The sequence below is a fragment of the Mobula birostris genome, chromosome 5 (genome assembly GCF_030028105.1).
Source record: "Mobula birostris isolate sMobBir1 chromosome 5, sMobBir1.hap1, whole genome shotgun sequence".
Classification (NCBI taxonomy): domain Eukaryota; kingdom Metazoa; phylum Chordata; class Chondrichthyes; order Myliobatiformes; family Myliobatidae; genus Mobula; species Mobula birostris.
In genome coordinates this window covers 190,584,581-190,656,669 of record NC_092374.1, presented here as the reverse complement: position 1 = coordinate 190,656,669, position 72,089 = coordinate 190,584,581, and positions in this window count along the sequence as shown.

The window sequence follows — 72,089 nt, the reverse complement described above, 5'->3', positions numbered from 1 at the left end:
AAGCTTGAGGATTGGGAAACTTTTAAAATCCTACGAGAAACAACTAAAACAATCATAAGTAGGAAAAACATGAAAAAATAATACAAGCTAGCAAATAATATGAAGGATTAAAAAAAAGCCTTTTCGCGTGCAGAAAATGTAGCAGCGATGAGAGTGGATATAGGACCACAGGAAATGGGGCAAGAGAAATAATAACGGAGGATGAGGAGATGAATATTTTCCATGAGGAGGATGAGTATTTTCTATTAGTCTACACTGTGGAAGACAGTAGCGGTATGCCAGGTGTTGAAAAGTGTGAGGAAAGTGAATGCAGTTAAAGGAAGGTAGAAGCTGCTCAAAAAGCTGAAAGACTTCAAAGTACCTAAGTCACACGAATCTGAGGAACTGCACCCTGGGGTCCTGTAGCGCTAGAGATTGTAGAGGCATTAATAACGATCTTTCAGGAAACATTGTACTCTCTCGTGGTTCCGGAGGAATGGAAAACTGCAAATTTCAGTCAACTCTTCATTAAAGGAGCGAGGCAGCAGAAAGGAAATTATAGACCAGTTAGCCTGACCTCAGTGGATGGGAAGATTTCGGAATCAATTGTTAATGATGAGGATATTCGCCTACTTGGTGACACGGGACAAGATAAGACAAAGGCAGCATTGTTTCCTGAAGGGAAAATCTTGCCTGACGAAGCTGTTTGAATACTTTGATGAAATTAAAAGTAAGATAGATACAGAGGATGCAGTGGATGTTGTATATTTGCTGTGGGCCTTCGACAAAATGCCACATGTGGAACTGTTTACTAAGTTAAGAGCCCATGATATTACAGGGAAATTTTTCGCATGGTTAGAACATTAGCTGGTTGCTAGGAGGCAGCGGATGGGAGCTAAGGATTCTTTTCTGATTGGCTGCCAGTAACGTGGTCGATGTTGGGACCATTTCTTTTTATGCTGTATATTAATGACTTAGATGATGTAGTATATCGCTTTGATACCAGGTTTGCAGATAAAACGAAGACTGGTGGAGCGGATGGTGGTGTTCAGGAACCGGAAGGCTGCAGAGGGACCTAGACAGATTAGGAGACTGTGCAAGAATGTGACAAATGAAATACAATGTTGGAAATTGCATGTTCATGTACTTGGTCGAATAAATAAATACACAGACCTCTCTAACTTTAACTTTTCTAAGTTGTGATGCAAAGATACTTAGGAGTCCTTGTGCAGAAAACCCTAAAAGTTAATTTGCAGGTTGAATCGTTGGTGAGGAAGGCAAATGGAATTTTAGCATTCGTTTCAGGAGGTCTAGAATATAAGAGCACGGGCGTGGTGCTAAAAAATTATAAGTCACTGGTGAGTCCTCACCGTGGGTATTGTGAATAATTTTGGGTTCCATATCTAGGAATAGATGTGTTGGCATTGGAGATGATTTAGAGGAGGTTCACAAGAATGATTCCAGAAATGAAAGGGTTATATTATGAATAAAGTCTGATGGCTCTAGGGTTTTATTGCCTGAAATTTAGAAGCAGGAAGGTGGATTTTCATTCAAGCCTTTCGAAAGGCCTACGGGAAGAATACTGGGGAATGGGGCTGTGAAGGGGAAAATAAAGTATCGACAGTGATTGGATGACCAAATAGCTTAAGTCTGCTCCTATTTCTTGGTTTCAAGGTTGTCAAGCCGAGAAGTGGCAGTGGGGACAAACTCCCACTACCTTAAAGTGCTCCTCACGGCATGCGCCTCAAATAACCTCTGACAACCAAGTCCAACTCCTGGCCTTCTCTTGTGGCTTAGCCTCTAAGCCCGGAGGATCTGTTTCTACTGACAGGAGAAGGGGTGAAGGCGGGTCCTGGCGCCTTAAAACCAATGCTTCGTGTAGATGGAGCTCGTCAGCCTGGAAGGAAGTCCATCTAAGAGAGGGAAAACTCTGATTTCGAACTTCCGCTGCCTTGCGGCCATACCCACTCATGGGAAAGGCTTCGGGATAAAAACCTGAGGACAAATCCGGAACTGGAGTCCCTAAAGCAGTCCGACGTTGCCTTCAACCTCGTTCTGGCAGCTCCTGCGATGACACTGATGCAAAGCTGTATCAGCCTTTGCCCTTCCCTTGAACAACATCGATTGTCGTGGAGAGGGGAGACTTGATGATCGGGCAACTGCCGGTCTTCCACACAACGTTGCCCAGGCCTGCGCCCTGGAAATTTCCAGGCGCAGGTCCATGGTCTCGCGAGACTAACGGATGCCACCACCACATTTCTTATGGTGCTTTGAAGTCGTGATTCGCCGTGAGATGCATGTTGTTGAAATTATATGTATACTTTATGAGCAATAGTAGGATGAAATTTTGATACTGCATTTGCGACTTAGAGTATCAAATATGTTTTATTTGCCCTCACCAATTTGGACAGTTTTTCAACATTTTAAAGATTTTAAAAAATATCTATTAATATGTACCAATGAATAGAGGTAATATTTTGTACAAATACGAATATTAGTACTATTGTAATTAAAGGTCCTTTTCGTATGCCGATTTTAATTTCAGGGGCATTCATGCCTTCACTTATGTGAGTGCATTAATATTCCTCGTAAATCTCGCGTGCTATCCTTTTACTCTTAATATACCCATAGACACCTTCGAAATTCTTATTTAGCTTCTCTTGCCGTTCAACCTTGTAGGCTTTTTAGCCTTCCTAGTTTCTCTCTTATGCGTTCTCGTGCATTACTTATACTTGAGCTCTTCATTTAATCCCATCTCCCTACATGTATTTTGTTCCTTCATCGTCTTCTGTGCCAGCTGCCCTACACACACCAGCCTTCTCCTTTACCCTGCTTTGTTGAAGAGAGTCGAATAGACGTGAGGCAAAAAAGAACCATTGTTCATCTGTCACTTTTTTATTTCCTGACTGTGAGCTTTCAGAAAAAAAAAATCGCGTCAGTAATGCATGAAATGTTGTAAAAAATGGAAATCGCATTTGGGATTAAACCTTGATTGTCATGATGCACACCATTGAAATGAAGAAAGAAGGGCATACCACAGAAATATTAAAAAGCATGCAGCTTTTTTCCGAGATTTGTATTTTTGATACTTACCAGTTTCTTTTCCATGCAGTATTGTGAGGGAAAATGATGAATGGACTCGATTAATAACTGGATTTTGTCATATAGATTCGAAAAATTGAAAATAGACAGATTCTGGGAATAACAATCCATTAGTCCTTGAATGAAGCATCACAGTTAGATTTGATCCTATGGAATATTTTCACAGATTGGCCTTGAAAAATGAAAACACTGAGCATTGGAATTGATATTGTGACGGAATCTTGAATTACCCCTATGAACTGTGCTCTTTTGCCCCTATTAACTGTGCTCTTGAAGAGAGAGAGAGAGTTATTTAACATCGACATGTTGTTTTTAAGAGAGAGAGAGAAGAAAGACACAGAGAGAGAGAGATAGAGAGAGAGAGACAGAGAGAGAGAGAGAGAGAGAGAGAGAGAGAGAGAGAGAGAGAGAGAGAGAGAGAGAGAGAGGGACGTCGTTACTCCTATAAGAATTAGAGTTAAGACCAGCAGCTCGTTCTTCAGATGTTCCCCAGAGTTCAGAAGCCTGGGGAGTGATCTCCGAGAGGTAAGCAAAGTTATGAAGTGCATAGGTAAGTGCATAGATAAGGTCATGACAAATTAATCCCACCAGTTTGGATGACGCTGGAACTTGAAGTCATACTGGAGATCAGAGTGAAAGATTGCTTATTTGAGAGGAGCTCAGTGGGCGCTGCGAGTGTGGAACGAATTGGCAGGAGAGTTGGTTGGTGAGGGTTGTATTGCAAAATTTCAGAGACGTTTAGATAGCTACCTGGATGAGAGGGCAATGGTCCTGGTAAGTGTAGACGGCACTAGGCGGAACAATGAGTCAGAAAGGACCAGATGGGCCGAAGAGCGTGTTTTTGTGCTCTAGTGTTCTTTAACTATATATCCCTAAAACATTTATGAAGGCAATGACACATAATGCAAGCTTGAGCACCTTCTGTTTATACGACCGCTACGCAGTAATCAATACTAGTGCCGATTTTTACGGCACTGAACAGTTAAGATGCAGCACACATAAAATGCCTGGAGAACGTCGCAGGTCAGGCATCATCTATGAAAAACTATAAACAGTCGACGTTTAGGACCGAAACCTTTCTTCACTATTGAGAGTGAAGTGTGAAATGCCTGTAATTAAAGGTGGCGGGGAGCGGAAAGGATTTGGTTGGAAGGTGATATGTGACACTATGTCGAAAGAAAATGGCAAGCGTAGGAGAAGGAGGAATCTGATAGGAGAGCGAAGGAGAAGATAAGATAAACGGAATGGGTGAAGCGACCCGGGAGGGGCGGATTAATAGATATTAGTACTATCAGGTTCCAGGGCATCCAGACGGAATATAAGGTGTTGCCTCTTCATTCGGAGGGTGGCCTCATCTTGGCACAAGATCAGGCCATGGATCGATCGTCGGAGCGGGAATGCGAATAAGAATTAAAATGTTTGCCCATAGGTAATTCCCGCTTGTGGCGGATGGCGCAGAGGTTCTCAACGAAGCGGTTCCCCCAATTTACAACGAGTCTCACTTGTGTTTAGAAGACCGCAGCGGAGTAACGGACACAATAGTCAGCCGCAGCAGAATCGCAGATGAAGTGTTACTTCACCTGAAAAGACTGTTTTGGGTAAGTGTATGAGAGCTTCACCTGTCCATACTCCTTCTCCCTCACCTCCACTGAGGCCACAAACCGTCGTTAGCTTACTCTTTTCTCTGGATGCAACCTAACCTGACGAGTCCCTGTAGCATTGAGTGTGTATTGCTTTCGATTTCAAGCATCTGAATATTTTCTCCTGTTTTTGATCACAGATTCTGAAATCGATGGTAAAGGATAGGAAGCTGGTCCTAAAACCGCGAAGAAAGACCATTTTTTTTCTTACTAGCTGCTTGTAGTGACTTATTAAGCGTTACCAGTTCTGGAGATGGTAATCACAAAACGCATTGCTGTTGTTAGTGATCTCCAAATTCTGAAATACTTAAAATTAAATTAGTTTTATTTATTAGGAGTAATCATTCCGTGAAAGGTTCTCAATGCACGTTAAATGTTGAAAACGTTGTTCATGTTAGACAATCAACATTGAATAGCTCAGACTCAGCAGAAAGCAGCTGATTGGGCAGTCGAGGTCAGGTGACCAAACACTTTGAAAAGCTCAAACAGATAAATAGAAGGATAGCTCAAGCGAAGCGGCCAGTGGAAAGCGGCCAGAGCGTGAGTGGGCCAGTGAAGGAGTGGAGCTTTGAGGATTTGACTCGAGAGGCTTCAACAAGAAGAGGCGGAGGACAAGCTAGCTCGCAGTTAGTTTTTACAATGTCTCCTGAGACGGTGATGTGCCTCTCATGTGAGATATGGCAGTCCTGGGGAAACTCCCCTCTCCCGCAGAGTCACATCTGCCAGAAGTGCATACGGTTGGGCGATCTGGAAGACCATGTAAGGAATCTGGAGCAGCAGCTGGATGAACTTCGACTCATAAGGGAGAATGAGGCAGTCATAGATGAGAGCTACAGGGAGGTAGTCACACCTAGGCTGTCGGAAGCAGGTCGTCGCGTGACAGTCAGAGGGGGGAAAGCGAAGGTGAGCAGACAGGTAGTGCAGAGCACCCCTGTAGCCATTCCCCTGAATAATAAGTTTACCGTCCTGGATGCTGTTGGCGGGGACGATCGACCAGGTGTGAGCCACGGCGGCAGGGGCTCCGGCACTGAGTCTGACCCTGTGGTGCTGAAGGGTGGGACGGAGAAGAGGACAGCCGTCGTCATTGGACACTCTATAGTTAGGGCAGCAGACAGGAGATTTTGTGGACGGGAGAAGGAGACCCGCATGGTTTGTTGCCTCCCGGGTGCCAGGGTCCGGGATGTCTCTGACCGGGTGCACGACATCCTGGTACGAGAGGGAAAGCAACCAGAAGTTGTGATACATGTTGGGACCAACGACATAGGCAGGAAGAGGGATGAGGTCCTGGAGTGTGAGTTTCGGGAACCAGGCAGGAGGCTAAAGAACAGGACCCCAAGGGTGGAGTTCTCAGGATTGCTGCCAGTGCTACGTGACAGTGATGGTAAGAATTGGAGGAGATGGTAGTTGAATGCGTGGCTGAGGAGTTGGTGCAGGGAGCAGGGTTTTAGATTTTTAGATCATTGGGATCTCTTCTGGGGAAGGTGGGACCTGTACAGATTGGATGGGTTGCACCTGAACTCGATGGGGAGCAATATCCTTGCAGGTAAGTTTCCTAGCATGGTTGGGGAGGGTTTAAACTAATTTGCGAGGGGGATGGGACCCAGAGCGATAGAACAGTGAAAGAAGTGCTTGGAGTAAAGCCAGATCTAACATACAGAGAGGCTTTGAGGAAAGAGAAGCAGAACAAACGGTGGAAAGACAGTAAGATAAAAGGGCTGAAATGTGTGTACCTCAATGCAAGAAGCATCAGGAACAAAGGTGATGAACTGAGAGCTTGGATACATACATGGAATTATGATGTAGTGGCCATTACAGAGACTTGGCTGTCACCAGGGCAGGAATGGATTCTCAATATTCCTGGATTTCAGTGCTTTAAAAGGGATAGAGAGGGCGGAAAAATAGGAGGAGGGGTGGCATTACTGGTCAGGGATACTATTACAGCTACAGAAAGGGTGGGTAATGTAACAGGATCCTCTTTTGAGTCAATATGTGTGGAAGTCAGGAACAGGAAGGGAGCAGTTACTCTATTGGGGACACTCTATAGGCCCCTTGGTAGCAGCAGAGATACAGAGGAGCAGATTGGGAGGCAGATTTCGGAAAGGTGCAAAAATAACAGGGTTGTTATCATGGGTGACTTTAACTTCCCTAATATTGATTGGCACCAATTAATTCCAAGGATTTAGATGGGGCAGAGTTTGTTAAGTGTGTCCAGGACGGATTCCTGTCACAGTATGTGGAGAGGCCGACCAGGGGGAATGCCATACTAGATCTAGTACTAGGTAATGAACCGGGTCAGGTCAGAGATCTCTCAGTGGGTGAGCATCTGGAAAACAGTGACTACCGCTCCCAGGCCTTTAGCATTATCGTGGAAAAGGATAGAATCAGAGAGGACAGGAATCTTTTTAATTGGGGAAAGGCAAATTATGAGGCTATAAGGCTAGAACTTGCGGGTGTGAATTGGGATGATGTTTTTGCAGGGAAACGTACTATGGACATGTTGTCGATGTCTAGAGATCTCTTGCGGGATGTTAGGGATAAATTTGTCCCGGTGAGGAAGATAAAGAATGGTAGGGTGAAGGAACCATGGGTGACAAGTGCGGTGGAAAATCTAGTCAGTTAGAAGAAGGCAGCATACATGAGGTTTAGGAAGCAAGTATCAGATGCGTCTATTGAGGAATATAGGGAAGCAAGAAAGGAGCTTAAGAAGGGGAGGAGAAGAGCAAGAAGGGGGAATGAGAAGGTCTTGGCGAGTAGGGTAAAGGAAAACCCCAAGGCATTCTTCAATTATGTGAAGAAAAAATGGATGACAAGAGTGAAGATAGGACCGATTAGAGATGAAGGTGGGAAGATGTGCCTGGAGGCTGTGGTAGTGAGCGAGGCCCTCAATGAATACTTCTCTTTGGTATTCACCAATGAGAGGGAACTTGATGATGGTGAGGACAATATGAGTGAGGTTGATGTTCTGGAGCATGCTGATATTAAGGGAGAGCAGGTGTTGGAGTTGTTAAAATACATTAGGACAGATAAGTGCCCGGGGCCTGACGGAATATTCCCCAGGCTGCTCCACGAGGCGAGAGACGAGATTGCTGAGACTCTGGCTAGGATCTTTATGTCCTCTTTCTCCACGGGAATGGTACCGGAGGATTGGAGGGAGGCGAATGTTGTCCCGTTGACAAAAAAGGTAGTAGGGATAGTCCGGGTAATTATACACCAGTGAGCCTTACGTCTGTGGTGGGAAAGCTGTTGGAAAAGAATCTTACAGATAGGATCTATTGGCATTTAGAGAATGATGGTCTGATTAAGGACAGTCAGCATGGCTTTGTGAAGGGCAGACCGTGTCTAACAAGCCTGACAGAGTTCTTTGAGGAGGTGACCAGGCATATAGATGAGGGTAATGCAGTGGATCTGATCTATATGGATTTTAGTAAGGCATTTGACAAGGTTCCACACGGTAGGCTCATTCGGAAAGTTAGAAGGCATGGGATCCAGGGAAGTTGGGCCAGGTGGATTTAGAATTGGCTTGCCTGCAGAAAGCAGAGGGTAGTGGTGGAGGGAGTACATTCAGATTGGAAGACTGTGACTAGTGGTGTCCCACAAGGATCTGTTCTGGGACCTCTGCTTTTCGTGATTTCTATTAACGACCTAGATGTTGGGGTAGAAGGGTGGGTTGGCAAGTTTGCAGACGACACAATGGTTGGTGGTGTTGTAGATAGTGTAGAGGATTGTCAAAGATTGCAGAGAGACATTGATAGCATGCAGAAGTGGGCTGAGAAGTGGCAAATGGAGTTCAACGCGGAGAAGTGTGAGGTGGTACACTTTGGAAGGACAAACTCCAAGGCAGAGTAGAAAGTAAATGGCAGGATACTTGGTAGTGTGGAGGAGCAGAGGGATCTCGGGCTACCTGTCGACAGATCCCTGAAAGTTGCCTCACAGGGGGATAGGGTAATTAAGAAAGCTTATGGGGTGTTAGCTTTCATAAGTCGAGGGATAAAGTTTAAGAGTGGCGATGTAATGAGGCAGCTCTATAAAACTCTGGTTAGGCCACACTTGGAGTACTGTGTCCAGTTCTGGTCACCTCACTATAGGAAGAATGGGATGTGGAAGCATTGGAAAAAGTACATAGGTGATTTACCAGGATGCTGCCTGGTTTAGAAAGTATGCATTAGGATCAGAGATTAAGTGAGCTAGGGCTTTACTCTTCGGAGAGAAGGAAGATGAGAGTCTTACAAGATAATAGGAGGAATAGATAGAGTGGATAGCCAGCGCCTCTTTCCCAGGGCACCACTGCTCAATACAAGAGGACATGGCTTTAAGGTAAAGGGTGGGAAGTTCAAGGGGGATATTAGTGGAAGGTTTTTAACTCAGAGAGTGGTTGGTGCGTGGAATGCACTGCCTGAGTCAGTGGTGGAGACAGATACACTCGTGAAGTTTAAGAGACTACTAGACAGCTATATGGAGGAATTTAAGTTGGGGGCTTATATGGGAGACAGGGTTTGAGGGTCGGCACAACATTGTGGGCCGAAGGGCCTGTACTATGCTGTACTATTCTATGTATGTCTATGTATCTTATATACCTCTATCAGGTCACCTCTCCTCCTACGACGCTTCAAGGAGAAAAGGCCGAGGTCACTCAACTTATTCTCATAAGGCATGATCCACAATCCAGGCAACGTCCTTTTAAGTCTCCTCTGCACCCTGTCTATAGTGTCCACATCCTTCCTGTAGTAAGGTGACCAGAACTGAACTAGTACACCAAGTGTGATCTGATCAGGGTCCTATATAACTGTAACATTACCTCGGAGCTCTTCAACTCAGTCCCACGGTTGATGAAGGCCAATGCACGGCATGCCTGCTTAACCACAGAGTCAACCTGCTCAGCAGCTTTGAGTGTCCGATGGACTCAGACCCCAAGATCCCTCTGATCCTCCACACTGCCAAGATTCTTGCCGTTAATATTCTATATTCTGCCATCATATTTGACCTACCAAAATGACCTGCCTCACGCTTATCTGGGTTGAAGTCCATCTGCCACTTCTCAGCCCAATTTTGCATCCTATCGATGTCCCACTGTAGCGTCTGACAGCCCTTCACTCTGTCCACAACGCACCCAACCTTTCTGTTATTTTGGTATTTTTAGTGTTGACGTTCAACGCAACAAATCTGAACATGGCATTAATCTTTTATCTATCGGTCATGTATACGGCTTCTTACATGGCCCGCAGCAATCACAATATCACATAGTAACGGCTAACTTCTCGCTCTCTCTCTGTCTCTCTCCCTCCCTTTCTCTCTCTCTCTCTCGATCCATCTGTTTATCCATTCATCCAGTTATCTTTCTGCTGATCTTTTAATAAATTTGACAACAAGGCAAAATCCCTGTTCATTGATTTTGATCGTGAAATGACTATTGCTGGCAGACAGGGTGATTTGAACAGGCAACACGTTGAAGACTGCAATGTTCAAATTTTGTCAGGTACAGGAGGTACCTAATAAAGCTGCCACAGATTACTGTGTGTGTGTGTGTGTGTGTGTGTGTGTGTAAACAGACAATTTACATCTTGCTCACTGAACGCACAGGAATTTTACTTTAGTGATAAATCAATTCAAAGATATCAACTCTATCCCATGCATGATATGTATCTGTCCACTTGTAAGGGCTTTGCAGAACGTTACTATACGCAGTGATGAATTTTCAGCCAGGGGAGCATTTAAATATACCAGATCAGCTTTTCGTGCTGATAGTAGTGAAATATCTAGAGATGCACACAGGATGATGCTTATCTACGCATATGCATCGGATAACAATCAGCATTATCCGTAACTTAATGCATTTAGCGTGCTACACAACGCCGAACAAATGTTCACACAATTGTCATTCACATAAGATACGTTTCCATAAATAACTGTATGGAACTTCAGCACCAAGTGACGTATATCTTTACAGAGTTTCTCTATTCATTTATTTTCCGAAAAATGTTATCGTAGGTCATTACTTTTATGCGCATAATTAATCCATGGCTCCCGTATATCTTGCATACAATTTTCCCACTTCTTTTCATTACCTTGTTTCTTATATGTTTCACTGCACCTCACTTTAGCTCTGAGGTGCCAACTCATAGATGACCACATTCATCCTTCGCAATTTCCGAAATCACCTCACGTAAAAAACCTACGCCTCTTCATCTTTGTCTATCATACGTAGTTTGGCTGTTTATAGTTGTTCATATCATGGACCTCCGTACCTCTAGTTAGTTATCTGCAAGAAGTATTGAGTTTCGCCTTTGCATTCTGATATTTATTTCATGTCATATAATTATTGCCTTTGTTTTCAGTTAATTCATCAAGATTCTGATATATTATGTGAAAGTCAGAACATCTTTACCAGCTCGGTAATTAATCTTCTTCGTGGTCCTAACCTATCAGAGTACTGTAGAAGATTTAATATTTTTATGTATTCCTAACCACAATTAACATGACCTTTAATTGTAACTCATTGCATGCTAGCCTCCAAACCTATTGTTATCTTGACTTTTGTACTTCAGACTCTTGGTGCTTGCCTGAGGTTGCCTCTTGCTGAAGCCTAAACAGTACTTGAGGGTCGTTCCACATCGCTAGAGAGTTAGGAAATGGAGACGTGATTACCCATGTTTTGTTTATCCAGTTGTTCTTCTGCAAAAAGCAATTTAAAGTCCTTGATTAAAAGGTATTATATTTTTCATAAATATGGTATACGGCATCTTGCAGTATTTTAGTCTATTTTAAAAATAGACACATAATTTTGCAGGAATATGTTCATACACTGAAAAGGCAAGCTACTTTATGGTACTACATTACGTAAGAGTGTGAAATTGAATTTTAACGTCAAAATATCGGTGCTTTAACTGGTTAAGTCAAATAATAATATTGTTGCAATTTCATGGATGACCTACAAACAATTTTATCTAATGAACACATCTCAAAGAATGCCACTCATGGCATGACTATTTCTAAACTCCTGTTCTGACCTTTCTCTCGTTGAATCTTCATCAACCGCGTTATTTCTGGAACGAGAGGCACGTATTCACAATCATTACATATGATTAAAATTAATGTTACTTTGAATTTACTTGACAGTACTCGGTGTCGGAGAATTGATCAGAGTTCGAAGTTTTCGGATGACTCAGAGTCGGACTGTGGTCGGCATGGCACGGAGAGTTTTTCTTCCTTCTCCCGTCTGCGTCAGATGTGGGACATTTGAGAGACTTTGAACTTTACTGTGCTCATGGACTTCTTCATCAAGTTATGGTATTGTTACACTGTTTGTAACTATATGTTATAATTATGTGGTTTTGTCAGTTTTTTCAGACTTGGTTTGTCCTGTGCTTTGTGATATCACACCGGAGGAAATAATGTATCATTTCTTAATGCATGCATTACTAAATGACAATAAAAGAGGACTACGTGTCTTCATAAACATCATAATTTAATTAGCATTTTTCTTTTCTGTTTATATCAGATTTTCTCAGAGAAATACCAGCTAGCTTATCCGGCATCTTCATATTTACAAAGCTCCTGATTTATCTGCTTATGTTTATAATAGGCATCCGTTAGTCTCGTGAGACAACGGATTTGCGCCTTGGAACGTTTCCAAGGATGCAGGCCTGGGCAAGGTTGTATGGAAGACCGGCAGTTGCCCATGCTGCAACTCTCCCCTCTCTAAGCCACCAGTGTTGTCCAAGGGAAGGGTACTAGGGCCGATACAGCTTGGCACTGGTGTCCTCGCAGATCTATGTGTGGTTAAGAGCCTTGCTCAAGGACATAACACGCTGCCTCATGAGGGTCGAACTAGTGACCTTCAGATCACTAGACCAGCACTTTAACCACTTGGCCACGCGCCAACACAATAAAATTCTTATATTTAATAAAAGCAGATAAACCATTGTATTTTAGTTCCAAAATTATTCAATGCATCTTTGATTTTGTAATACGATTCAGTTTTAACTGTTGGGAGAAATGTAACTCCGTTTCCATGGATAGCATTGACGGGTAGCATGAGCCCATGGGGGAATACCCTACAATTTTCCTCGGTTCGTCCAGCAATCAATTCCCCATAGGCGCGGTATTTTTGTTTTCTGTCTCAGCGCCAATATCTTGCTGAAGTTACGTGAGTAACCATGGAACCTGGGTGCGCACGAGAGCTAATTGTTGATATTTTGCACTGTAATCAGCTGAACGTGATGAATGATGTCTGAGAGCACGCTCGATGAGAAGTTCGGTTTACTTTTCAGTAATTATTCACGTTTGTATCAACAGTTACAGAGAACGTTTTGGAAAAGCGCTGACATACTGTGATACCAATAAAGAATTGAAAGCGATAATCAGTTGACACATATATATATTTGAGTAGACAAACAAAAGTGTCGGAACATTTAAAATACCGACTTAGGGATATGGATAGTATCACGGTGCGGCAGTTGATGAGGCTACAGTACTTCTAAATGATTTCACCCCTGACTGCTATTCGATTACGGTCTAGCAATGTCCAGTTAAATTCATTTCTTCCCAAGCATAATCTGAAAAATGACTCAAAGAGTTATCCAAGAAAAATGCAGCTAGATTTTCTCCATCAATCAATTTTTTATTGCCAAGTGCCTATATAAATAAGAAATCAAATACAATTTTCATGTAGTACACAGCACAGACAAGCTTTATGCAATAAAACAGTACATTAAGCGGTAAACCATTCTCTATCCTAGCCATTAAATCTCGGTGGCTGGAGTGTAACCGTTAGTTTTACAGACTGAGGGAAGAATTACTTAGTCTGGAATTTTTAGCACTGATGTCGCAGAGTGATCGGCCAGCACGACAGAACTTTAGTATTGATACTAGAGTCCTTTTTATTGCACTCGTCATACTAAATGACAATAAAAGAGGACTGCGTGTCCTCATAATCTAATCTAATCAAATCAAATCTAATCTAAGGCGTCGAAGCGAATGCGGAAGGCACGCGTGAGATTTAGCACCGACTGCTTACCTTTGGATCGCTGCCGGAGAAGGAGACTGTGAGCGGCTTATCGCTATGTTGAGGCTTTATAAAGTACTGTTGAGGACTCTCGAAATATTGTGAGTAGTCTTGAGTCCCTCATCTCAGAAAGAATATGCTGACACAGTAAAGGGTTCAAAGATGGTTGAAGAAAATGCCTCCACGATTGAACCGCTTGTCATATGAAGACTGCTTGAGGACTCTGTGCCTGCATTCACTGGAATACAGAAGAATGATGAGCGACCTAATTCAAACTTATCGAATATTGAAAGGGATTGATACCGTGGATGTGGAAATGATGCTTTCTATGGTGGGAGAGTCTAGGGCGACAGGACACAGACTTAGAATGGAGGGGCGTCCTTTTAGAAGGGAGATGAGGAGGAATGCTGTTCCATTGTTTAAAAAGGGTTCAAAGAGTAAACCTAGCAATTGCCGGCCTGTGAGTTTGACGTCAGTGGTGGGTAAATTGATGGAAAGTATTCTTAGAGATGGTATATATAATTATCTGGATAGACACGGTCTGATTAGGAACAGTCAACATGGATTTGTGCGTGGAAGGTCCTATTTGACAAATCTTATTAATTTTTTTGATGAGGTTGCTAGGAAAGGTGACGAGGGTAAAGAGGTGGATGTTGTCTATATAGACTTCAGTAAGGCCTTTGACAAGGTTCCGCAAGGAACCTTTGACAAGGTTAGGAAGGTTCATTAATATCGAAGTAGTAAAATGGATTCAGCAGTGACGCCAGAGAGTAGTGGTGTATAACTGTGTGTCACATTGGAGGCCGGTGTCTAGTGGTGTGCCTCAGGGATCTGTACTGGGTCCAATGTTGTTTGTCATATATATTAATGATCTGGATGATGGGGTGGTAAATTGGATGAGTAAGTACGCAGATCATACTAAGATAGGTGGAGTTGTGGATAATGAATTAGGTTTTCAAAGCTTGTAGAGAGATTTAGACCACTTAGAAGAGTGGGCTGAAAGATGGCAGATGGAGTTTAATGCTGATAAATGTGATGTGCTACATTTTGCTAGGACTAATCAAAAGAGGACATACATGGTAAATGGTAGGGCATTGAAGAATGCAGTAGAACTGAAGGAGCTAGGAATAATGGTGCATAGTTCCCTGAAAGTGGAATCTCATGTGGATAGGGTGGTGAAGAAAGCTTTTGGTATGCTGGCCTTTATTAATCAGATCATTGAGTATAGGAGTCGAGATGTAATGTTGAAATTGTAGAAGGCATTGGTGAGGCCTCATTTGGAGTATTGTGTACAGTTCTTGGCATCCAATTATAGGAACGATGTCAATAAAATTGAGAGATTTCATAGGAGATTTACTAAAATGTTGCCTGGGTTTCATCTCCTAAGTTACAGAGAAAGGTTGAACCAAGTTAGGTATTTATTCTTTGGAGCGTAGAAGGATGAGGGGGGCTCGATAGAGGTATTTAAAATTATGAAGGGGATAGATAGAGTTGACGTGGATAGGCTTTTTCCAGTGAGAGTGGGGGAGATTCAAACAAGAGGACATGAGTTGAGATTTAAAGGGCAAAAGTTTAGGGGTAACATGAGAGGGAAATTCTTTACTCGCAGAGTTGTAGCTGTGTGGAACGAGCTTCCAGGAGAAGTGGTTGAGGCAGGTTCGATGTTGTCATTTAAAGTTACATTGGTTAGATATATGAACAGGAAAGGAATGGAAGGTTATGGGCTGAGTGCAGGTCGGCCGTACTAGGTGAGTGTAAGAGCTCGGTACGGACTAGAAAGGCCGAGATGGCCTGTTTCCGTGCTGTAATTGTTATATGGTCATATGGTATATGGAATTTCTTTAGCCCGCGAAATTTGAATATTTCGTATTTGTTGCCACAGTCGGCTGTGAAAATCAGGTCTTTAAGTATACTTAAGGCGAAGTTGAGAGATTCTTGACTGGTAGATCATGAAGGAGTACGGGATTAAAGTAGAAGACTGGGGCTGAGAGGGAAAATAGATTAGCCATGATATAATGGCGGAGTAGTCTACTGGCCAAGTAGCCTAATTCTGCACCTATATCTTATGGTTTTGTGCTAATTTTGTGTTCGGTAGACTTGCGCCACAATTCCACCCAACACGATACTCCTAGCAGACAATGAACTTTCAAATCCTGCTCATTATTGCAGAAGGAAACTAGGCAGAGAGCGCATTGCGACCTGAAAGATGAATATTTTAGGATTGCTTCTTGATGGTGATTGAGATGTCAAGGTCCTCAGAAGAATATCTATATTTCTGATGAGGTATACGCGTAATTGTTTACCTGTATACAAGGAGGAGGGGCCAATACTCGCGTGTAGGAGCCCGTTTGTTCGATATTGATTTCGAGCGACACCTGGAAGGCGATGTAGGATTTCACGCATACCCTGGGTCTGGAGCGTGAGTAACAGACAACTTCACGATGAGCTCCATTTTATGTGCAAATTTGGAATGGGTTAACACTAATGACTCCTTTTAATGTATTTTTCCCTTTTCCTTCTACCTGTTCGATAAAGCGGAAATTTCTTTATAATTGTATGCACTGTACGATCTCTTATTTCTTGCCGATGGCTGATTACATAGGGCTACTATTTACACACAGTTTGCACAGAACGGTGTTCGGGTGATCGAGCCATCCCAACCTTCTGGTTTTGTCACATCGACCCTTGACGTATGGTGTTTCATGAACGTGGCTTTCTCACCTCTGAGTTCTCTGGTTGATAGCGGGGGGCTTACGAGGGGCGTCTCCAGAGACGCCCGGTAAAAAAGTGGTTTAAACAGATTAGTTGGTTGAGCAAATATATAATTTTACACATTGGCGTGAAATATATAACATATCTCACATAGTAACATCATGTCTCAAAATTAAGATATTTATCTACCATTAAAGCTAGCTTGCTGAAGCATTCAGATTCAGGGCGTGCTAGTGATTTTTTCCTCCTATAAACTATGCAGGAACGGGCTGTTGGAAGATCAGCTATATATATTTTACGCAATTATGATTTAGTATTTAGAAATCAAGCACTGCATATAATGAATGCCGACAACAGAATATGTTAAATGCATAACTATTGCAGCATGGTGAAATAGAATTTTAGCTTTTCACCCACATTTGATTACCTGCATCCTTATTTTTCAGATGCTCTTCTACATTATAGTGTGTAAAGAAACATGGAAATTACAGAGAAGGTAAGTTGTTTATTCATTAGTCTATTTCACAAAGAAAGAAATTACTTTTCGGACTTCAAATGCAGTCAATAAATTATGCAATAAAGTTCGATATTTTCATGAAATCTTCACATGGTACTTAATCAGTATGTTCATATGTAGCCAGGTCAGAAAGACATGCTACTGCACTGAAATATTCTTCTTTATCAATCAGTCAGAATACGTCTTCTTAAAAATTTCTAACACATTCAATTTTATACTAACCAAAGTGTTCTTGTGTCTGTGCAATCCGCTTAATTTCTGGAATTACATATTAAAACGGACGCCAAAATGTATTAGTTTCAGCACACTTCGCGCATCATTTACTTTATTTTGTTTTATGTTTTCTTCATTGGACTTGGTATACTGCCACGCAGACCCTCATTTACTTGAATGAGTTTTCCTCCAAGACCGTTAAATAATTTTCTACAACATTAAATCGCCTCGGCGAGATCTTTAAAAAAAAACAAAATATTACAGCAACGAATCAGTAGAATGGCCATCAGAAATACTCGTATGTTTGCGACGCCAGCGGATAAACGGATGTCAGACATTGCAGACGAATTCAGATGGCGGAATATGATACTATGGATGACCACATGAATGTACGGGTTATCCCACATCATTCTGGAGGTATTATACAATACCATTACATTTTTTTCCTGGTGATTTACCTTTACCTGTTTCGTTATTTTTCAGTTGATCGTCTTTGTGGCGTAAAATACAAAAGAAAGTTTATTGCACTTCATTTTTATGACCTCTATATTTTAATCTTAGATTAACAAATTCGGTCATTGAATAAACATCCGTATCAAAACATTGCAAAACAATCTATGGATATAATAAACTAAAATTCAGACCATATTCCATTTACCTATAAAAAAAAACAAGCAAATTGTGCGTGTGAAGATTGCATTTAAGATTAACAGAATGCACGTAGCAAAAACTTCGAAGTCCATGCTAAGTAAAAAGCAAAACAAAAACAGAGATTATCATTAAAATCTGTTCATATTTTCCCTGATACGCTCTAAAACTGAGGTTTGCACTGAGTCCAGTGATGATCTGGACACTCCGATGGTTCTAAAAAAACTAATGAATAGGCAAAAAAAAAAGAGGGGCACAGGTCTATGAAACCAAAATCTGTTCATTCAAATTTAAACTTTCACTTTTTTTTCCAGGAACGAAAGTCAGGCTTTCAGAAAATTACTTTTTTCCATATTTCAATATATATGCTTAGCAGAGTCCGACGAACTGAAAGTTTACTTTATAAAAAAATCAATCTCATTTAATCTACCACAGTATTTGAAGCTTCATTTGAATGACAATTTTTAAGTTATTCTTCTTTAAATAAAGATTTGTCATTGCACGAGATGTGCTCAGTTGTCATTCTAATAAACGTGTCTCCTTAACATTGATTGTTAATGAAATTTTACACTTTTAAATCACATTCAGAAATGTTCAGCTATTTTAACAGCCGTGTGCCGCTATTTCTCGTCAAATAAGTGTTCCAGTAAGATGACGGCCATCTAACTCGCTCGTGTCTTGTACATTTATTTTGTAAGTCTTCTCCTGTGAGAAGGGATTGATAGTCACCGCCAATTTCAGTTCAAAATGAAGCCAAGGGATATGATGTGGTTCGTTCGATAAGAATCCAGATAATTTCACACGAAGGTTCTTGCCTTTTCTATTTGAACCGAGCTTAATCAGACAAGTGTTTCCGTTTTCATCTGAGCAGGTCCCGTGTCCGATATCTCACTTGATACTGATTCACGTACAAACGCAAGCTTTCTTAGAAGTACTATTTGTCCACTTGTAATCGGTAATTTGATGTTAACCAATGCTATTTCACTAATTCCAAATATATTCCAGTGTTAAAATAAAATTTACTATGATACCCGAACTGCTTTTGAAATCTTAATGTTTTTGGAACCGTTTCTCCTTTTGGATAAAGAAAATAAATACATAATGCATGCCATTTCGAATATCAAATCTTTTGATGTGCTGTCCGATTGAAGTCAACACATTGTCATTTAGAACATGTGGCTTCATATAAAAACTTCCTGTGGAAAAAGGACGGATAGGAACAATTGACTCACATACAAATTCATAAGGCAATACACTCTCTTTTCTCAGTTCAGACAACTGTATTCATATGAAGCAACACACACACCATGCTGGAGGATGCTGCTGTGTTTTTCCAGCAAGTTGCCTGTGTTGCTTTGGATATACAGCACCTGCAGAAGTTTTCATGGTTATGTCTACATTCATTTGTTCGAAGTCGTACAATTGCTCGAATTGCATTAATTTGAATAATAATACAGTTCGAATCCACTTTAGCATTCGAATATTAACTGAGTTTTAAATGTCTGAAAGCCTCAAATAACAAATTTAATCTACTTAATCATGCTTATTCTGACCTTTAAATTCCTGAAGCTTCATCAAACGTTTAATTTCTGGAAAAGAAACATTATAATCGTAAATATCAAAGCATTTCACTAAATCGAAAATTTTGCTTGTAGCATTTTCAATTTTCTATGTAATTGCCACCCACTTAGGATATTCCTACTAATATTATTAATTCGAGCAGGAAGCCCATTCCTTTTACTTAGTATCACTCGCTTTCCGTTTGCCCGTATCTTCGTGTGTTTATTTCTATTTCTTTGGTTCTGACTCATTTCCGTAGAAAGTTATCAACCTTAAACAGAATGTTTATCGACAAGATAAATACCTTGCGTTTTACCCTGGAAGTTAGGTACCAGCTGCTGGACGTGAGATCTTGATTCACTGCATTACGCCTGTGACGAAACAGATCTACGGTGGCCTTATACTGATTTATGGAGCTTCTGGACAGTAGGGGCACCTCCGGTAAATTATTGTTGATTGGCTACAGCTCCTCTTTCAATGTTATGACTGTAAGCAAACTAATCAACACACAGCAGCTCCTGCGAGTCAACATCAGCTTCTTTAATTAGATCCTCCACTCTCTGATCAACAGACCATAAGCAGTAACGATAGGCAACAACCGCGCCATCAGCATTATCTGAAACGTTGCTGCTCTACAAGGTTTCTTCCTCAGACCCCTACTAGACTCAGCTCCCTGGAATAACACCTGAATATCTTGAAGTGCGTGACCAAGTTGTCCTCTAACTTCATCGACAAGTTTGCAGATCTAACCACCGTATGTGGCGACATCTCAAATGCAATGTGTCATAATACAGGAAGGAGTTGAAGAATGCGGTCTAATGGCAACTACCTTTATATCGATACCATCAAAACAATAGAGTTGGTTACTGAGGAATGTTGGGGAGGGTGGTGGTGGATGGTAGATGCACCAGCTTCTGGCTTCATCACCTGTGCTGACGTTTACAGGAGTAAGGGCATCTAGTTTCTAGAATTGAACCCTTCACTAACAGATTTAGTCCTACCACGTAGACGCTACGGCCAACGAAAGCTGACCAACGTTTTTACTTCCTCAGTCGGCTAAAGAAGTTTGCACATCTTTGTCGACCCTTACTGATTGTTTATGCCACATAGAAAGCAGACAAGCTGTATGTTCAACGACGCTCTACGGCAGCTGTACTGCACATCATCTCAGGAATCTGCTTGGCCACAGGTCAGCCCATTACGGAAAACAGAGTCCTCACCATTGTCTGTCTATCCTTCTTACTGTCTCAGTATAGTCGCCAGAATTTTCAAAGATCCGACGCCTCACCCCCCTGGAATTCTATTTTCTCCCCTGTTCAATGGGGGTGAATATACAGCAGCTTGAACGCACATACCACACGTCTCAGAGACAGCTTCCAGCCCTCTTTTATAAGACTATCGAATAGTTCCGCATTATGCTAAGATGGAGTTTTGACTTCACAGTTCACTCCATTAAGCTTTATGCTCACTGTGCACTTACTTTCTCGGGAGTTGTTACACAATACTTTTTTTCCGAATTCTGCTGTCGTTTTACCTTGTTCTACCACAAAGCTTGTTCTACTTATTTCATCTATATGATCAATTTTCAAAACTATCGTTTCACTCTAATAAAAAGCCAATAAATTGCAAATGTTGAGCACGTTTATTAATTTATCATTCCAGTGAATGTTATGCCAAAGTATGATTTCGAATGAAGATGTTTGCGTAAATTCGGACAATAATGCAGCCTTTCTTTCTTTTTTTTCTTTTGCAGTGAAAAAAATGCCACGGCAGTTTTAATTCTGCTTAGGTTTCTGTTTACCTGCTTCTTTTATTCTCAGCTGAACATCTGCAATATAGAGGTCGAAACAACTTCTTGAAATATTAATATCTCTCTTTCAGTAATGTTTCATTTATTTGGACCAGGCAGTATAAAATATTGCATGGTAACAAGAAGCAATTACTCTAACTGTTCTATTCTTGGAAGTAACCTCACAATCCGTTTATGTTGTATTCTTTTCCATTTATGCCACAACATTGCGTTAGAATTGGAAAAGCGTAACTATCACTGACTCTCCAAAATTCTGATCATTATCTTTATGCAGTTGGTGTGCACCATAAGTTGAAGGAAACAGAAGAAGCAAATGCTGCCTGCCAATCAACCTTGTTAATATTTCCTTTCCTTTTCAGCTTGAGGTTAGACATTCTCTTAAAAACAATCCTTTCTGATGATCAAGTAGGTTTCAGATCTAACTGCAGCTATGGATACTTGAAATATTTATTTTCTGACAGCCAAAGGTTAATAGATCTCCCCTCTAAATTTAATAGAATATCTTGACATAAATGGCCGATTAAGTTTTCCGAACATTTGTGATTAGATTGTGTGCTATCACACAGACCAATGTTCCTGAGACGTCGAACCCCATATACAAATTTTCGGAATGACAATTCACTTAATGGGGCTGACAAAGCGAATTTTCCACTGTTGGTGATTTCTCACGTATACGATCGACTAAAAATTCGTATGTGCTGATATTACAGGGTACTCTATGTGTATGATTTATTTCAAGTATTATCTAGTATTGTCTTCGCTAGCTGTGACAGTATAACAATCTCGCAGAAATAAGGTTTCTTTATTTTTGCTCGGTGTACGTCAAATTTGTCAAATACCGTAAACCAGTTTCTGACTGTATTGCACAACCATGCACAAAATGTGTCATTAATTACAACTGTAGCCTGCTAAAATGCCTAAGGGATGTCTGTCGCAAGTCACGTCTTCCGGTAACAACTACCGAAATAGAGGAGAGCAATCTGACACAGAGAAGCCAGTTTGAGGATTGGTTTTAGCTTCACTGGATAGTGACATGGCATGCTCTGATGATATAGAAACATAGAAACATAGAAAATAGGTGTAGGAGTAGGCCATTCGGCCCTTCGAGCCTGCACCGCCATTTATTATGATCATGGCTGATCATCCAACTCAGAACCACGCCCCAGCCTTCCCTGCATACCCCCTGACCCCCGTAGCCACAAGGGCCATATCTAACTCCCTCTTAAATATAGCAAATGAACTGGCCTCAACTGTTTCCTGTGGCAGAGAATTCCACAGATTCACCACTCTCTGTGTGAAGAAGTTTTTCCTAATCTCGGTCCTAAAAGGCTTCCCCTTTATCCTCAAACTGTGGCCCCTCGTTCTGGACTTCCCCAACATCGGGAACAATCTTCCTGCATCTAGCCTGTCCAATCCCTTTAGGATCTTATACGTTTCAATCAGATCCCCCCTCAATCTTCTAAATTCCAACGAGTACAAGCCCAGTTCATCCAGTCTTTCTTCATATGAAAGTCCTGCCATCCCAGGAATCAATCTGGTGAACCTTCTTTGTACTCCCTCTATGGCAAGGATGTCTTTCCTCAGATTAGGGGACCAAAACTGCACACAATACTCCAGGTGTGGTCTCACTAAGGCCTTGTACAACTGCAGTAGTACCTGCCTGCTCCTGTACTCGAATCCTCTCGCTATAAATGCCAGCATACCAATCGCCTTTTTCACCGCCTGCTGTACCTGCATGCCCACTTTCAATGACTGGTGTATAATGACACCCAGGTCTCGTTGCACCTCCCCTTTTCCTAATCGGCCACCATTCAGATAATAATCTGTTTTCCCATTTTTGCCACCAAAGTGGACAACTTCACATTTATCCACATTAAATTGCATCTGCCATGAATTTGCCCACTCACCCAACCTATCCAAGTGACCCTGCATCCTCTTAGCATCCTCCTCACAGCTAACACTGCCACCCAGCTTTGTGTCATCCGCAAACTTGGAGATGCTGCATTTAATTTCCTCATCCAAGTCATTAATATATATTGAAAACAACTGGGGTCCCAGCACTGAGCCTTGCAGTACCCCACTAGTCACCGCCTGCCATTCTGAAAAGGTCCCGTTTATTCCCACTCTTTGCTTCCTGTCTGCTAACTAATTCTCCACCCACACCAATACCTTACCCCCAATACCGTGTGCTTTAAGTTTGCACACTAATCTCCTGTGTGGGACCTTGTCAAAAGCCTTTTGAAAATCCAAATATACCACATCCACTGGTTCTCCCCTATCCACTCTACTAGTTACATCCTCAAAAAATTCTATGAGATTCGTCAGACATGATTTTCCTTTCACAAATCGATGCTGACTTCGTCCGATCATTTCACCGCTTTCCAAATGTGCTGTTATCACATCCTTGATAACTGACTCCAGCAGTTTCCCCACCACCGACGTTAGGCTAACCGGTCTATAATTCCCCGGTTTCTCTCTCCCTCCTTTTTTAAAAAGTGGAGTTACATTAGCCACCCTCCAATCCTCAGGAACTAGTCCAGAATCTAACGTGTTTTGAAAAATTATCACTAATGCATCCACTATTTCTTGGGCTACTTCCTTAAGCACTCTAGAATGCAGACCATCTGGCCCTGGGGATTTATCTGCCTTCAATCCCTTCAATTTACCTAACACCACTTCCCTACTAACATGTATTTCGCTCAGTTCCTCCATCTCACTGGACCCTCTGTCCCCTACTATTTCTAGAAGATTATTTATGTCCTCCTTAGTGAAGGCAGAACCAAAGTAATTATTCAATTGGTCTGCCATGTCCTTGCTCCCCATAATCAATTCACCTGTTTCTGTCTGCAGGGGACCTACATTTGTCTTTACCAGTCTTTTCCTTTTTACATATCTATAAAAGCTTTTACAGTCCGTTTTTATGTTCCCTGCCAGTTTTCTCTCATAATCTTTTTTCCCCTTCCTAATTAAGCCCTTTGTCCTCCTCTGCTGAACTCTGAATTTCTCCCAGTCCTCAGGTGAGCCACTTTCTCTGGCTAATTTGTATGCTTCTTCTTTGGAATTGATGCTATCCCTAATTTCTCTTGTCAGCCACGGGTGCACTACCTTCCTTGATTTATTCTTTTGCCAAACTGGGATGAACAATTGTTGTAGTTCATCCATGCAACTTTTAAATGCTTGCAATTACATATCCACCGTCAATCCTTTAAGTGTCATTTGCCAGTCTATCTTAGCTAATTCACGTCTCATACCTTCAAAGTTACCCCTCTTTAAGTTCAGAACCTTTGTTTCTGAATTAACTATGTCACCCTCCATCTTAATGAAGAATTCCACCATATTATGGTCACTCTTATCCAAGGGGCCTCTCACGACAAGATTGCTAATTAACCCTTCCTCATTGCTCAAAACCCAATCCAGAATAGCCTGCTCTCTAGTTGGTTCCTGGACATGTTGGTTCAAAAAACCATCCCGCATACATTCCAAGAAATCCTCTTCCTCAGCACCTTTACCAATTTGGTTCATCCAATCTACATGTAGATTGAAGTCACCCATTATAACTGCTGTTCCTTTATTGCACACATTTCTAATTTCCTGTTTAATACCATCTCCGACCTCACTACTACTGTTAGGTGGCCTGTACACAACTCCCACCAGCGGCTTCTGCCCCTTAGTGTTACGCAGCTCTACCCATATCGATTCCACATCTTCCCGGCTTATGTCCTTCCTTTCTATTGTGTTAATCTCTTCTTTAACCAGCAACGCCACCCCACCTCCCCTTCCTTCATGTCTATCCCTCCTGAATATTGAATATCCCTGAACGTTGAGCTCCCATCCCTGGTCACCCTGGAGCCATGTCTCTGTGATCCCAACTATATCATAATCATTAATGACAATCTGCACTTTCAATTCATCCACCTTATTACGAATGCTCCTTGCATTGACACACAAAGCCCCCAGGCGCTCTTTTACAACTCTCTTAGCCCTTATACAATTATGCTGAAAAGTGGCCCTTTTTAATGCTTGCCCTGGATTTGTCGGCCTGCCACTTTTACTTTTCTCCTTAGTACTTTTTGCTTCTACCCTCACTTTACACCCCTCTGTCTCTCTGCACTGGTTCCCATCCCCCTGTTGTGAACTAACCTCCTCACGCCTAGCCTCTTTAATTTGATTCCCACCCCCCAACCATTCTAGTTTAAAGTCACCTCAGTAGCCCCCGCTAATCTCCCTGCCAGGACATTGGTCCCCCTAGGATTCAAGTGTAACCCATCCTTTTTGTACAGGTCACGCCTGCGCCAAAAGAGGTCCCAATGATCCAAAAACTTGAATCCCTGCCCCCTGCTCCAATCCCTCAGCCACGCATTTATCCTCCACCTCATCGCATTCCTTCTCTCACTGTCGCGTGGCACAGGCAGTAATCCCGAGATTACTACCTTTGCGGTCCTTTTTCTCAACTGCCTTCCTAGCTCCCTATATTCTCCTTTCAGTACCTCATCCCGTTTCCTACCTATGTCATTGGTACCTATATGTACCACGACCTCTGGCTCCTCACCCTCCCACTTCAGGATATCTTGGACACGATCAGAAATATCCCGGACCCTGGCACCAGGGAGGCAAACTACCATCCGGGTCTCTGGACTGCGTCCACAGAATCGCCTATCTGACCCTCTTACTATCGAGTCCCCTATCACAACTGCCCTCCTCTTCCTTGTCCTACGCTTCTGAGCTACAGGGCCAGACTCTGTTCCGGACGCACGGCCACTGTCGCTTCCCCCGGGTAAGCTGTCCCCCCCAACAGTACTCAAACAGGAGTACCTGTTGTTAAGAGGCACAGCCACCGGGGTACTCCCTATTACCTGACTTTTCCCCTTCCCCCTCCTAACCGTGACCCACTTGTCTGCCTCCCGTGGCCCCGCCGTGACCACCTGCCTGCAACTCCTCTCTATCACCTCCTCACTCTCCCTGACCAGACGTAGGTCATCGAGCTGCAGCTCCAGTTCCGTAACGCGGTCCCTTAGGAGCTGCATCTCGATGCACTTGGAGCAGATGTAGACGTCCGGGAGGCTTGGAGACTCCAGGGCCTCCCACATCCGATACCAAGAACAGCAAACTGCCCTCACACTCATACTGCCCCTCTCCTCAAATAACAACAGAAAATGAATGCCAAACCTTCCTCGCCTGTTTCCGCCTAAGCCCGTTGAGCCGAAGCCCTTAAGTCTTCACTCTGCTCCCGGTTCACTCCGCAGCCCGCAAACTACGCTGCCCGCTCTATGAGGCTCTGTTCCTTTTAAATCTGCCGCACTGCACAGCCCGACGTCACACGCCTGCGCAGTCCCGCCTCTCAGAACGCCGTTGGAGAAAAAAAATAACGAAAATTTCAAAAATGTCTTTCTCGGCACTCCCACTCAGACTCTCAGACTCCTTCTTCGAATCCTTCTTCGATATGCTGATATTCCAGCCAGAATTCTCAGACTCCTTCTTCGATATGCTGATATTCCAGCCAAAATTAAGGATTTTCATGATGATAGCAAGTTTGGTAGTATGGTCTCGGTGCACCTCAATGAGAGTAAGCAGTTCAAATGGACCAGACTAGATGATTATAATACACGTAGTCCCCTGCATTAAGAAATGATACATTATTTCCTCCAGTGTGATATCACAAAACACAGGACAAACCAAGACTGAAAAAACTGACAAAACCACATCATTATAACATATATTTACAAACAGTGTTACAATACCATAACTCGATAAAGAAGTCCGTGATCGCAGTAAAGTTCAAAGTTTCTCAAATGTCCCACATCTCACGCAGACGGGAGAAGGAAGAAAAACTCTCCCTGCCATGCCGACCACAATCCGACTCTGAGTCATCCGAAAACTTCGAGCTCTGATCAGCTCTCCGACACCGACTACTGAACGCCATCTCTGTCCGAACGATTCGACCTCCTTCTTGTTCGCCAAAAGCAGGCAAGGCCGGGGATTTTGAGGCCTACCCTCCGAAAGAATCCCGACTGCGCAGTAACAGCTGTGATCAGGCGTTTCAGAAATTTCTCCGGATGTTCCTCTGTGCTTTCACGTCCATTCTCCATCAAACCAGAGTCGTCCACGGCCCCTATTTAACAGATACTATTTAACAGGCCCATCATCCATATACCGATCCAAACATTCCTTAAACTTGAAATCGATCTCTCGTGAATTAGGTCATGGCAGCTGGTTCCATACACTCACGACCCTTTGAGTGAAGATGCTTCCTCTTTTGTTCCCCTTAAACTTCTCAACTTTTATACTTAACCCATGGCCTCTGGTTGTAGTCCCGCCGAACCTCAATGCAAACAGATTGCTTCCATTTACCCTCACAGTTTTGTATACTTCTATCAAATCTTCTCACATTCTTCCTTTTCTAAGGAATGAAGTTTTAACCTATTCCATTATCAAATCCTCCAGACATGGCCACGTCCTTGTAAATTTTCTCCGCACACTTTCAAATTTGTTTACCTTTTTCCTGTTAGTAAATGGTCAAAGCTGCAAACAATACCCCAATTTCGGCACCACCAGAGTCTTATACAACTTCAACATCCCATCCAGGTTACTCAATAATTTGATAATAACTTTTATTGAATACCCTCCTACCTGTGACGCCCTTTTCAATAAATTATAGACCGGTATTTCCAGATCGCATGTTCTGTTACACTCCTCAGTAATCTACCGTTCACCGTGTAAGACCTGGTTCGTGTTACCGAAGTGCAACACCACGCAAACTCGCACTTGTCTGTATTAAATTCCACCTGTCGTTCTTCAGCCCATTTTTCCAGCTGATAGAATTCCCGCTGCAGGCCATGATGTTCTTACTCTCTGTTAGCTACATCCCAAAATCTCGTTGTCATCCGTAAATGTGCTCATCCAGTAAGCATATTACCAGTCAGATCGTTGACATAGATGACAAACTGAACGGACCCTGCGCGGATATGCGCGCTGCTTAACTGGCCCTCCAGTCAGTGAGACAATCTTTTACTGCCACTCTCTATGTTCTCCAACCCAACCAATGTCTCAAATTTAATATCTCATCTACAATGCCAGCGAATGCACCTTCCACGCGGACCCTTGTAAAATGCCTTGCTGAAGTCCGTATAGACAAATGGACTGCCTTTCTTCATCCAACGTCCTGGTAACTTCCCCGAAAAACTGTTAAGATTGGTTAACCATGACCTATCTCGCACAAAGCATGCTAACTAGCCTTAATCAGTCCATGCCTATGCAAACACTTATATATACGGTCCTTGAATCAAAAAAATCTTATGCCCTTTTGCCTAACCTGTATAGCCTTCCTATTGCTGCCCTCACTAGCACGTAGCCCGGGTAGCAATCCTGAGATCTCAACCCTGGAGGTCTTTCCATTTATCTTATCACCTAGCTCCCTGAATTCCTTTTGCAGAACCATGTCACTCTTTTTTACCTACAGCATTGATGCATGCATGGACCACGGCCTCTGGCTGTTCACGCTTCAATTTAAGAATGTTGAACACTCGATCGGAGGTGACTATGCTACCCGGCAACAACATACCATCCAGGAATCTTCTTTCTCGTTCACAAAACTGTCTTTCTATACCCCTAACTAACGAAATTCCGGTCACCGCAGTTCCTCTGTTCTCCCGCCCCGCCTTCTAAATCACAGTGTAACACTAGTGCCAGAGCCCTGATCACTTTTACCTTCCTCTGCTAGTTTATTACCTCAGCAGGATCGAAAATGATATCCCTGCTGTTCAGGCGATGACCGCGCGGCTACTTTGGACTGTCTGTTTAAATCTCTCTCGCTTACTGATTGTCACATATTTTCATGCGCTCTTTATGTTTGGTTTAACTACCACTCTAGATGTCCTATCTATCACACCTTTAGTCTCACGAAGTTCATTCAGTTGCATTTCCAACTCTTTACCGCGGAATGGTGCAAGCGGCTGTTGGATGTTCTTCTCACAGACGTAGTCACAGGGACACTGGAGGTCTCCTTGCAAGAGGAGCATTTCACTATCCTGCCTGGCATCCCAACTGTCCCAGCTGAGCAGAAGTGCTTCTTCTGACTGAAGTCTCTCCTCGTTGAAGCTTCGAAGAGAGAAAGAATCGAAATTAGTTCCCTAACCGCCGCTTCCACCGATGTCCTCCACAACGATGACTGCTTGGCTTGCTTTAATGACCTCTCCGCTCCCTGACTTACTTTAAATTGCTCTTATCAACCCATCGTGAACGCTGATTGACCGATGCCCAAAGCCCTAGAACTGTCGCGAGTCGCTGCCTTTTCCAGTCAGTCAGCGAACCTGAGTTAGACCACGTCTTCTCAGGCTTCCAGTCTATTCGATTGGCCGCTGATGAAGCATAAAAGTTTACTGAGCTTTGACTGGAATGCCCGCTTCGGCCGACACAGAGGAGGGATGGTATGTGATACAGAGAATCCTGTTTCAAGAACTGGCCATTGTTTCACAGGACAGTGACACATCCTTCAGTGCAAAGCTATAAAACATTTTGATATTGCAGCCAAATGTAAGGATTCTCAAGACAACAGCAAGTTTGCTCGCAAAGGGATATGGATATCTTAATTTCGAGAAAAAGGACGCAAAGTAAGATATTTTTACGTTTCGACAGTAAATAGACTGTACACTTCTGTAAGCATCTGGGCAGGGATACGTTGGATAGTGAACAGACGAGGAGGCAGAAGTCAACTTTTGCATTGATGAAAGCTCATATGTTATCATAATTAGTCTTGAACAATACGCAGACCACAGAACACATTTCGAAAATATTGCTTTTTTCGGTAAATTTAAAAAAATGAAACAGGTAATAACATCAAATTTACACGAGAAGACGTCGAGAACAATAGACTGGCCTTTTTAGACTTATCAAAGGAAATGGACATCTAGATATTGAACTTTACGCGAAACCAACCCACACAGATCAGAACCTACGGTTTGGCTTTCATCACCCATTAGAACAGAAGTTGGGGATTATCAATACACTGCATCACCACTCCGAGAATATGCCCACCAACATTACAGCTAAAGACAGGGAGCACCATTATTTGAGCGAGGGATTGAACACTTGCCGCTACACTTACTGGGCCGTCAGCAACAAGAATGAGCAGGGCATCAGCCCAACAGACAGAGGTAAGCAGCACATCAGGCGGAAAAACATAGTCATCCCGTATGTAGCTAGAGCTTCAGAGAAAGAAGGATTTTCAACAAGCACCAAATCCTTGTGCTTTGTAAACCTACAAACACAATCTGCCAGAAACTCGTCGACCCCAAAGATCCTGGACCCGAACATAAACAGAACAATATTGCATATGCTATCCAATGCAATGACAGGTGCACAGATCTGTATACCGTCGAGACAAAAGCGCCGCCTTACCTACGTATGGCTCAACACTGGAGAGCTAACACATCTGGTCAAGTCTCGGCTGTATATCTACACCTTAAGGACAAAGGACACTCCACTGATGATAACAATGTGCAACTTTTGAATAAGGTAGTCAGGGGGTTTGAAACAGGGGTTAAAGGAGCCATCTTTGTCAACGTGGAAAACCCATTCCTGAAGACAGGGGGTCGGATACGTCACCATCTTCAGCTATTTACAGTGCAGTCCTAACATCTTTACCCCGGCGGCTCCATAACCCTTTACACCTCTATTCACGCATAAATAAGACTAATGACCGGCTCATGAACTCAACAGCTCTTAACAACCCTCATGTGATTGTTATACCTTTAAACATCTCACAGAGTTTATAAACTGGAAAACTACCCACCATAGATCTGAACTAAAGCGGCCTCTCGGACGAGTGGTGAAACGTTTTCTGGACAACACACCAAGTCCAGTTGTTTTGATTTACTTGTGGTTGATGTTCCAACAGCACTTAGCTGACTAGGTGAATATTATTTGAAACGAATAATGTATTGTGGCAAATTGATGAACTTTCATCAATGTATTATATCTTAATACATACATATTAACATATTGACATACTGAATTTAATGATTGATATAGCACATAGGCCGAGTGCAAATATCAGCAGAATTTAAATGCTGATTATTTAATAACCTATATTCTTACCTGTATCGACTTGAAGACTTCTCAGTTGCTTTAGTTCTAGAATAAAACAGTAAATGTTTATATTTGAAGGCCAATATAACTAAGATTGATTTCCCTTGTTGTCTCCACGTTGAATGCATTCTTTTTCCTCTTTGACACAGTGTCGTTTTAATTGAGCATGCCGATTGTTTATTGATCTTTTATTCCAGCTTGCTGACCCATTTTAAATTCATCCATTTTGTCTGAAAGCAGTCTGAGAATTTAAAGTCCACGGTAATTCTTCACAGCCTGTCTCGTTTTCAATTTATATCAAAGTTAATACCACTCGATTGATATCTATATAGAGATTTTACTGAGACTGACAGATAGTTGTCCTGAATATTCTTTTTTTTTTTAAATTCCAACTTGGAAAAAGTAGATGGCCTTGGTATGTTAAGTTAGCCAACTTGGCTGAATCACTTCCAATACAACTGCATCAATTTTTCATTCTGCTTTCTTTGCAAATCTGTAAGAAATTGTAAAAAAAAAGGGAATAAGATGGTACTGTCATGGTCCCGTCCGTGAAGTCCGTATGCCAATTCACAGGCCGGTCCATCGACCCTTGCTCCAGGTTTTCCTGACTACCCTGTTTCTGGCTTGTTGAGCTAATTGAATCAGCTGATGCTCGTAGGATCTGGCTGCCTAAATACCTTCAGAGACCAGGGTGTGGCTGCTGGATTGTTCTTGTCCTTACTCCTTGTATCCTTTGCTCTGCCTTCTGTTTCCTCGCCTGAGACCCTGCCTTGTCTTGCCGGTAAATCTCGCCTCGCTTGAAGTCCTCGTCTCGCCTTGCGTTGCCAGAAGTCTTGTCTTGTCTTGCCGGTAACTCTCGCCTCGTCTCGCCTGCAGTCTTATCCTGAAGCCACCCTGTACCTAGCTCCCTTCCTGTCCCTTGCCTCCGCCTAGGTAAGCCAGGCCATCTTGCCGTTACCTGAGGTTGGTTCTGTCCCTTCCTGTCCCTTGCCTCCGCCCAGGTAAGCCAGGCCGTCTTGCCGTTACCTGGGGTTGGTTCTGTCCCTTCCTGTCCCTTGCCTCCGCCCAGGTAAGCCAGGCCGTCTTGCCGTTACCTGGGGTTGATTCTGTCCCCTCCTGTCCCTTGCCTCTGTCAGGTGGTGATCAGCGCCCTGCCCAGGAGGAGCCTGTCAAGCCTCGCCTCAGGTCTCCTGCCTCCTCCTTAAGCCTCACCTCAAGTCTCCTGCCACCAGCCTCCAGCCTCGCCTCGCCTAGCCTCGTCTCCTGCCTCCAGCCTCTAGCCTCGCCTCACCTCTAGTCTCCTACCTCCAGCCTCCAGCTTCGTCTCAAGTCTCCTGCCTCCAGCCTCGCATCACCTCAAGTCTCCTGCCTCCTGCCTCCTGCCTCCAGCCTCCAGCCTCCTCTCGTCTCAAGTCTCCAGCCCCCTGCCAAGGCTTGCCTCGTCTCTTGCCTAGCCTCGAGCCTGCGTAAAAATCTTACCCTGACATCTCCTCTGTACCTACTTCCAAGCATTTTAAAACTATGCCCTCTCGTGCTAGCCATTTCAGCCCTGGGGAAAAGCCTCTGATCATCCACACAATCAATGCCTCTTATTGTCTTGTACACCTCTTATCTTCCGTCAATCCAAGGAGAAAAGGCCGAATTCACTCAACTAATTCTCATAAGTCATATTCCCCAATGCAGGTAACATCTTTGTAAAGCAACACACAGAAAATGCTGGTGGAACGTAGCAGGCCAGGCAGCATCTATAGGAAGAAGTACGGTTGACGTTTCTGGCCGAAACCCTTCTTCAGGACTAACTGAGACAAGTGATAGTAAGAGGGGTGGGGGCTGGGTGGGTGGGGGAGATCCGAAATGATAGAAGAAGACAGGAGGGGGAAGGATGAACTTCTTCCTATAGATGCTGCCTGGCCTGCTGCGTTCCACCAGCATTTTATGTGTGTTGCTTGAATTTCCATCATCTGCAAATTTCCTCGTGTTAACATTTTTGTAAATCTCCTCTGCACCGTTTCTATGTTTTCCACGTCCTTCCTGTAGTGACGCGACCAGAATTGAGCAGAGTACTCCAAATGGGGTCTGACCAGGATCCTATATACCTGCAAAATTACTTATCGGTTCTTAAAACCGTATGCCTTCTTAACGACAGAATCAACCTGCGTAGCAGCTTTGCGTGTCCTATGGACTCGGATCCCAAGATCCCTCTGATCCTCCACACTTCCAAGAGTCTTACCATTATTGCTATATTCTACCATCATATTTAACCCACCAAATTGATCCACGTCATACTTACCCGGGTTAAATTCCATCTGCCACCTCTCAGCCCAGTTTAGCATCCTTTCAATGCCCCGTTGTGTGACCTCTGACAGCCCCCACATTATCCACAACACCCCGAACCTTTGTGTCATCAGCCAATTTACCAACCCACCCATCCACTTCGTCATCCAGGTCATTTATACAAATCATAAGGAGTTGGGGTCCCAGAACAGATCCCTGAGGCACAGCACTGGTTACCGACCGCCATGCAGAATATGACCGTCTACAACCACTCTTTGCCTTCTGTGGTTGAGCCAGTTCTGGATCCACAAAGTAATGTTCCTCTGGATCCCAAGCCTTCTTACTTTCTCAATAAGCCTTGCTCATTCTCAATAAGCCTTGCTCACTTTATCAAATGCCTTTCTAAACTCCATAATCACTACACATGCGGCTCTACCTTCATAAATGTCTTTAGTCACATCCTCAAAAAAATTCAATCAGGCTCGTAAGGCACGACCTGCCTTTGACAAAGCCATGGATTGGTTTGTGTTCCCTCGTCTTACCATTTGTAGTCAACAATGAGCTCTTTGATATTGCTGACGTCGAATGTAAGGTTGTTTCTGCGACACCACTCAACTAACTGGTATATCTCGCTCCCCTGCGCCCTATCGTCACCATCAGAAATTCCGCGAGCAATGGTTCTATCATTAGCAAATTTACAGATGGCTTTTGAGCTGTTCCTAGCCACACATTCTTCGGTGTAGAGAGAGTAGAGCAGTAAGCTAAACACACATCCCTGTGGTGCGCTAGTTAGTCATTGCTGCGCGCAGGAATGAATATATTCGGATTTTCGCAACAAATTTATAAGAAATTGCACATCATTGCACATCATTATGCAATTTATTATTTCTGCTAATACACAATTAACAAACTGACCAGACTCTTCTTGAAGGCTTTTCAGTCGCTTAATACCTAGAATATAACATATGGATAAAACATCATTATCCGTGTTGGAAATTAATGGTTATGAAAATATTTTCGACTTAACGTTCCACGATTCTGGTTTCTTGAATTTTCATTCCTGTCATAAGATTACTCATTGCTGGATACATGCACATATTTTATTATTACGTGAACTCCTTTATTTCCACACAATCATTATTACACCTGACTTACTAAAAATGTCAAAAGAAGTTTGGGCCAATCGGTTTCATTGGCAGTTTTTTAAAAATCAAAATACTTGGGAATTATTTTTCTAATTTTGCATGAAATTTAGGGTTTCTCTGAATTAGTTGCCATTTTTTGAACAAGCAGCATAAATGCAGCCTCAATTTTGAAAAAAATAACTTCGTTTTTATGCTATCTGATAACAGATGTATTGTGCATACTTCGCCTACAGCTGCGCCAAACGTAGTCCAACTACTGCATGAATATTTACTCGGAATTCAGTTATCACTATCTATAGAGTCCCTGGGACTTCCGAGGATAAGCGACCCACGAACACACACAGTCAATCGACAATAAAATGAACGCAATCTTAAATGACACTTCCCTCCGTTGTTTTGTGAACATAAAGCCAACCAAGTTGCGAAATTACATTATTGGGGATGATAAGGCATACTGCAACCACCAATATTAACTGAGGTCGATTTAAAGCACTCCCTCCAAATATCTGCATATACATTAAAGTCAGGAATAAATATCATTGAATGAAAGAAAGACACTTATAAATTACAACATGATACTTCAGATAATTGTCCCAAAAGAGAGTGCTCAAAGCGAGGGTTCAGTAAGATTGTATGGAAAACATTTGGGCTCGTCTCCTGGAATGGGACAATAGAACCAGATAATGAAAATATAAACTGATGTTTAATGTAGTGATAACAATTTATAACAGGAGTTCAGACTTTGAAAAAAAAAACAGTTTACTGAGTTTTAATAATAAAGTGTGCAGAACAAATGAAATGATAAACGCAAGTCCAAAGGGGCCACTAACTAAAAACTCTAGAACTAACTAAAACTAACGTCAAGCCCACGCTTCAAAAGCAGTAATCTACAATTAAATCAATACCGCCCATCTAACAAAGTCTATCTAAGTCTTCTTTTCGGAAGGTGGAGTCAGGTAAGCCTGCAGTGCTGTCGTCCATGTCCTTAGATCAATGCCTCACACGACTGAGACAAAACGCAGAGAGTTAAATACAATTACAAAAAAAAGTCACAACCGCAATGCTGACCCTCTCACTGGCCCAGGTCCAGAAATCGGTGAGCATACTCCTGATCCCGTACGGGAAGTTCAAATTATACTTGACAAGAATTTGCTGGAAAGACTGGACTGCAGTAGAACTTTGTTATCGTAGGGCGGTAAACAAACGGAGTGGGGGTCCGTAAGAGATGGAGCATGTGAGGTAGTTTACGCGAATCGACCTTGTTGTGCTTGGAACGTCCTCTTACACTGAGCAATAAGCTTTCTGCAGCCACCATGGGAATCGGGACTTTAAATGGCTGAGACTGATGGGAGTGCAATAGCGGAGGTGCCGGTAGTGGACTGGAAATGAGGCTCTCTCGGCACGAAGCTGCTGAATAGCGACTGTGAGCGCAGTAACGGCTGCCACATGATTCTGTCTGTCTTTTGGCAGTTTCCGAAGTGTCACTGAGAGTGCTGATACCTGTACTTTGAGTTTGGACTGCTTTTACCGCTCCGAGAGTAATGTCGCACAGCGGGAGCCATTTCTGGCCACCCAGCCTCCAATGACTCTACCCGAATTTCGGGGGCGATTTCAGCTGCTTCTTCACCGCTGGGTCTTTTTGATCGTTAGGTCTTACTGACAGGAGTTCAGTGATGGCCCAAGTGTAGAGGTAAAGAGAAAGATTTGGAATGAACAGTTCACTGAGAGTAAGAACTTTACAGAACAAAGGGAAACAATAATCGTTGAATCAATAATCTTCTTTCCCGAAAGTTGCGGAGCAGGGAGCGTTGTCGTCTCTGTACTTCCATCAAATATGGATAACATTGAAGCAAAAGGAACGTAGATGCAATTCTGAGAAACTACGATTAGCTGGAGGTGCGCTGTCACGCGTGTGATTGACGTCTTCTTTCAGCTGCTCGCCTGCGGAATCGCCAACACTCAGTGGCAGTGTCCGCGGTTGTGACAATAATTTCGTTTAAGAACTGGTGCTGAAATGTGAAACAATCATGTATTCAGTACGAGAGAGGCATCTATCAATTGCGACACACAGTCATGCTAGATGGTAAACCAGCTGTTGATACAAAAACTCCACGTTGTCGACAGAATTCCCTCAAATCGAGGCTTCTTTAATCAGAACATCCCGTCGTTCCTGTTTGGTTGATCATGCCTACCCTAGACGCATATAGCTAATGAAACGTGGCCTTCTCATCGCTGAGTCATATGGCTTTCAGCAGAGTTACAAACGATCCAAGTAGGTGTTGGAGTCCCGTTGAAAGGATTACTTAGGTAAGGGCAAACTATGTAAAGCTGAAGTATGACTACACAGACACACGAACACACACACACACACACTCACACATACACTCACACTCACACTCACACACCGACACACAAACACACGCACACTCACACACTCATTCAGACATACACGCACACAAACACACAGAGATATAGATAAATAGATACATATGACTATTTTCTTCAAATTCCGTTATTATTAATTGTGTTTATTTGGATTTGCGTTTACCTGCTTCTTTTTCTATCAGTTGTTCTTCTACAGGAGATAATCATGGACATGAATGAAACAGATTGGCGAATGTTGCAAATGCACATCAAATGAAGTGTGTTGATATCTGTCGACATCCTGCTGTTGTATGAGTTCACAAGCGGATATCAATATGCAGTTCTCTACGTTATTCGGAAATCTGTACTTAAAGTATGTGACAAAAGGTAATTATTTACACTATTCGATTCTTATTAATGTCGTTGTTATTTTTAAGAATGTATTGGAAAAGATTAATTTATCAGGTTTACATTACATTTCAAAAAGTGACTGGAGGTGTGGCTTCATGGTTTGAAGATGACGAAGGGCATGAAGCCATTTGATGTATCATCTAACTTGTATCCCAACATTTAACCAACACGCGTGATACATTCAACAAGTCTACGAAACCTTTTTATTGAATATTTGGAGCTATAAAGACATGCTTTATTCTGAAACACTTGTCGTTGACGTTTATTGGGAAGCCTGTACTTGATATGGATGACAACAATGCACGCAACCTAAAACATGTGTTTTCTTTTACTTTTTCTGATAACGGTTACATCGCTGTGAATGAGGGAATGTGTCTTACGCATATTAACAGGGTTAGTGATATCCAAGTCTTCTAATTGAAATAAAGTCATGTTACGCATGGAATTTTAAAATAGAATTTCCATTAAATAAGAAACGTGTTAAACTAGACGACAATGTTTATCACCTTCTGTCGAAGCTGGAAGAGAATTCAAACAATTATGCTGCCAATACTGCTGAAACAATATTTTTCTTATGTTTAACATTTTAAACATGTTTGAGGGATGGAGATTATCAATAAGAAATAGCTTAAATAAATTCTGTGTAAAATCCGGAAACACTTTTGCAGGCAAAGCAGTGTTAATTATTAATATAATTCTAATTTATATTCCTCTTTATCATTCTAAACTTAAATTTTCATACCCTGACCTCCAATAGTGAGAAGCTTTTTCAATCTTTTAATATCTGGAATGAAGTTACAGATTTTATCAGCATTATGCAAGTCCTAGTATATTCTTAATATTTTTATGCAATATTCAATTCTGAACATTTGTTTCTTGTGCTCGTTGCGCATATTACAGTGTTATGTGACAATTAGAATGCTGAGTTCTTCTTTAAATTCATTAATACCGAATATTCACAGTAACCACTACAAATTTAACATGGTTCCTTTATGCAACCGGAATGTGAACATTTTATCTGATGCAAGCTAACTGTCCAACAAGTATGACATATTACCCGCTGTAAATTCAATGTACACTGATCTGATATATGCCGACTATTCAAATATAACCAGCAATATTTTTCAAATGTTACACTGGAATTCGGTAAATATGTTAATTTTTGATTTCATCTACAGTAACATGGAGGTAAAAGGAATCGTAACATTTTGGTGTACATTTTAAAAGTAAACTAATATATTACAAGGGGTGATTGATAAGTTCGTGGCCTAAGGTAGAAGGAGTCAATTTTAGAAAACCTAGCACATTTATTTCTCCTACATTTACATACTTGGTCCAGCGGTCGTGGGGCATACGGATCCCTTCTTTGTGGAAGTGGCGTCTTGGACCTCCAGGAGTGGTCCACAACATGGCTGATTGATAAGTTCGTGGCCGAAAGTAGAAGTAGCAGGAGAAACTTCAAACTTTCTGCATAATCACTCAAAGAGTTGAACTGCACTTGCATGTAATGAGAACCGTATAACTCATCTCCTTCTACCATAGGCCACGAACTTATCAATAATCCCTGCAATGGAGCACTTCTACAAAGCAGGGATCCATCTGCTCCACGACCGCCAGACTAAGTGTGTACATGTAGGAGGGGACTATGTTGAAAAATAAATATGCTAGGTTTTCTCAAATTAACTCTTCTACCTTAGGCCACGAACTTATCAATTACCCCTCGTACATATGCAATACCTTCTAAACCCATGTATCATAATCCTCCGGAACATTCCTGTCCAATTTTTCCTATATAATTTGAGTCTGAAGTATGGTTTAAACGTTTCTCTTTTTAAGGTCTAATACCATATAATATGCTTCTTAACAAAAATGATAGCGTAAAATAATGTGCTTTTCCTCTATCTGTCCTTTTTTGGTATCTGGAAAGGTAAACATACCTATTCAACTCCGTTCTTTTAATTTTGCTGGAGACCATTCTCTCACAAGTGTCTATACATTGATTACTAATGCAATACCCTCCATACAAAAAGAATATAATGTATTACCATAGCTAATTTACCTCGGACATGATGTTGGACCAGACGTGTTAGCCCCAAACAACTAATATGGTTATATTTCAATAGCGTTTAGTGAAGTGTTGAATGTTTATCATTATGTTTCCAGACCCATCCACATGTAAATTTGAAACTCATAACATATATGACAGGATACATTTCCGACTTCATCTGTAATATATTTTTTGCCCACTGATGGTACTTAGATGCTTTCAAGGAGCAAAACTTGAAGCCACTTCTCATATCCTAAAAATAAAAGGATATTTTGCTTTGCTAAAAGCACTTTCAAACACTCACGTTATGAAATTTACTGCAGTCGCAATATGGAATACCGAATGACAAAGTGCAGACCCTTACACATAGCGAGATAAATCACTGCTGTTTATATTATAGCTGTTTATATACCTCCAGGAGACAACACCAAGTTAGCATTAGCTCAAATGCATGATTCTATTTTTAAACAACTAGCTGCTCAGTCTGATTCTGCTTTAATAGTATCTGGAAATTTTAATCATGCTAACCTTAAATTTATTTCCTAAATGAATCGGAATGTGAGTTGCCATACAAGGGCCAGGTGCACTTCAACTCCCAGGTGTAGACCAATATAGCAGGCGGCGCATATGCACCAGGGATTATCTATTGACCTGTCTTTACATCGGATCCCCGTATACAGACCAGATGAAAAGAAGGAAGGAGAAATCAACCCACAGCTCAATGACGGTGCTTCCCGAGGGAGCCATTTCCAGTCATCAAGATTACTTTGAGGATCTGCTTGCATAACAAAGCTGGAACGATTCCGGCATTGACTTAAAGGAATGAAAAACCATCTGTATGCGCTACATCAAATTCTGCGTAGGCAATGTCATCAGCACCAGAACACCCGGGTATTCCCGAACAAGAAGTCATGGATGAACAAGGTACGGAACTAGTTCGAAGCTCATGAAACTGTTTAGCTTCCGGTGATGCCTAAATATGCACGGAAGCCCGATCGAATCTTCAGAGACATCTCAAGACCGTCAAATATCGATATACAGTATAGACTGAATCATACCGATCTCTGGTGTACTTGGGAAGACATCAGAACCATATCAGATTAAAAAGCGAAACTCTTCTGCTCTTCTCATGTTAACGCCAGATGAGGCAAAGGGTTAAACAGCTTCATTGTTCGCTAAGAACAATCAAGAACCAGTGATGAGGGCCTCAACATCGGACGGAGGGATTGAGCCCACACTGAACAAAGATTGAACTTGCGGTGTTTGGACAATTTTAACTCCGGGCTGGGTGGACCGATAAAGCTGGGTGTTGGGACCGAAAGCGTGGATCGAGGCTTTCCGGCTCACTGCTCCATGGTGATTGCTCGCTCTCCGCTGCACTGAGGCTGACGCTTTGACTTGCTCGAACTGCTCCGGGCATGGTGCTTCTAAGCTCAGTTTTGTTCTACTGTGTGATGAAACAAGGCTCAGGCTGCGGGTCAGCTCCAGGTTCTCACGACTTCGTTACTATGGACTCATTTTAGTTCTGAATGCTCTTACTTACTTCGATACTTTGACTATTTGAGTTTGTTTTCTCTCTCTCTCTCTCTCTCTCTCTCTCTCTGTGCATTGAATGTTTGTTAGTCTTTTTAAAATGAGTTATTTTCCATTTCTTCCTTTGAGGCTGCCGATAAGCTGACAAATCTCAAGGTAGATATCTCAATAGATTAACCTGCAACTAGATCTTTCTCTTCCTCACTAGTCGTACCCAGAAGGTGAAACTCGGCAAATGTACATTAACAATCCCCCCTCCCAACCCTGAAAATCGGTATCCCGCTGATGTATGTATGGGCCCCACTTCTTTAATTTCACTTCATCCTATAACTGCACTTGTACTCCTGCTGCAAACCCAATCATCAAATTTGCAGACGACGCAACTGTGGTAAATCTAATCACAACCAATAACGAATCTGAATGTAGAAAAGAGATAGTGAAACTGTTCGATTAGTGTAGGAACCACAACCTGTCAAAACATCAAAATGACGAAATAAATCATAATTGACTTCAGAAAGGCAAGAGGACCAGTAATCATAAATGTGAGGAAGTGGAAAGGCTCTCCAGTTTCAAGCTTTTGGGGTTAAACATCACAGAGGAGTTGTTTTGGCCGTCACCACAACCTCGATAAAAAGGGAAAACCTGAGCTGTTTAAGGAGAGCTAATTTGCCTCCGAAATAGCTGGTCACCTCGATGTGTGATGGAAAGCATTCTGACTCACAGAATGTCCCTGTGGCACGTCTCAATTTACGGTGGGAGGTTATATGGGAGGCAGAGTGAGAGGGTCGGCACAACATTGTGGGCCGAAGGGCCTGTACTGTTCTGTACTATTCGATGTTCTATGTTCTATGTTCAACAAGTCACTGAAACTCAACTGGCTGAAGACAATCTACACCTCTCTACGCCTCGGCCTCGCCTTGTAACATCTTTAAAGATCCATCCCATACCCGACACTATCTGTTGAATCTACTACCATCTGTTAGGAGATACCGAAGCACCTTAGCCAAAACAGTAATAAAGAAATGACAGCTCTTTACCGAAGCTCGCTGTGAAGCTGAATAATACTACATGCCGGCTTGCCAAAGGACTTTGATAGTCAATATTGACCATCGAAGACACTGGATGCATTTATTTACATGATTTTATGTTTAATTAAGTCGCATGAATTTTAAATCGCTGTTTTGTACAGATTTCAGTACGACCACAACCTCGTTGTCTAAACCAATGACAAGAAAGTTCTATCCCATTCTATCCAATTGAATGGTGTTATGTTTAGCCGTTCTTTCTCAATACTAAAAATTCGCTAATTATGTTTATTTCCGTTGACAGGCTAGATTTTGAAACTGTTTCTGAGGGTGATCATGCCTACTGAAATAAGAGCACATTCGATCTAGCTAGAGAATGAAGAAATGGACATTATGCTGGTTTATATAATGAATAATATGATTATGGATTTATGCTGTGCGGGAAATGATAGCTGTAATTAATTGCAGAGCATTGGGTTTTTTGCAAGCCTGAAATTAATCCTACTGTACAATAAATCCATGTCCCTTCACTCATTAACACATGGACACTGTATACTCTTTCAGGATATAAGGGGATCCATTTACCTGATTCTTTCTCATTCAGTATTTCCTCTACAGGGAAAAAAAAAACGAAATGAATTTACCATCCGGTTGAGTTTGAATCTGTATGTTGTTTTCTACACGTGACCATGTTGCATCTCCAGAGCATCAAATTTTATTGATCATCTTCTTTCAAACTGAAGTGAATAATGAAATAAGCCATAATATTTTTGCACCCTTTCAAAATCTGCCTTCCAGTCCTCCTCGGTATCTCTGCTGCTACCAATAATGTCACTGCTCCCTTCCTGTTCCTGACTTCCACCCATACTGACCCAAAAGAGGATCCTGCTACATTACCCACCCTTTCTGTAGCTGTAATAGTATCCCTGACCAGTAATGCCACCCTCCTCCCCTTTTATCCCCTTCTATATCTCTTTTAAAGCCCTGAATTCCAGGAATATTGAGAATCCGTTCATGCTCTGATCACAGCCAAGTCTCGGTAATGGCCATTACGTCATAATTCCATGATTGTATCCGAAATCTCAGTTCATCACCTTTGTCCCCGATGCTTCTTGCATTGAAGTACACGCACTTTAGCCCTTCTACCTTCCTACCTTTACACCCTTTATTCTGGTTCTCTTTCCTCAAATCCTCTCGATGTGTTAAATCTGGCTTTAATCCACCCACTTCTTTCACTGCTCTATCGCTCTGGATCCCACCCCCCTAGCAAATTAGTTTAAACCCTCCCGAACCATGCTAGCAAACCTACCTGCAGGGATATTGCTCCCCCTCGAGTTCTGGTGCAACCCATCCAATCTGTACAGGTCCCAACTGCCCCAGAAGAGATCCCAATGATCCAAAAATCTAAAACCCTGCCTCCTGCACCAACTCCTCAGCCACGCATTCAACTGCCATTTCCTCTAATTCTTACCATCACTATCACGTAGCACTGGCAGCAATCCTGAGAACGCCACCCTTAAGGTCCTGTTATTTAGCCTCTGCCTCATTCCCGAAACTCACTCTTCAGGACCTCATCCCTCTTGCTGCCTATGTCGTTGGTCCCTACATGTATCACGACTTCTGGTTGCTTTCCCTCTCGTACCAGGATGTCATGCACCCGGTCAGAGACATCCCGGACCCTGGCACCTGGGAGGCAACAAACCATGCGTGTGTCCTTCTCACGTCCACAAAATCTCCTGTCTGCTCCCCTGACTATAGAGTCTCCAACGACGACAGCTCTCCTCTTCTCTGTCCCACGCTTCTGCACCAATGGGTCAGACTCAGTGCCGCAGGCCCTGCCACCGTGGCTCACACCTGGTTGGTCGTCCCCGCCAACAGTATCCAGGACGGTAAACTTATTATTCAGGGGAATGGCTACAGGGGTGCTCTGCACTACCTGTCTGCTCACCTTCGCTTTCCCCCCTCTGACTGTCACCCAACGACCTGCTTCCGACAGCCTAGGTGTGACTACCTCCCTGTAACTCTCATGTATGACTGCCTCATTCTCCCTTACGAGTCGAAGGTCATCCAACTGCTGCTCCTGATTCCTAACATGGTCTTCCAGATCGCCCAGTCGCACGCACTTCTGGCATATGTGACTCTGCGGGAGAGAGGAGTTCCCCCATGACTGCCACATCTGACACGAGAGGCACATCACTGTCTCAGGAGGCATTGTAAAAACTAACTGGGAGATACAGGATTGGGGAGCTTTTAAGAACTTGCAAAAGGAAACTAAGGAGGTCATTAGGATGGAAAAGATGGTTTATGAGAGGAAGCAGGCGACTAATATCAAAGAAGATGCTAAAAGATTTTTAAGTGTATAAAGGGTAAAGAAGAGTCGAGAGTAGATATAAGACCAATACAAAATGCCGCTGGAGTTATTGTAATGAGAGATGCAGAGATGGCAGAAGAACTGAATGTTTATTTTGCATCAGTCTTCACAGTACAAGGCATCTGCAATATACTGGATATTCAAGAGTGTCAGAAAAGTGAAAATTACGACGAAGAAGGTTCTCAGTAAGCGTGATCGTCTGAGGGTGCATAATTCTTCTTGACCTATTGGAATGCACACTTGGGTTCTTGAGGAAGTAGCTGGAGAGATTGCGGAGGCATTAACGATGACCTTTCACAAATTGATAGATTCTGGCATTGAAACGGATGAGTGGAAAATTATAAATGTAGTCCGCTATTTCAGAAGGTTGGGAGGCAACACAAAAGGAAATTATAGACCTGTTAGCCTGACATCAGTAGTTGGAAAGCGGTTGGAATCGCTTGTTTGGGATGAGATTACGGCGTAATTGGAGGCTTATGACAGGATAAGTCAAAGCTAGCATGAATTTCCTGAAAGGAAGATACTATCTGAAAAACCTACTGCAATTCTTTGAGGAAATTACAGGCAGGGTGGAGAAGGGAGATACAGTCGACGTGGTGTACTTGGATTTTCAGAAGGTTTTTCACAAGATGCCGCACATGAGACTGCTTAGCAAGATAAGAGCCTATGGAATCACAGGGAAATTACTAGTGTCGGTGCAGAATTGACTGGTCAGCAGAAAACAGAGAGTGGGATTAAAACGATCCTATTATGACTGGCTACCGGTTACCAATGGAGTTCCACAGGGGTCGGTATTGGGACCGTTGCTTTTTACGATTTATGTCAATGATCTTGACTACGGTATTAAGCGATTTGTGGCTAAATTTGCCAATGATACAAATATAGGTGGAGACGCGGGTAGTGCTGAGGAAACAGAGAGCCTGCAGAGAGATTTAGATAGTTTAGCGGAATGGGAAAAGAAGTGGCAAATGAAATGCAATGTTGGAAAGTGTATGGTCATGCACTTTGGTGGAAGAAATAAACCGGCAGACGATTATTTAGATGGGGAGAGAATACAAAATGCAGAGATGCAAAGAGACTTAGGAGTCCTTGTGAAAGATACCCTAAAGGTTAACCTGCAAGTTGAGTCAGTTGTGAAGAAGGCGAATGCAATGTTGACATTCATTTCTAGAAGTATAGAATATAAGGGCAGGGATGTGATGTTGAGGCTCTGTAAGGCACTCGTGAGACCACACATGGCGCTCCTTATTTTAGAAAGAATATACTGACATTGGAGAGGGTTCAGAGAAGATTCACGAGAATGATTCCAGGAATGAAAGAAATGAAAAGTATGGGGAACTTTAGGCAGTTTTTGGGGTCTATTCCCTGGAGTTCAGGAGAATGGGGGGTATCTCATAGAAACATTTCGAATGGTAAAAGGCCTGAACAGATTAGATATTGCAAAGTTATTTCCCATGGTAAAGAATGCTAGGACAAGAGGGCACTATTCAGGATTGAAGTACGTCCTTTTAGAACTGAGATGCAGAAAAAATGATTTCAGTCAGAGGGTGGTAAAACCGTGGAATTTGTTGCCAGGGGCGGCTGTGGAGGCCAAGTCATTGGGTGTATTTAAGGCAGAGATGGATAGGTTCTTGATTAGCCAGGGTATCAAAGGGTATGGGGTGAAAGCAGGGCAGTGGGGATGACTGGATGAAGTGGATCAGCCCATGATTTAATGGCGGTGCAGACTCTATGGGCCAAATGGCCTGCTTCTGCTCCTATATCTTATGGTCTTATGGTCTATAATATAGCAACAATAAACGATCAATTGTATCTTTAAAGGTAATGGAAAATTATTTTGCTTTGGCATTTTGAATTCAGAGAAGTAGCTTTGCAGAGTTACATATTCACAAAGGGGGGAAATCTCAACAGTCAGAATCCCTATGAATATTCAAATACTGCTACGGATACTGAACATGCACGTCATTATTTTATAGTGTTCAGCGATAGCTAAATTACTACCCGGATTGCCAAGATATTAAGTGGAAAACAGACAAGTTTTCAGCTGCACATTAACTGGTAGTAATATATCTTAAATAATATGCTGAGGTAGATGGTCTTGAAATCGCATGCTACCCTTATCTCATCATGGAGATTCCATGCCAACTAACATGTACATTTCATGTATTGCGTAATTACAATAATGTAGAATCAGAATGCCCCAGACCTATCAAGTTGTTTTCTCGACGTTAAATTTGTATTGTGAACGGGTTTTACCTTAAGAAGATCGGTTTTCTTAACACTCATTCTCCATATAGTTTCATAACTCCATTAAGATTAGAAACACAGACCAAAACTAGAACTGAATTGTTTTTGAAGAACCATAGTTGAAAACATGGTTTCTAGAGTGCCACAATCAATTTGCTAGTTTCAGTTGTGAAATAATTCCTCAGCTTTCCTCATTTTGTCCATATTGTTTCACACACTTGATAGATAGCTATGTTACATTTTGTGTTAATTTTTTCTGTATCACCTTCTGTATTTCCTGGTGCTCTGGGAACAGTGAGGGCCCACGAGGCCTTGCACGTTTGCTTTCATTGAAAGAGTTCTGCTGACCTTAGATACCAACCATAAAGGTATTTGTTAAGGAATGATTTGCAGTAGTTTCCCCTGTCTGTATTCAGATTCCGTGAGATTTGGAGAGCATCGGAAATGAAAATTTTGGAAGAACAATTTATTTGCCTTTTAATGGAAATCATCCGATGGTACAACAAAGCACACAAAATACTGGAGGACCTTATCCGATCATGCAGCATCTATGGGAAAAAGTAAACAGTCGGCTTTTCGGTTTTCAATCCTTCTCAGCCCGAAACCTCGCTGTTCCCTCTTATCCATTGATGCTGCCCGGCCTGTTGAGTTCCTTCAGCATTTTGTGTGCATTTCTTTGACTTCCAGCGTCTGCAGATTTTCTCTTGTTCGTTAAAGTAACGAGGTTGCAGTTTAACGAAATGCATTGAAACCAAGATAAAATTGTCTGAAATAATCCTGACTAGCACAGCAGAAGAACAGACTGTGAGAAGGATTGAAGAAGGGGGAAATACTCAAAATACTTGATGTGATTGCTTCTTTCAAATTGAAAACTGGACACGCCATTGTTCCGTTTGATATAATTCGCAGTAACCAGACGAATTCCGCGCAGGCTGGACACAGAGCGTTTTTACAATGTTCTAAATCAGAGAAAACGCTGGCAATAAGATACCTAATAGAGGGAATCTTCCAAAGTGCAACTAATATTTTTTACATTTTGAAGTAATGTTAAGGAAAATCCTCAAAGTTGTCTATTGCAATGTTTTTAACCATTGTCCACTCCCTTCATTATGTTGAACTGGACGAAAGCCTATTTCAATATCATAAGACAAGAAACAAGGCTGGGAGTGTCAACCATTCAAATAAGAATGACTAATTTATCATGCATTTAGGGTACGCTTCATCCAGTGACAGTGAAAGATAAGGGCAAAAATCGTACTACACCAGTTGAGGCTTTAAAGGAGTGAGAAGAGAAATCCCTGCTGAGGTTAGAATTTTTAAGCTTGAGAACATGAAACGGTCATGTACTAGATAGGAACATTACCATCTTCCTTTCCCGATCCTCCAACAATTAAAAATAGCAACTGATAAATTGACATGTTCGCCTTTTATTAGAATCACAATGCAAAACCAAATCCTTATCCATATAAAGAATTGTTCCGCGTTTTATTTCGTTTACTTCCACTTTCTCGGCATACTGCACTCAGTATGCAATATGCTACCATGCTACACTCGGATAAAATGTCGTAACACATAGCTAACACTGTGTACACAGCACCCCCAAGCATCCACTCCGAGTGAAAAAAAAATTGTTGATACTGACCTTACATAGCTGCTTATGGCACATTTATAGAACAAAATATATTTTGTTCTGCATCTGGACCAAATTAGAACTGAGGAAGAGGTGAACAGCAGAAATTGAATTCCTGTGATAGCGTTGACACCAAGTAGGACTGAATGGTATAAAGGAAACGGAGGCGACACAGCAACACCCAGAACTGTAACGAACACAACTCAAGTTTAAGCAGAACGTAATGAAGAATAATAACTCAAAGAAAAATAACATCACGGAAATATGGGCCTTAAGGCAAAGCAAATGACGGAAATACGAAATAAATCCGAAAACGTGGATTTATTAGAGTTTGCATCGAATGAAATAAAATGTAGCCAGAAAATATCCAGGTTCTCAAGAGAACCTACGAAGAGGCTGAATATCTTTAGATTTACTGGCTTTTTAAAAAATCTGATTTTGCCAGATATCTGAATCTCAAGTGCGACTCCGTGGGCTAGTTAATGTTATAGGCAATGCCAAGTAATACAACATCATCTCGTACTAAAAGGGCCTATTCTGGAAACTTATGGCCCAAACCTCATTAATGAATAATACTATCGATTGTGAACACAGAATACTATGCAATAAACATCCAGTTGTAGATATCATTTGTTGCCTCGTGTGGAATAGGTGCATGGATAATGGAAAGAAGAATGACAAAGACTAGGTGTCGTCGCTTCTGTAGTTGCATGTGAATAGGTTGTCTGTGGCAACGTGTTAAGTAGCAAGCTTAGGATCCAAAGGAACTTTCCTTTGTTGATCCAGAACTGGCTTGCCCACAGAAGGCAAAGTGTGTTTGTTGACTGGTCATGTTCTGCATGGAGGTCGGTGACCGTGGTATGCCGCAGTGATCTGTTCTGGAGCCCCTTCTCTTCGTGATTTTTATAAATGACCTGGATGAATAGTGGAGGGATCGATTAATAAGTTTGCTGATGCCACAAATGCCAGAGGTGTTCTGGATAGTCGGAAGTTACAGCAGGACAACGATAGGATACAAAGCTGGGCTGAGAAGTGGCAGATGGAGTTCAACTCAGATAAGTGTAATGTAGTTCATTCTGGAGGGTCAAATATGTTGGCAGAATATAGTATTTATGGTAAGACTCTTGGCAGTGTGGCAGTGTGGATGATCAGAGAGATCTAGGGGTCCGTGTCCATAGGGCTCTCAAAGTTGTTACGCAGGTTGACTCTGTGGTTAAAAAGGCATACGGTGCATTGGCCTTCATCAATCGTGGGACTGAGTTTAGGAGACGAGTGGAATGTTGTAGCTCTGTAGCACCCTGGTCATATCAACTGGGAGTACTGTGCTCAGTTCTGGTCGCTTCAGTACTGGAAGAATGTGGAAACCACAGAAAGGGTGCAGAGGAGGTTTACAACGATGTTGCCTGGATTGGCAAGCATGTCTTATGAAAATAGTTCGAGTGAACTCGGTCTTTTCTCTTTGGAGCGACGGAGGATGAGAGGTGATCTGATAGAGGTGTATAAGATGATGAGAGGCATTGATCGTGCTGATAGTCAGAGGATTTATCCCAGGGCTAAATCGCTAACACGAGAGGGCACATTTTTAAGGTGCCTGGAAGTAGGTACAGAGGAGATGACAGGGGTACGTTTTTGACACAGAGAGCGGTGAGTGCGTGGAATGGGCTACCGGCGACGGTGGTGGAGGCGGATATGACACAGTCTTTTAAGAGGCTCCTGTGAGAGGTACATATCAGGTAATTTCTAAAGTAAGGACATGTTTGGCACAGATTTGTCGGCCGAAGGGCTTGTATTGTGCTGTTGGCTTTCTATGTTTCTATGTTTGTATATTACTACTAATAATATCATTGTTACATTTGAATGAGTTTTAACATAAATTCGCATTTGCAAAGCATGCCAATTACATGGAATATGTAATGTAGTCCCCAACCGAACGTCATTTGCTTAAAACCTCTCTGGTTGTCGTTATAACTGTGCAGGAGTCCGAAGACAGACAGTTCAGAGAAGAGAAGTGATAACGAATTAAAATAACACTCAATATAAAACGTGGGTTAAGTTTCATGCCAGGAAGGTTAGTTAGGAAGGTTCAAACGTCAGGTATTAATATTGAACTAGTAAAATGGATTCAGCAGTGGCTGGATGGGAGACGCCAGAGAGTAGTGGTGGATAACTGTTTGTCAGATTGGAGGCTGGTGACTGGTGGTGTGCCTCAGGGATCTGTACTGGGTCCAATGTTGTTTGTCATATATATTAATGATCTGGGTGATGGGGTGGCAAATTGGATTAGTAAGTATGCAGATGAAATTAAGATAGGTGGAGTTGTGGATAATGAATTAGGTTTTCAAAGCTTGCAGAGAGATTTAGACCACTTAGAAGAGTGGGCTGAAAGATGGCAGATGGAGTTTAATGCTGATAAATGTGATGTGTTACATTTTGCTAGGACCAATCAAAAGAGGACGTAGACGGTAAATGGTAGGGCATTGAAGAATGCAGTAGAACTGAAAGAGCTAGGAATAATGGTGCATAGTTCCCTGAATGTGGAATCTCATGTGGATAGGGTGGTGAAGAAAGCTTTTGGTATGCCGGGCCTTATTAATCAGATCATTGAGTATAGGAGTTGGGGTGTAATGTTGAAATTGTATAAGGCATTGGTGAGGCCAAATTTGGAGTGTTGTGTACAGTTCTGGTCACCGAATTCTAGGAAAGATGTCAATAAAATTGAGAGAGTTCATAGGAGATTTACTGAAATGTTGCCTGGGTTTCATCTCCTACGTTACACAGAAAGGTTGAACCAAGTTAGGTATTTATTGTTTGGAGAGTAGAAGGATGAGGGGGGCTCGATAGATGTATTTAAAATTATGAGGGAGATAGATAGAGTTGACGTGGATAGGCTTTTTCCATTGAGAGTGGGAGAGATTCAAACAAGGCGACATGAGTTGAGAGTTAAAGGGCAAAAATTCAGGAGTAACATGAGGGGGAACTTCTTTACTCAGAGAGTGGTAGCTGTGTAGAACGAGCTTCCAGCAGAAGTGGTTGAGGCAGGTTCGATGTCGTCATTTAAAGTTAAATTGGATAGCTATATCGTCAGGAAAGGAATGGAGGGTTATGGGCTGAACGCAGGTCGGTGGGACTAGGTGAGAGTAAGAGTTCGGCACGGACTAGAGGGCCGAGATGGCCTGTTTCCGTGCTGTAATTGTTATATGGTTATATGGTTATAGGGAATGCATATTTGCTGCCATATAATGACACAATCTATGGCTTGTCCCTCCAACAGAGAGACGAAAGGTTGTAAACATCGACTGGGCACAGCTATTTGGAAGACGTAAAAATAAATTGCCACGTTACCTTTATCTTTTACATTATCTTTTCTGTCCCGATAGACCGCGGAGTGAGATATGAAAGAACAGGCCCACAGTTTCTAGAAATGACATGAGAAGGAGAGTGTTTGCTGCCGACGGATTTGGAACAGGAAAATCACAAATAAAACCAGCCTTTCGAAATGCTGTTGCTCTTGGTGGGTAAATCATATCGAAACACACTGATATTGTAAAGGAAGGTCCATCGCATATGGAGAGTGGTTGCATTGATAGTATGGAGCAGCTGAATTCCGTTATTCCCATGTCTAGGAGAAGAGTAGGCTTGAGTGGAAAGTAAATTAAATGCAGTCAACGCTTCTGTCTATTTGCTCACAGGTATCTCTGACAATTCTCTGCACTTCCTAAACCAAGGTTTACAGTCCTACTATAGCTTCTTAACATTTTTATGATGTAATTTTGACCGAGTGAAAACGATCGTCCAAGTGTTTGGCAGCCCTTGATAGAGTGGACATGGGGAGGAAGTTTTCTATGGTGAGAGAGTCTTAGACTAGAGCGCACAGCCTCGGAATAGAGGGACGTTCTTTTAGAAAGGAGATATGGGGGGTAGGCGTGGATTTCTATAGCCATACACGGATGAATCGGTGGAATTCTTTGGCACAGACAGTTGTGGAGGTCAGGTATGTATGTATAGTTAAGGCAGAGGTTGATAGATTCTAGATTGGTCAAGGCATTAAGGATACGGGGAGAAAGCAGCAGATTAGAACTGAGAGGAATATTGGATCAGCATGATGGAATTGCGGAGCATACTCGATGGGTCAAATGGCACAATTATCCTCCTACATTTTATGGTCTGATTCTTATTTTAATTCATATTTTTCGATATTGCATTGTACTGCTGCAAACGAATCAAAATTTCCGACATATGATCGTCATATTAAGCATCATTATGATTCTAATCCTGATTCTTACTACAGACTATGGTTCCTAGATTTGCATATAAAAGACTGAGAGTCTGCTTTTGAAAAACGAAAAAAAAACATCGACCATCTGTAGTCGATCACACACGATAGTATTTTTGATCCGATCAGTTTTTATTTAATAAGCCATTGAAATAAAATGTTACCTGCTCGCTTCAATTCAATTTTCAGAGACTCTGTTTCTGAAATGAGAATAATTGAGTTAATTTCTCAAGAACTTATTGTCATATGTAACGCGCTGAAAAATTTTGCTGCTAACGCAATGGCCTCTGTACTGTTTCGCTGCTAAGGTAACGGATGCTCTATAGCAGCAATGTTTGGATTATGACTAGAGATAACGGGGGTGTGGAATGTGGGCTATCCAGTGAGAGGCATGTTGTTCTTTCTTGTAGGTCTGGGAGCAGGTATTTCCCGGTCTTTTGTTGGCGGGAAATGAAGAGGGAAGATGCGTATGGATCGAGATGGTAAACCCGCGAATGGAATGGACTTGGAGCGAGGGTCCAACAGACAGCGCTGAAAGGAGGAAGTAGATGGGGAACGAATGGACGAATCCATGAACACATTAGGCTGTTTCATTAAAATAGGCCCTTTTCATTTTTATTTTCTTTACTAACCCTATCGCCAGATTAAGATTTATAAAGATCAATAGTTAAATCGCATATGGTGTACTGTCTGATATTTTGCGGTTCGGATTTGAACCCAGGTAAGACATTACGCAGCATCCACACAAACGAGATTTCTCAGTTTGGCTGGGTCAGAGGCTGTCTTCCTGCAAGGTAAAAGAATGGTGGCCGAACCTGAGGGTTACAATTGTGGGGGTATCGTTCGGGATGATGCCGTTGGATGCTGTGTGATTGCCCTGAGCATCGAACCAGTGGGTTGTGTGTTTAAGTCTGTTCTGGTATGGATGCTGCCGGAGTGGATCGGTGGTGCGCCTCCATGGGGTTACCGGTAAGTAATGCGTGCGTTTTGAATGGGGTGGATATTCGTACCCCGGATGAACGGTTAATTCGATTTTTGAGTACGGTTAAAGATGTTGGCAATTTGCAGTTGTAGGGCGGAGATTTGATGAAATGGAGGGATCAGATCTTGTTTTAGTCTAGACGAGCGTTGACGGAACGGCAGTGGAACTACCAGCGTCTATCGGTGCCCCAAGTGAGGCGGGACCATGACCTGTCCATACCGTCAGGGAGGATGGGACTGTAGCGGAGAGAGAGGTGTCACAAGTCGATCTTAGAACATAGAATAGTACAGCACAGTACAGGCCCTTCAGCTCACAATGTTGTGCCGACCCTCAAACCCTGCCTCCCATATAATCCCCCACCTTAAATTCCTCCATATACCTGTCCAGTAGTCTCTTAAACTTCACTAGTGTATCTGCCTCCACTATTGACTCAGGCAGTGCATTCCACGCACCAAACACTGTCTGAGTAAAAAACCTTCCTCTAATATCCCCCTTGAACTTCCCACCCCTTACCTTAAATCCATGTCCTCTTGTATTGAGCAGTTGTGCCCTGGGGAAGAGGCGCTAGCTATCCACTCTATCTATTCCTCCTATTATCTTGTACACCTCTATCATGTCTCCTCTCATCCTCCTTCTCTCCAAAGAGTAAAGCCCTAGCTCCTTTAATCTCTGAACATAATGTATACTCTCTAAACCTGGCAGCATCCTGGTAAATCTCCTCTGCACCCTTTCCAATGCTTCCACATCCTTCCCATAGTGAGGTGACCGGAACTGGATACAGTACTCCAAGTGTGGCCTAACTAGAGTTTTATAGAGCTGCATCATTACATGGCGACTCTTAAACTCTATCCCTCGACTTACGAAAGCCAACACCCCATAATCTTTCTTAACTACCCTGACCACCCGTGAGGCAACTTTCAGGGATCTGTGGACATATATCCCAGAATCCCTCTGCTCCTCCACACGACAAAGTATCCTGCCATTTACTTTGTACTCTGCCTTGGAGTTTGTTCCTCCAAAGTGTATCACCTCACACTTCTTAGGGTTGAACTCCATCTGCCACTTCTCAGCGCACTTCTGCATCCTATCAATGTCTCTCTGCAATCTATGACAATCCTCTACACCATCTACAACACCACCAACCTTTATGTCGTCTGCAAACTTGCCAACACAACCTTCTACTCCCACATCTAGGTCGTAAATAAAAGTCACGAAAAGTAGAGGTCCCAGAACAGATCCTTGTGGGATACCACTAGTCACAATCCTCCAATCTGAATGTACTCCCTCCACCACCACCCTCTGCCTTCTGCAGGCAAGCCAATTCTGAATCCACCTGGCCAAACTTCCCTGGATCCCATGCCTTCTGACTTTCTGAATAAGCCAACCGTGTGCAACCTTGTCAAAGCCTTACTAAAATCCATGTAGATCACATCCACTGCACTACCCTCATCTATATGGATGGTCACCTCCTCAAAGAAATCTATCAGGCTTGTTAGACACGATCTGTTCTTCACAAAGCCATGCTGACTGTATCCGATCAGACCATGATTCTCTAAATGCCCACAGATCCTATCTCTAAGAATCTTTTCCAACAGGTTTCCCACCGCAGACGTAAGGCTCACTGGTCTATAATTACCCGGACTATCCCTACTACTTCTTTGAACAACAGGACAACATTCGCCTCCCTCCAGTCCTCCGGTACCATTCCCGTCGACAACGAGGACATAAAGATCCTATCCAGAGGCTCAGCAATCTCTTTCCTCGCCTCACGGTGCAGCCTGGGGAATATTCCATCAGGCCCCGGGGACTTATCCGTCCTAATGTATTTTAACAACTCCAACACCTCCTCTCTCTTAATATCAACATGCTCCAGATCATCAACTTCACTCATATTGTCCTCACCATCATCAAGTTCCCTCTCATTGGTGAATACCGAAGAGAAGTATTCATTGAGGACCTCGCACACTTCCACAGCCTCCAGGCACATCTTCCAACCTTTATCTCTAATCGGTCCTACCTTCACTCCTGTCATCCTTTTTTTCTTCAAATAATTGAAGAATGCCTTGGGGTTTTCCTTTACCCTACTCGCCAAGCCCTTCTCATGCCTACTTCTTGCTCTTCTCAGCCCCTTCTTAAGCTCCTTTCTTGCTTCTCTATATCCCTTAATAGACCCACCTGATCCTTGCTTCCTCAACTTCATGTCTGCTGCCTTCTTCCCCCTGACTAGATTTTCCACCTCACTTGTCACCCATGGTTCCTTCACCCTACCAATCTTTATCTTCCTCACCTGAACAAATTTATCCCTAACATCCTGCAAGAGATCTCTAAACATCGACCACATGTCCATAGTACATTTTCCTGCAAAAACATCATCCCAATTGCCACCCGCAGATTTTAGCCTCATAGCCTCATAATTTGCCCTTCCCCAATTAAAAATTTTCCTGTCCTCTCTGATTTTAACCTTTTCTATGGGAATGCTAAAGGCCAGGGAGCGGTGGTCACTGTCCCCCAGATGCTCACCCACTGAGAGATCTGTGACCTGACCCGGTTCTTTACCTAGTACTAGATCTAGTATAGCATTCCCCCTAGTCGGCCTGCCCACATACTGTGACGGGAATCCGTCCTGGACACACGTAACGATCTCTGCCCCATCTAATCCCTTGGAACTAATCGGGTGCCAATCAATATTAGGGAAGTTAAAGTCAACCACGATAAGAACCCTGTTATTTTTGCACCTTTCCAAAATCTGCCTCCCAATCTGCTCCTCTGTATCTCTGCTGCTACCAAGGGGCCTACAGAATACCCCGAATAGAGTATCTGCTCCCTTCCTGTTCCTGACTTCCACCCATACTGATTCAGAAGAGGATCCTGCTACATTACTCACCCTTTCTGTAGCTGTAATAGTATCCCTGACCAGTAATGCCACTCCTCCTCCCCTTTCCCCCCTCTCTATCCCTTTTAAAGCACTGAAACCCAGGAGTATTGAGGATTCTTTCCTGCCCTGGTGCCAGCCAAGTCTCTGTAATGGCCACTACATCATAATTCCATGCATGTATCCAAGCTCTCAGTTCATCACCTTTATTTCTGATGCTTCTTGCATTGAGGTACAAACACTAGAGCCCTTCTATCTTACTGTCTTCACACCCTTTATTCTGTTTCTCTTTCCTGAAAGTCTCTCTATATGTTAGATCAGGCTTTACTCCATGCACTTCTTTCACTGCTCTATCGCTCCGGGTCACATCCCCCTTCCAAATTAGTTTAAACCCTCCCGAACCATGCTAGCAAACCTACCTGCAAGGATATTGCTCATCCTCGAGTTTAGCTGCAACCCATTCAATCTGTACAGGCCCCACCTTCCCCAGAAAAGATCCCAATGTTCTAAAAGTCTAAAACCCTGCTCCCTGCACCAACTCCTCAGCCACGTATTCAACTGCCATCTCCTCCAATTCTTACCATCACTGTCACGTATCACTGGCAGCAATCCTGAAAACGCCAACATTGAGGTCCTGTTCTTCAGCCTTCTGTCGAGTTCCCGAAACTCTCACTTCAGGACTTCATCCCTCTTCATGCTCATGTCGTTGGTAACAGCATGTATCACGACCTCTGGTTGCTTTCCCTCTCGTACCAGGATGTCGTACAGCCGGTCAGAGACATCCCGGACCATGTCACCCGGGAGGCAACAAACCATGCGGGTGTCCTTCTCACGTCCACAAAATCTCCTGTCTGCTCCCCTGACTACAGAGTCTCCAATGACGACAGCTCTCCTCTTCTCTGTCCCACCCTTCTGCACCACCGGTTCAGAATCAGTGCCGGAGGCTCTGCCATGTTGGATCACACCTGGCCGGTCGTCCCCGCCAACAGTATCCAGAACGGTAAACTTATTATTCAGGGGAATGACTACAGGGCTACTCTGCACTGCCTGTCTGCTCACCTTCGCTTTCCCTCCTCTGACTGTCACCCATCGACCTGCTTCCGACAACCTAGGTGTGACTACCTGCCTGTAGCTCTCATCTATGAGTGCCTCATTTTCCCTTATGAGTCGAAGGTCATTTAGCTGCTGCTCCAGATGCCTTACATGGTCTTCCAGATCCCTCGGCCGTTTGCACTCCTGGCAGATGTGCCTCTGCGGGAGAGGGGCGTTCCCCCAAGTCTACCACATCTCACATGTGAGGCACATCACCATCCCAGGAGGCATTGTGAAGACTAACTGCGAGCAAGCTTGTCCTCCGCCTCTTTTTGTCGAAGCCTCTCGAGTCAAAGCCTCAAAGCTCCACTCCTTCAATGGCCCACTCACTCACTGGGCGCTTTGCACAGGCCGCTTCGCTCGAGCTATCCCTGTATTTTTTTGTTTTAGCTTTTCAAAATGCTTTGTCACCTGACCTCGATTGCCGAATCAGCTGCTTTTTGCTGAGTCTGATCTATTCAAATCTTGATTGACTTGATTGCACAGACCAACTGCCAAAACTGCCAGAATCTCTCGAGTCAAAGCCTCAACGCTCCACTCCTTCACCGGCCCACTCACTCACTGGGCACTTTCCACAGGCCACTTCGCTTGAGCTATCCCTCTATTTATCTGTTTGAGCTTTTCAAAATGCTTGTTCACCTGACCTCGATTGTCCAATCAGCTGCTTTCTGCTGAGTCTAATCTATAAAAATCTTGATTGTCTAATCAACCGCTTTCTGCTGATCTATTCAAATTTTGATTGACTTGATTGCATAGACCAAATGCCAAAACTGCCAGAATCTCTCGAGACAAAACCTCAAAGCTCCACTCCTTCACTGGCCCACTCACTCACTGGCCGCATCCCGTAGCTGGTGGTGGAGACTTCAAAGACAGGATTCTATCTTTCCTGAGGAGTGAGGGGCAGGAGTGGTCGATTTGCATTGTCTAATTAGTCCACGTCCCTCAGTGAAGAGTGAGAGTTCTGAGGTAGTATTCGCCCTTACCACTGGCTAGTAAAGGGAAAAAGTGCTCAAGTTCAAAGTCCTCTCTATGGCAGGCTCCGTCTATTCTCCGGAACAAATCCCCCACTAAAACGGAAGAGGAGGTCATACTAGGGAGGAGCAGACCTCTCAGTTGGCAGTGCTCTGATAACGTAAAGCCACCGGCGTTGGTTGAGATTTTGAGAGGGCGAGACGCTGACATGGTGAGAGATGTGAAAACAAGCCAAACCCTTAGCTAACATTGCCCAGTATCTAGGCGCATTGGAGAGAGCTTTTGGTACGACTTGGAGCCCACTGGAGTTCATGGTGGGGTTTCAGAACATGCGTCAGGAGAACGGAAAGAAGCTTTCCGCTCACATTTCTCGGCCAGAGAGGCAGCGAATTTGTTTGCGGCTCAAAGTGTCATTCGGGCGGTTGAGGTGGATCAGTTAAGAATGAACCTGGTAGCCAAGGACGCCCAGTCCTATGGCCTGATTGCTTGGGGTCTCCGACAGTCTCGTAAGACGCGCCTCCGCTCTCTTTTGTTGAGCTTTTCAGAGAGGTACGGGAGAGGGTGTTGGCTTCGAAGGCACTGGAGGGTTCCGTCAGCAGGTGCAGTCCTCTGTAGTAACCCCTCGTGGTGAAGGGACCACGCACCGACTGCCCCGGGGAGTGGTAGAGAAGATTGTGGCAGAGATGAGAATTGAGATGTCTCGCTTGTTACCAGCAGGTGTGATTCCCCCATATGATGGAACTGAGGGGGTGTGCTGGAGGATTCCCTAAGGGATGAGCAATGCCGAGGGCTGCTATCAGCCAGTTCAAGCGAGAAGGAGAGTGAGCGCCCGAGTACCTTAGCAGAGAGAGTCGTTGATAAAACTTAGAGGAGGCACGGGGTGGGGCGTGTGGGGAACGGCCTTGTGTCTCTCGAGGAACACGTTCCCAGCAATATACCAAGAAACTCCCGAAAGCGAAAGACCTTATTCCTGAAGGCTTAATGGGGCCATGCTCCAGTGTGTCGCTACGGATGGAGGGCGTTTATGCTAATGCCATACTCGACACCGGGTCGCAGGTCACGTTGTTGTACCTTTCTTTTTACAACCGGTGTCTGAAAAATTTACCATTGACACCATTTAGGGAACTGGAGATCGGGGGCCTCAGTGCCGGTGATATTCCCTTCGACGGTTATTTGTCAGTGAAGCTGGAGTTTTCGGAGACAAATGTGGGAGTGTGTGAAGTTCTTGTTGCAGTGGTACTGGTTTCGCCGGACGCCGTTGAGAAGGGAGGTGTTTCAGTTCTGGTGGGGACCAACACACCTCTTGTGAGGAGGCTCATGGGGGCCTGCAAGGAGAAGGATGGCGAGAGTTTTCTGGGAATATAGTCCGTGCACCCGGTGTCTCGAGCTGCGTTTGAGGAAGTGCCTGGCTGCTTTGGTCGGATACGGAATTTAGTCGAGGGACTGTGTGGTTCACCCAGTCGAAGCCAATTGTGGTACGGCCCGGGAATTAGCGAGAGTGATGGGAATCCCCAACAATCCCGGAGTGCCTGAGTGTGAGTCGCCGGAAGACCACGAGGTGGAGTCGGGATATCCTGCTCGGGTATCTCTAAGGCCCAACTGCTGATGCCCTTCGTTTTAAAGGCGAATGGGATAGCTGTGATTGTCAGGAACACTACGAAGAGGAAGGTCACCTTCAACCGGGCAAGCCTCTGGCGTTCACGGTGACGGCATTGCCTGGTGTCCCTCTGAGACAACCCGGAGTGAAACTATTTGAAAAAGGGGGAAAGTTGACTGCTGAGTCATTCATCTTCGGAGACTTCCGGGTTCTTGCGGGTTTTGAATGGATGCTGGTAGAGAAGATGTTGAAGCTGGAAGGTGTCTTTTCCACTGACCAGTTCGATGTGAATTGTTCCAAGATCACTCGTCCCACTATCCGGGTGAACAGAGAACATCCCGCTTAGAGAGAGGTCGCGTAGACTGGCCCCTGCAGAGTTGGAACAAGTTCGGCAGCATTTGTGTAAGTTGATGGAAGCTGGCATCATCACCAAGTCCCGAAGGCCCCATGCGTCCCAAATAGTAGTGGCCCGAAAGAAGAATGGTAAAGTACAGCTGCACACATGGGCTATAGGACTCTGTACAGGAGCACCGTCTCTGACCAGTATACGGTTCCGAGGACCGAACACCACTGGTCTGTCTGAGTGGTGCGAAGTGATTCAGTGAGCTGGAATTGAGGATTAGATATTACCACATCTGCATGTGTGAGCCCGACAAAGAGAAGACGACATTTATATGCCCCTGTTATTCTCCCAGGTCGAAAGAATGCCCCAGGGCATATCGGGAGCTCCTGCAACCTTCCAGTGGGTCATGGAAAAGAAGGTGGGAGCTATGATCTTGCTTGAGGTATTGGTGTACCTGCATGACCTTTGGAAGAACATGAAGCGAGGCTTCTGAAGGTGCAGGCCACCCGAAAACTGAAGGGTTAAAACTTTCCCTGGACAAGTGCCAGTTCTGCCAAACGTTTCTTAGCTATGTTGGGTACATAGTCTCACGGGATGGAGTAGCTATCATCCGGCTAAGATAGAGACCGTGACCACTTAGCCAAATCCCCAAACTGTAAACGCTCTTCCTAGGGTTCTGCGGTTACCATCGGAGGTTCGTGAAAGGCTACGCGAAAGTTAGTCGCCCGTTAAATCAGCTTCTGTGCGGTTATCATCCCTCGTGAAGTAAGGAAGGGGGAAAGAAGGATAGGAGGGTGGAGAGTATCTTAGTCCGTCGGAGCCCCTTGGACTGAGGTGGGTTACCAAATGTGAGGAGGCGTTTCAGTCGCTAAAGGAGCTGCTTAACCAAGGGCCGGTTCTGCCTTTTGCGGACCCCGGATTGCCGTATATACTGCACACGGATGCAGCCGAGCTGGCTTAGGGGGCGACCTGTATTAGAATCAGGGCACCCGGTTGATACCCGATGCGTTTGTCAGCCAGAATCTGTCGCCCTCCGAGAAAAACTATCTCACGCTCGGGTTGGATCTTCTGGCGTTGAAATGGGCGGTGGTGGATAAACTGAGTGACTACCTCGACAGGACCAAGTTTGAGGTGGGGACGGACAACAACACGCTAACTTATCTCCTGACTTCGGCGAAACTGGATGCCACAGGCCATAGGTGGTTGGCGGCATTGTCTGTCTCTGATTTCAACTTGAAGTACCGGTGGGAGCAGAAACTTCGAAGCTGATCCTTTGTCTCGACGGGCGCATGAGGGACTGCATAGGAACGAGAAGAGGGAGACCGTTCCTGTCCAGGGGTTGAAGGTCATGTATCAGTTTGCCATCACCGAGAAGGCAGAGGCAGGGTCAATTGGGGACATCTGTTGACGCCATTCCACAATGTTACTATAACCTGACTGCTCCAAAGGCAAATCAGCTGCCAGAATTCAGTTCTGGGAAATTGGCAGCTGCTCAGCGAGATGAACCGGGAATCGGTATAATTTGGTCAGCGGTCGAAAAGGGAGAGATGGCTCAAACAGAGCAGACGAAACACGCGGCGGCACCTCCTTTACTGAGAGAATGATCACGGTTGGAGTTGCGAAACTAGATTGTATACCGGGTCTTATCAACCCCTGATTGACCTCGGCGTTGCCTGCTGGTTCTGCCGGACAAGTATCGGAGAATTGTGTTGTAGTCACTTCATTAAGATTCTGGACATTTGGGGTTTAAAAAGACCTATGGATTGCTCAGAGACCGGTTTTACTGGCCCGAATAAAGTGGGAGGTCGAAGAATACTTCAAGTCGTGCATTTGATGCATATGGCGGAAGGTACTGCCTATGCGGTCAGCTCCCTTGACCCACTTGCAGAGAGAGTGTAGTGCCTCTGGACCTGGTATGTATGGATATCCTGTCAATAGAAACCAATGCCAGCTACATATTGAATGTCTCACTCATCACAGATCACTACACCAGATATGCTCAGGCTTATCTGATCAAGGACCAGAGGGCGTCCACGGTGGCCAGTGTTATGGGAGAAGTATTTCATTTATTATGTCCTACCCGGGCGGATACAAAGTCATCAGGAACAAGATTTCGAGAGCTGACTTATCCATGAGTTACTGGGCATTCTTGGAGTCCAGAAGTCGAGGACCACGCCCTATCCCCCGCAGGATGATTCCCAGCCTGAGTGGTTTAATCGGACCTTGCTGGACATGCTCAGGATCTTGGAGATCAGCAAGAAGAACAGGTGGAGGCAACATATTGGACATCTGGTTCACACATCAAACAGTACTCGAAATGAAGCTACTGGGTACTCGCCATGTTATCTGATGCTTAGGCGCGAGAGGATGTTGCGCATCGACCTTTGTTTTGGGACTGACGAGTGTGACATACCAGCGAAGACTTATCTGAAGTATGAGTCTGACATGAGAAGCGAGCTGAAAAGGGCTTATGAATTATCTGGGGTCGCGGCGTCAAAGCAGACTCAATGAATAAGAGGAGATATGATGAAAAGGTGAGGTTCTCCCAACTCCTGCCAGAGTTTGGGTCTACCTGGGAAACATAAGTAGGCGGACCGTTGGGCGCCAAAGCTCTATGTGGTGGAGGGTCAAATGCCAAACCTATCAGTTCTCCGGGTGAAACCCGAAGATGGGAATCGGCCTGTCAAGATTCTCCATCGGAACCACCTGCTGCCCTTGGGACGAGAGCTGCAGGTAGACCCAGACTGGCTTACGTAGCACTAAGGGAACAGAGTGTGACCTCTACCATTTTGGGGTGCTATATCACTGCCTCTTACAGTTGTATTGGACCTGCTGTTTTGTAGGAAGGTTTGGCAAGTTATCCCAACGTCGTGCGGACATGACTATGTTTGGAGGAGGGAGAGTGCAACGCGATGTAAGGTTTCACTGTTAATGTAATTGCCTCTCTGTACCGTTTCACTGCTAAGGTAATAGTTTCTCTGTAGTAGCAAAGTTTGGGTTATTACTTGAGAGACCGGGGCTTTCGAAATCGGTCTATTCAATGAGAGGGATGTTGTTCTTTCTTGTAGATCTGGGGGCAGGGATTTCGCGGCTTTTGTCGGCGACAGATGAAGAAGGAAAAAGCGAAAAGAACGAGTCGGTAGACCGGCGGACGGAGTGGACTTGGAGCGAGGGTCCGACGGTCAGCGACACAGGGAGGAGATCAATAGGGAACGAATGGAAGAATATGTGAGCTCCCACATGCCTTTTGACTGTTCCATTAAAATTAGATTAGTTTAGATTATGAGGACACTCAGTCCTCGTTTATCGTTATTTAGAAATGCATGCATTAAAATGACATAATATTCCTCCGGTATGATATCACAGAAACAAAAGATAGACCAAGACTAAAACTGACAAAAAACATATAATTGTAAAACAGTGCAAAGGAATACCGTAATTTGATAAGAGCAGACCACTACACGGTAAAAAAGAAGTCTAAAAGTCCCGATAGCCCCAACATCTCACGCAGATGGTAGAAGGGAGAAACTCTCCTTGCCATGAGCTTCCAGCGCCACAAACATGCCGATGCAACATTCTGGGAGCACCCGACCACAGTCCGACTCTGAGTCCGTCCGAAAACATCGAGCCTCCGACCAGCCATTCGACACCGAGCACCATGGGCCCTTCTCCTTTTTATTTTCTTTACTAACCCTCTAGTCAGATTAAGATTTATACAGTTCAGTCGTTAAATCGCATATGGTGTACTGTCTAACATTTTGTGGTTCGGATTTGTAAACGGGCAACATATCACTCTGCATCCACAGAAAGAGGATTTCTCAGTTTGGCTGGGCCAAAGGCTGTCTACCCCTAGACAAACGCATGCTGGCCGAACAAGAGGGTTACACATACATTTGCCTTCACTTCAGAAATGCTTTACGAGAGGTTAAATCCTTCGTTCTATATTCCAGGTATCAGGATTTAATTTCTTAGTGCTGAAATAATTTTGACTTGCATTGTATGATGATAGCAGGCTTTAGATTTATGTGTGCCATAGGCATGGCTTGAAAGCGATAATCCTGTGTGACCAAGGATTGTTTAAACGGAATTTATCCTTAGCTTATGAATTCTCCGTCAGGCTGGCATATTATAGCTTGCAGCCTGTTAGATACAACATTGTATCTTATGTTTCACTTTGATTATGTGTCTTTTCTAGACAATCTACATGCAACATTTCATAATGTTGCAACTAGATTTTGCAAGCGTTTAGTTGGTGAGCTACGATACATGTTTTGACACACATCTCACCGGTGCCATTCAACAGGAACTGATTAGCCCAGCAGGAAAGGGGAACAGGCAGAGATGGATCACCTCCCCTAAAAATCTTCTCTTCGATTTCGTTAACTATCTGGCCTTTTATATTTGACAAACCTTGGGGATAGTTAAACAGATCGCAAATTGGTCATTATATAAACACATTAGCAACTGTTCTTTTTAAAAAATGAACTATGAACAATTGCTGTGAACTAGCTAAATGCACACGCCCATGCACTGATTGAAGATTAAATAAGCATTTCAGAAAGGTCAGTATCTCTTTTGAAAAAAATAAACACAATTCCCACTGTGAGCACTGTGAATTAGTACCACCACAATATTGAGGTGTCCTCTTTTTACTACAATGTCTAATATATCTAACACATCTGTCACTTTAACGAAAGCTGAAGTGCAGACTGAGTAGTCAACTGCACATTTCTGACTTCCAGCAGCCTTCTTGCTTCAATGAGACTGCACGAAGGAAAAACTTCCACAATTAATGCAGTGTCCATAGCATCTCTCCAGCAGTTCAATACGAGCTATTTGAAGTCTTACATTGTATTATAAAACAGAAAGTACTGAATATGTTTGGCATTTTAAACTAGTTATAGCTGGCTGGAAAACAAAGTTAAGGTTCCAGATATTATTTCAGACTGCAGATACAGCACCAGATCTGCAATAGACTTCCAGCTTTTTTTAAAAAAAATTATTTCACGATTCAAGCATTTGTTGTTTTATTTTACTAACCGCTGAGCTATCAATGCCTGTTTTCACGAGGAAATGATTGGTTAAAGACGTCGAATATGATCAAACTACATCAACTGCAGAAGTAAGCAAAAAATAGTTGCAGTAATTAGCTCACCTGAGCGACACGTTTCCATTTCGATATCTGGGAAATACATATACATTTGCTAAGGTACAGAGTGGAAGAAGATAAAAAGATAAAAGTCTAGACCAGGCCTATATATAGGTATTGATCTGAACACGGACGACTGCACATTCCATTTCAAAAATGTTCTGCTGTGCAATGTTCTATAATAGTAAACAGCTGCACGTTCACTCTTACGCCAGAAAACACCAGAGTAGACAAGTAAAATCAAGGAATAGTTCAACTCTTCAATGTGATGGTGTTCTGCCGATTCTGCTGGTTAGATTGGCCTTTCATGGGTGATCCCTGTTGATGGAAATAACACCTAACATCAATGCAGATTCGAGGCAGGTAAGGTTCTAGCACAATGGAGCACCTATAGGGCTGATTGCGAAAAAGCTAGCGTTCCTCTTTCACGGATGTTTATGAGTCAACTGATATTTTACTAGCCTCATAGGATTGTGGTTAATATAATCGCCGTTTTGTTCAGAATTATCACTGGATCGAATTCTCGCGATGCAAGGTTGAAGAATTCTCCACTTTTTTCACAAATGCAAATCCATCTTTATTAAATAATTCAAAACACAACCGCACGTATCATGTAGAGTTCATGCTCTGAGCTTCTGTATTTATTTCTGCCTCAGTTAGGTCGATCAGATAAAGTTGTCTCAAATAGCTTACTTTGATGGTCTTCTGCTATTGTTCTTGGAGAAATTTATTTATGCTTTACACTGCAAATATTACCTATTTGATAGGGACATGTCTCTGCTTTAAAATTCGTTGAAATGGAATGGCCTTTTTGCATTTTGCAGTAAGACGGTGCTAGTTTCTCGCGAAATCTGTTTCAATGCAGATCAAATGAAAATTTACCAAAGTCAGAGGCAGATGGGGAATGCAAATTGTAAGCATGTTCGATGTGTTTTAAGGCAACCTCAAAGCACATTTGATGCTTTTTTTTATACCTAGAAGGAATAGAAACACATTTCACGCGGATGCTTTCATCCGGATCCAACATCTTCACAATACAAATGCAAGAGATATCGGTCGAGGAAAATGAAGACATATATCAAGAAAATTATTCAATGATTTGGTTATTGCTGAAGCTACAAATACCTCAGACAAAAGGACTGTATATATCCCGACTACTACAGACAAGGAGAGGAGAGTCAGCGCTATTCATCCATCATTATCCATAAAATGTGATGCATCCCCAACAACCTTCCATAAGGTATAGTCAGTTCTGCAAACTTGCAAACGCGTCATGATGAAAATGTTATTAGGGAATCCTACTTGCTTCTGAAACTTGGAAATATCCCGTGCAGGTCTCCTAAACTTAATTACACAGAAATCGTGTCCTTTAAGAACACGCAGTTTTCGCTATTACTGATGTCATGCACATGTCGCATATCAAATTAAATCACGCTTGAAGAACTACAACACATGGAATGTGTTTGCATATTAATCACGGTGACATTTCACTTTTCTTCTGAAATGAATATTCCTGTACGTACCTGCCATTTTCTGAAATTGTTTAGCTTCTACAGAACAAATAAAAACATAGAGGACATCCTCAGTAATATAGGGGCACGAGAATCGAAAGTCTGTGTCGACATTTGGATTTTGTTACTAGCATCATAGAAATGACGCATGTAACATGGCATAAAACTCAATATGTATTTGAGTCAGTAGGTAATGCATCCTCCATAATTCATCTCACTTGCAAGTTATGTGGGTCTTCCAATCAGAACTACAAACCGAATAACCGAAATACCGTAATATGACACCGGATTAACATGATGGTTTCTTCCTAAAGTTCACAATTCACAGTTCACAGTTCCCATCAGTATTTTGCACGGATTGACGTACTTTCTTCAAGTTACTGGAGGCAATATTTAGAATTTCCTTATTTTACCTTCTTCTTTCAATCGCAGCGCTTGAACTGCAAAATACAATGGAAGATAATGTGAGACATAATTGCATCTTAGTCATTACAATCGCTGGTGTTTTTGCTCCCTTCAACATTTTGGCTGCCTGGTTACTAATACAAAAAAAAAAACACATTTGCCCAACGGCTTTCGTGGACATGTACAATTCCTTTGTTTCCCTGTGTGTAAAACACATCTGCTATTAAAATATGAGTTGGTAAACTCTGTTCCATAAACTCAGATTTCCTTTCGGAAGTGACCAAATAGAATAACTAAATAGAAAAAAAAAGATATTACAGAACCATAGAACCATAGAACACTACAGCACAGAAAATAGGGCATTCGGCCCTGCTACTCTGCGCCGAAACATTATTCCGCTAGTCCCATTGATCTGCATCCAGTCCATAATCCTCCAGACTTCTCCTATCCATGTACCTATCCAATTTATTCTCAAAGCGTAAGAGTCAGCCGGCACTTATCACGTCAGATGGCAGCCCGTTCCATGCAACCACCACTCTATGAGCGGAGAAGTTCCCCCTACTGTTCCCCCTAAACCTTCCCCCTTTCACCCTAAAGCCATGTCTTCTCTTCTTTATCTCTCCTAAACTAAGTGGAAAGAGCCTATTCACATTTACTCTCTCTATACTCCTCATAATTTTGTACACCTCGATCAAATCGCCCCTCAATCTTCTACTCTCCAAGGAATAAAGTCCTACCTTGTTCAATCTTTCCCTGTAACTCAAATCCTGAAGACGCGGCGACATCCTAGTAAATCTTCACTGTACTGTTTCAAACATACTGATATCCTTCCCATAGTTATGTGACCAGAACCGTACACATTAATCCAAATTTGGCCTCAGTCATGTCTTATACAACCTCCCCATAACATTCCAACTCCTATAATTAATACTTTGATTTATGAATGCCAGAATGCCAAAAGCCTTCTTTACATCCCTGTCTACGGGTGACGCCACTTTCAGGGAATAATGTATCTGAACTCCCAGATTTCTTTGTTCCTTCGTACTCGTCAGTGCCCTGCCATTTACTGTGTATCTCCTACCTTGATTCGTCCTTCCAAAATGCAAAACCTCACACTTGTCTGCATTAAATTCCATCTGCCATTTTCTGGCCCATTTTTCCAGTTGGTCCAGATGACTCTGCAAGATATGTAACCGTTCCTCGCTGTCTACAACGCCTCCAATCTAAATGTTATCAGCAAACTTGCTGATCCAATTTACCACATTATTATCTATACCATTGATATGGACAACAAACAACAATGGTCCCAGCACAGATCCCTGAGGCACACCACCAGTCACAGGCCTCCAGTCTGAGAAGCAGTCATCCACTACCACTCTCTAACTTCTCCCACACAGCCAATTTCGAATCCAGTTTACAACCTCTCCATGGATACCTAGTTTCTGAACGTTCTGAACTACCCTCCCATGTGGGACCTTGTCAAAGGCCTTATTAAAGTCCATGTAGACAACATTCACAGTCTTTCCTTCATCTACCTTCTTGGTAAGCTCCTCAAAAAACAGTACAAGTTTCGTTAAACACGATCTACCACGCACAAAGCCATGCTGACTATCTTTAAATAGGCCTTGGCTGTCTAAATACTTATATATCCGATCTCTTAAAACACCTTCCAATAATTTACCTACTACCGATGTCAGGCTCACCGGCCTGTAATTACCTGTTTATTTTTGGAGCCTTTTTAAAACAACGGAACAACATGAGCTACCCTCCAATCCTCCGGCACCATACCAGTGGTTAAGGACGTTTTAAATATTTCTGCCAGGGCCCCCTGCAATTTCTACAGTAGTCTCTCTCAAGGTCCGAGGAGATATCATGTCAGGCCCGGGGGATTCATCTACCTTTATTCGCTGTAAGGCAGGAAGCACCTCATCCTCCTTAATCTCTATATGTTCCATGACACTGCTGCTTGTTGCCTTTTCTTTCATGTACGCTATGCTAGTTCCTTGATTAAATACTGTTGCAAAAAAATTGTTTAGGAGCTCCTCCATCTCGTGAGGCTCCACCCACGGACGACGACCTTCATCTTCTAGGGGACCAAGTTTGTCCCTTACTATCCTTTCACTCTTAAAATACTTGTAGTAACCCTCTGGGTTTACCTTCACATTATCTGCCAAAGCAACCTCATGTCTTCTTTTCCCTTCCCGATTTCCTTCTTTAGTATTCTCTTACATGTTCTATGCTCTTCAAGTATCTCATTTTTCCTTGTTGCCTATACCTGCTATACACCCCTCTCTTTTTCTTAACCAGATCGCCAATATCCCTTGAAAACCAAGGTTCCCTATGCCTGTTAACTTTGCGTTTAATCCTGGCAGGAACATGCAAACTCTGCACTCTCAAAATTTCGCTTTGAATGCCTTCCATATACTGAACACGTCCTTGCAAGAAAACAACTTATCCCAATCCACGGTTCCGAGATCTTTTCTCATTTTCTCAAAATTGGCCCTTCTCCACTTTAAAAACCTCACTCAAAGACCAGACCTATCCTTATCCATAATTAACTTGAAAATAATGACATTATGAGTCACTGGACACAAAATGTTCACCTACACATTCTTCTGTCACCTGACCTGTCTGATTCCCTAATAGAAGATCAAGTATTGCATCCTCTCTCGTTGGTACCTCTATGTATTGATTTAGAGAACTGTCCTGAGTACATTTGACAAACTCCATGCCATCGAATCCTTTGACAGTGTGGGAGTCCCAGTCAATATGTGGAAAATTAAAATCCCCTACTATTACAACTTTCTGTTTCTTACATCCGTCTGTTATCTCTCTACACATTTGCTCCTCCAATTCTCTCTGTCTATTGGGCGGTCTCTAATTCCACCCTATTAGTGTGTTCACGCCTTTCCCGTTCCTCAGCTCCACCCTTATGGCCTCTGTAAACAAGCCCTCAGGGCTGTCCTGTCTAAGCACAGCTGTGATATTCTCCCTGACTTAAAAATGCCACTCCTCCCTCTATCATCCCTCTCCCTCTGTCACGTCTCAAACAACGGAACTCCGGAACATTAAACTGCCAGTCCTGCCCCTCCTGCAACCACGTCTCACTAATAGCAATAATCTCATAATCCCACGTGTCAATCCACGCCCTCAGCTCATCTGCCTTACTACAATACTCCTTGCAATGAAATAGATGCACCTGAGAACAGTTCTATCACGTATAGACTTTTGAGTACTGTCATGCAGTCCTCGCATGACCTTTATTCTCCTTCACCTCACTGTCTGCTCTAACACTCTGGTTCCACTCCCCCTGAAAATGCAGTTTAAACAACCCTGAGCAGAACTAGCAAACCAACCCGCAAAGATGTTAGTCCCCCTCCAGTTCAGCTGCCAACCATCCCGTCGGAACAGGTCCTATATTCCCTGGAACAAAGCCCAATTGTCTAGAATCATGAAGCCCGCCCTCCAGTACCATCTCCTTAGCCACGTATTTAGCTGCATTATCTTCCTATTTCCAGCTTCTCTAGCACGTGGCATGGGTAGCAATCCTGAGATTGCAACCCTGGAGGTCCTGTCCTTCAACTTTGCATATAACTCCCTAAATTTTCTTTGTAGGACCTCCTCCTTCTTCCTATCCACGTCATTGGTCCCTACATGGACCACGACATCTGGCTGCTCGCCCTTCCTCCTGAGAATACCGAGAACTCGATCCGAGATATCACGGACCCTGACACCAGGGAGGGAAGAGACCATCCCGGATTCTCGATCTCTCCCACAGAACCTCTTATCTGTCCCCCTAACTATTGAATCCCCTATCACGAATGCTCTCCTCTTTTTCCTCCTTCCTTTTTGAGCTGAGGGTCCAGTCTCGGCGCGAGAGACGTGACCACTACAACTTGGCCCTGATAGGTCTTCCCCACCAACAGTATCCAAAACGGTAAACTTATGATTAATGGGAACGGCCACAGGGGTGCTTTGCTCATTCTGTCTATTTTACTTCCCTCTCCTGACAGTCTCTAAGCTTCCTCCCTCCTGACCTTTAAGGTGACTATTTCCCTGAAACTCCTGTCTATTTGTACCTCTGCCTCACGAATGATCCGAAGTTCATCCAGCTCCCGATGCAGTTCCCTAATTCGGTTTGTCAGGAGCTGCAGCTGGATGCACCTTTTACAGGTGTAGTCATCAGGGACAATTGTGCTTTCACTGACTTCCCACATACTGCATGCGGAGTATACGACTGCCCTAACTGCTGCCTCAATTACCTATTCCTAACTTAATTAAATTAATTAAAGGAACTTACCCGGCCTTGCCTCGTTGGGAGCAGGCTCGTCCTCAGCCTCTGTTCGCCGGAGCCTCTTGAGCCAAAGCCTCAAAGCTCCACTGCTACCCTGAGTTACTCACCCACTGGCCGCTCCTCTTCAGTTACCCCTCCTTTTATTTGTCCCTGCCAATTATCTCAAGTACTCATGCTCTCTAATCAACTAACCGACACTCTGTTTAACCCTTCAGTTGCCCTCCACGCTCCGTTTTAAAGCACACTCACCTGAGCTGCCTCCCAGCACTCAGCACTCTTCCGAGCAT